General features: G+C 42.9%; 1 protein-coding gene and 1 long non-coding RNA gene across 2 annotated transcripts; both read left to right on the top strand.

Annotated features, from left to right (window-relative positions):
• Positions 1 to 12,398: 12,398 nt before the first annotated feature.
• LOC137317666 (uncharacterized) lies at positions 12,399 to 23,622 on the top strand. Its single transcript, XR_010961739.1, has 4 exons — positions 12,399 to 12,470; positions 15,126 to 15,296; positions 20,390 to 20,484; positions 23,466 to 23,622. It is a non-coding gene; the product is annotated as an uncharacterized lncRNA (long non-coding RNA).
• Positions 23,623 to 23,797: 175 nt separating this feature from the next.
• LOC137317678 (NACHT, LRR and PYD domains-containing protein 3-like) lies at positions 23,798 to 41,206 on the top strand. The gene is made up of 9 exons (XM_067980848.1): positions 23,798 to 23,854; positions 23,949 to 24,120; positions 24,216 to 24,281; positions 35,989 to 37,762; positions 39,292 to 39,379; positions 39,545 to 39,708; positions 39,864 to 40,034; positions 40,173 to 40,340; positions 40,513 to 41,206. Exons 1-9 carry the CDS (start codon positions 23,798 to 23,800, stop codon positions 40,598 to 40,600), a joined length of 2,748 nt encoding a protein of 915 aa, XP_067836949.1. The 3' UTR covers positions 40,601 to 41,206.
• The last annotated feature ends 10,311 nt before the right edge of the window (positions 41,207 to 51,517 follow it).

Raw genomic sequence — 51,517 nt, 5'->3', positions numbered from 1 at the left:
CTCCGTAAACAGCACATATATTATCCGTAATATCAGCTCTATAATCAAGACATATACTGACAGTAATATCAGCTCTATAATCGTACTGATACTGTCAGTAATATCAGCTCGATAATCAATGCAGGTATTGAGAGTAATATCAGCTCTATAATCAATACAGGTATTGAGCATAATATCAGCTCGATTAACAAAACAGATACTGTCAGTAATATCAGCTCTATAATCAATACAGATAATGTCAATAATATCAGCTCTATAATCAGGAAAGATATTGTCAGTAATATCAGCTCTATAATCAATACAGATAATGTCAATAATATCAGCTCTATAATCAGTACAAATATTGTCAGTAATACCAGCTCTATAATCTGTTTAGGTACTATCAGTCATAGCAGCTCGATAATCAATACAGATATTGTCAGTAATATCAGCTCTATAATCAATACAGATATTGCCAGTAATATCAGCATTATAATCAGTACAGATACTGTCAGTAATATCAGCTCTATAATCAGTACAGAAACTGTCAGTAATATCAGCTCTATAATCAAGACAGATATTGCAGTAATATCAGCTCTATAATCAGTTAAGATACTGTCAGTAATATCAGCTCTAAAATCAGTACAGATACTGTCAGTAATATCAGCTCGATAATCAATGCAGGTATTGAGAGTAATATCAGCACTATAATCAATACAGGTATTGAGCATACTATCAACTCTTTCAACAATACCGATACTGTCAGTAATATCAGCTCTATAATCAATACAGATAATGACAATGAAATCAGCTCTCTAATCAGTAAAGATATTGTCAGTAATATCAGTTCTATAATCAATACAGATAATGTCAATAATATCAGCTCTGTAATCAGTACAGATATTGTCAGTAATATCAGCTCTATGATCTGTTTAGGTACTATAAGTAATATCAGCTCTATAATCAAAACAGATATTGTCAGTAATATCAGCTCCATAACCAATACTGATACAGTCAGTAATATCAGCTCTATAATCAATTCAGATATTGCCAGTAATATCAGCACTATATTCAGTACAGATACTGTCAGTAATATCAGCTCTGTAATCAGCACAGAAACTGTCAGTAATATCAGCTCTATAATCAAGACATATATTGCAGTAATATCAGCTCCATAATCAGTACAGATAATATCAGTAATATCAGCTCTACAATCAGTCCAGATACTGTCAATGATATAGAGCTCTATAATCAGTACAGATACTGTAAGTAATATGAGCACTATAATCAGCAGAGATACTGTCAGTAATATCAGCTCTATAATCAGTACAGATATTGTAAGTAATATCAGCTCAATAATCAACACAGATATTGCAGTCATATAACCTCTATAATCAGTTCAGATACTGGCAGTAATATCAGCTCTATAATCAGTACAGATACTGTAAGTAAAATCAGCTCAATAATCAATACAGATATTGCAGTCATAAAACCTCTATAATCAGTTCAGATACTGTCAGTAATATCAGCTCTATAATCAATACAGATACTGTAAGTAATATCAGCTCTATAATCTCTTTAGATATTGTCAGTGATATCAGTTCTTCAATCTGTTTAGATAATGTCAGTAATATCAGCTCTATATTCTGTTCAGATACGGTCAGTAATATCAGCTCTAAAATCAGGACAGATACTGTCAGTAATATCAGCTCGATAATCAGTACAGAACCTATCAGTAATATCAGCCCTATAATCAATGCAGATACTGTTAGTAATATCAGCTCTATAATCAGTGCAGATATTATCAGTAATATCAGCTCTACAATCAGTGCAGATACTGTCAATGATATCAGCTCTATAATCAGTACAGATACCGTCAGTAATATCAGCTCTATAATCAGTACAGATACTGTAATTAATATCAGCTCAATAATCAATACAGATATTGCAGTCATATAACCTCTATAATCAGTTCAGATACTGTCAGTAATATCAGCTCCATAATCAGTACAGGTACTTTCAGTAATATCAGCTCTATAATCTCTTTAGATATTGTCAGTAATATCAGCTCTATAATCAATACAGATATTGTCAGCAATATCAACTCTATAATCTGTTCAGATACTGTCAGGAATATCAGCTCCATAATCAATACAGATAATGTTAGTAATATCAGCTCTATAATCAGTACAGATACTGTCAGTAATATGAGCTCTATAATCTGTACAGATACTGTACAAATCTGTGTTGATTATAGACCTGATATTACTAACAGTTTCTGTACTGATTATAGGGCTGATATTACTGACAATATCTGTACTGATGATAGAGCTGATATACATGACAGTATCGAAACAGATTAATAACAGCTCTGTAATCGGTTCAGATATTGTCAGTAATACCAGTTCTTCAATCTGTTTTGATAATATCAGTAATATCAGCTCTATAATCAATACAAATACTGTCAGTAATATCAGCTCTGTAATCAATACAGATACTGTTAGCAATATCAGCTCTATAATCTGTCTCAATACTGTCAGTAATATCAGCTCTATCATCAGTACAGATATTGTCAGTAATATCAGCCCTATAATCAGTACACAAACTGTCAGTAATATCAGCTCTATAATCAACACAGATACTGTTGGTAATATCATCTCTATAATATGTACAGATACTGTCAGTGATATCAGCTCTATAATCAGTACAGATATTATCAGTAATATCAGCTCTACAATCAGTGCAGATACTGTCAATGATATCAGCTCTATAATCAGTACAGATACCGTCAGTAATATCAGCTCTATAATCAGTACAGATACTGTAAGTAATATCAGCTCAATAATCAATACAGATATTGCAGTCATATAACGTCTATAATCAGTTCAGATACTGTCAGTAATATCAGCTCTATAATCAGTACAGATGCTGTCAGTAATATCATCTCTATAATCAATACAGATATTGTCCATAATATCAACTCTATAATCTGTTCAGGTACTGTCAATAATATCAGCTCTATAATCAATACAGATAATGTTAGTAATATCAGCTCTATAATCAGTACAGATACTGTCAGTAATATCAGTTCGATAATCAGTACAGATACTGTAAGTAATATCAGCTCTATAATCTGTTCAGATATTGTCAGTAATATCAGTTCTTCAATCTGTTTGGATAATGTCAGTAATATCAGCTCTATAATCTGTCTCAATACTGTCAGTAATATCAGCTCTATCATCAGTACAGATATTGTCAGTAATATCAGCCCTATAATCAGTACACAAACTGTCAGTAATATCAGCTCTATAATCAACACAGATACTGTTGGTAATATCATCTCTATAATATGTACAGATACTGTCAGTGATATCAGCTCTATAATCAGTACAGATATTATCAGTAATATCAGCTCTACAATCAGTGCAGATACTGTCAATGATATCAGCTCTATAATCAGTACAGATACCGTCAGTAATATCAGCTCTATAATCAGTACAGATACTGTAAGTAATATCAGCTCAATAATCAATACAGATATTGCAGTCATATAACGTCTATAATCAGTTCAGATACTGTCAGTAATATCAGCTCTATAATCAGTACAGATGCTGTCAGTAATATCATCTCTATAATCAATACAGATATTGTCCATAATATCAACTCTATAATCTGTTCAGGTACTGTCAATAATATCAGCTCTATAATCAATACAGATAATGTTAGTAATATCAGCTCTATAATCAGTACAGATACTGTCAGTAATATCAGTTCGATAATCAGTACAGATACTGTAAGTAATATCAGCTCTATAATCTGTTCAGATATTGTCAGTAATATCAGTTCTTCAATCTGTTTGGATAATGTCAGTAATATCAGCTCTATAATCAGTCCAAATACTGTCAGTAATATCAGCTCTATAATCAATAAAGATACTGTCAGTAATATCAGCTCGATAATCTGTTTCGATACTGTCAGTCATATCAGCTCTATCATCAGTACAGATATTCTCATTAATATCAGCCCTATAACCAGCACAGAAACTTTCAGTAATATCAGCTCTATAATCAATACAGATACTGTCAATAATATCAGCTCTATAATCAGTACAGATACTGTCAGTAATATGAGCTCTATAATCTGTACAGATACTGTACAAATCTGTGTTGATTATAGACCTGATATTACTAACAGTTTCTGTACTGATTATAGGGCTGATATTACTGACAATATCTGTACTGATGATAGAGCTGATATACATGACAGTATCGAAACAGATTAATAACAGCTCTGTAATCGGTTCAGATATTGTCAGTAATACCAGTTCTTCAATCTGTTTTGATAATATCAGTAATATCAGCTCTATAATCAATACAAATACTGTCAGTAATATCAGCTCTGTAATCAATACAGATACTGTTAGCAATATCAGCTCTATAATCTGTCTCAATACTGTCAGTAATATCAGCTCTATCATCAGTACAGATATTGTCAGTAATATCAGCCCTATAATCAGTACACAAACTGTCAGTAATATCAGCTCTATAATCAACACAGATACTGTTGGTAATATCATCTCTATAATATGTACAGATACTGTCAGTGATATCAGCTCTATAATCAGTACAGATATTATCAGTAATATCAGCTCTACAATCAGTGCAGATACTGTCAATGATATCAGCTCTATAATCAGTACAGATACCGTCAGTAATATCAGCTCTATAATCAGTACAGATACTGTAAGTAATATCAGCTCAATAATCAATACAGATATTGCAGTCATATAACGTCTATAATCAGTTCAGATACTGTCAGTAATATCAGCTCTATAATCAGTACAGATGCTGTCAGTAATATCATCTCTATAATCAATACAGATATTGTCCATAATATCAACTCTATAATCTGTTCAGGTACTGTCAATAATATCAGCTCTATAATCAATACAGATAATGTTAGTAATATCAGCTCTATAATCAGTACAGATACTGTCAGTAATATCAGTTCGATAATCAGTACAGATACTGTCAGTAATATCAGCTCGATAATCAGTACAGAACCTATCAGTAATATCAGCCCTATAATCAATGCAGATACTGTTAGTAATATCAGCTCTATAATCAGTGCAGATATTATCAGTAATATCAGCTCTACAATCAGTGCAGATACTGTCAATGATATCAGCTCTATAATCAGTACAGATACCGTCAGTAATATCAGCTCTATAATCAGTACAGATACTGTAATTAATATCAGCTCAATAATCAATACAGATATTGCAGTCATATAACCTCTATAATCAGTTCAGATACTGTCAGTAATATCAGCTCCATAATCAGTACAGGTACTTTCAGTAATATCAGCTCTATAATCTCTTTAGATATTGTCAGTAATATCAGCTCTATAATCAATACAGATATTGTCAGCAATATCAACTCTATAATCTGTTCAGATACTGTCAGGAATATCAGCTCCATAATCAATACAGATAATGTTAGTAATATCAGCTCTATAATCAGTACAGATACTGTCAGTAATATGAGCTCTATAATCTGTACAGATACTGTACAAATCTGTGTTGATTATAGACCTGATATTACTAACAGTTTCTGTACTGATTATAGGGCTGATATTACTGACAATATCTGTACTGATGATAGAGCTGATATACATGACAGTATCGAAACAGATTAATAACAGCTCTGTAATCGGTTCAGATATTGTCAGTAATACCAGTTCTTCAATCTGTTTTGATAATATCAGTAATATCAGCTCTATAATCAATACAAATACTGTCAGTAATATCAGCTCTGTAATCAATACAGATACTGTTAGCAATATCAGCTCTATAATCTGTCTCAATACTGTCAGTAATATCAGCTCTATCATCAGTACAGATATTGTCAGTAATATCAGCCCTATAATCAGTACACAAACTGTCAGTAATATCAGCTCTATAATCAACACAGATACTGTTGGTAATATCATCTCTATAATATGTACAGATACTGTCAGTGATATCAGCTCTATAATCAGTACAGATATTATCAGTAATATCAGCTCTACAATCAGTGCAGATACTGTCAATGATATCAGCTCTATAATCAGTACAGATACCGTCAGTAATATCAGCTCTATAATCAGTACAGATACTGTAAGTAATATCAGCTCAATAATCAATACAGATATTGCAGTCATATAACGTCTATAATCAGTTCAGATACTGTCAGTAATATCAGCTCTATAATCAGTACAGATGCTGTCAGTAATATCATCTCTATAATCAATACAGATATTGTCCATAATATCAACTCTATAATCTGTTCAGGTACTGTCAATAATATCAGCTCTATAATCAATACAGATAATGTTAGTAATATCAGCTCTATAATCAGTACAGATACTGTCAGTAATATCAGTTCGATAATCAGTACAGATACTGTAAGTAATATCAGCTCTATAATCTGTTCAGATATTGTCAGTAATATCAGTTCTTCAATCTGTTTGGATAATGTCAGTAATATCAGCTCTATAATCAGTCCAAATACTGTCAGTAATATCAGCTCTATAATCAATAAAGATACTGTCAGTAATATCAGCTCGATAATCTGTTTCGATACTGTCAGTCATATCAGCTCTATCATCAGTACAGATATTCTCATTAATATCAGCCCTATAACCAGCACAGAAACTTTCAGTAATATCAGCTCTATAATCAATACAGATACTGTCAATAATATCAGCTCTATAATCAGTACAGATACTCTCAATAATATCAGGTCTATAATCAGTACAGATACTGTAAGTAATATCAGCTCTATAATCAATACAGATATTGCAGTAATATCAGTTCTATAATCAGTTCAGATACTCTCAGTAATATCAGCTCTATAATCAGTCGAGATACTGCCGGTAATATCAGCTGTATAATCAGTTAAGATACGGTAAGTAATATCAGCTCAATAATCAATACAGATATTGCAGTCATATAACCTCTATAATCAGTTCAGATACTGTCAGTAATATCAGCTCTATAATCAATACAGATATTGTAGTCATATCAACTCTGTAATAATACAGATACTGTCAGTAATATCAGCTCCATAATCAATACAGATAATGTTAGTAATATCAGCTCTATAATCAGTACAGATACTGTCAGTAATATCAGCTTTATAATCAGTACAGATACTGTACAGATCTGTGTTGATTATAGAGCTGATATTACTGACAGTTTCTGTATTGATTATGTTAGTAATATCAGCTATTTAATCAGTACAGATACTGTCAGTAATATCAGCTCTATAATCTGTACAGATACTGTACAGATCTGTGTTGATTATAGAGCTGATATTACTGACAGTTTCTGTACTGATTTTCGGGCTGATATTACTGACAGTATCGAAAGAGATTAATAACAGCTCTATAATCTGTTCAGATATTGTCAGTAATATCAGTTCTTCATTCTGTTTTGATAATATCAGTAATATCAGCTCTATAATCAAATCAAATACTGTCAGTAATATCAGCTCTATAATCAACACAGTTACTGTTAGTAATATCATCTCTCTAATAAGTACAGATACTGCCGGTAATATCAGCTCTATAATTAGTACATATACTCTCAGTAATATCAGCTCTATAATCAATGCAGATATTGTCAGTAATATCAATTCTATAACCAACACACATCTGTCAATAACATCGACTCTATAATCTGTTTCGATACTGTCAGTAATATCAGCTCTATCATCAGTACAGATATTGCCAGTAATATCAACTCTATAATCTGTTTCGATACTGTCAATAATATCAGCTCTATCATCAGTACAGATATTGCCAGTAATATCAACTCTATAATCTGTTTCGATACTGTCAATAATATCAGCTCTATCATCAGTACAGATATTGCCAGTAATATCAACTCTATAATCTGTTTAATACAGTTAATATCAGTAATATCAGCTGTTTTCAGTTCCACAGATGCATACTGTGAAGGGGTTTATTGAGGGTCTGGGTAATAAGGGTGTCTGATGTGCTTAATGTCTCAGTAAGTGAAAGCTGTGCGTTAATGTATTGATTGCACCACGTAACTGACTGCTTCTTATTCCACTGAAATGCAAATTGTAGTAACTGTGACTGCTTGCTGGAACTGGTTTCCACATTGTGAAACGAGACAGGCTTATGATGAGATAATGAGCCTCGGATACTGATCGAAGCAGGACAATGTTGCGAGATTTATATTGTTAACTCTATGATTACTGTGAAATCAATTGGCCATGTGGAGTTCTGTGACGAACGAACTCATTTCTGGGGGTCTTGCGAACAAGAATAAAACAATCAGGGTTGTTTAGTAAGAAAAAACGGTGAATATGAAACGCAGGACAAACCTACATCTTATTGTAGAGGTCGAGATGCAGCACCGCAGTGAGCAGCTGAACTGTACGGTCTGCCGAGAGGAGGAACGGGGTGGGATAATTTTACTTGAGGGAACGGACCAGGCTCTGAGTGGGCGGGCCGGGGTCTGAGGGGGCGGTCCCGGGTCTGAGGGGACGGGCCAATGTCTTATTTAAGGTTGAGTGCCATCTGTTCCGAACTTCACAGAATTCCAGGGGAGTAAAAGATCAGATAATATTTGCGAGAAGATCGAGAGAAAAAATGTGAAATATAGTTTCGTAAAACACCCGCTGTTCCTCACTATGCCAGAATTAAACAGTGACTCCCTAAAACTTACATGTGATTTTATTTCGGGGACAGTTAAAAGTTCGGCTCAAGACATTGACTATTTATAAATTTCAATTACTAGGGTCCTGAAATTGATGCTTTTTGATTCTGCCGAGATGCGAACCTGATGTTTCCTGGGTTCTGGATCGCAATTCACCCACCAGCTAAACCCACGTCATAATAACAACCTCGTTGTTTACTCGATAAATATTGAGACAGGTCGGGACACCGCAATCTCTCTGGCGCCGTTTCGGAATCTCCGCCTCTGCCGGGCGAGTCCCAGCAGTTCTCCCGCACCCACCTGTCGGGACAAGACAACATTTCCACAGAAGGATGATTTTTAAAATGTGAGTTGCCCTGTGCAGTCCTTCTAACTGGTGAGCTGTAACCGCAGCAATGTACAAACACGGCCTCCCGGCTCCAGATATTTTGTTGGTGCAATTTTAAGGTATCCTTCCACAGGCACTGGATTGGGCCTAGATTGTCGGCATTAATCCGATCCTGGGGGAGAATATTATGGCCTGGGTGTTCCTTCCTGGCATTAACTTCCTTTCATTTCTGGTGTTCCTGTTGAATGTATTATTTATCTAACAACTATCAGGAGAGAATGAACAGGCTGAGGCTCTTTTCTCGACTAAAGTGAAGACTGGCAGATGACCTGTGTTTCACATTATGAAGTGGTTCACTCAGGTAGATGCAGAGAGGATGTTTCCACCTGAGGGCAGTCCGACACTCGAGGCCATAAATATAAGATAGTTGCTAATAAATCCAATAAGGAATTCAGCACACACTCCTTTATTCAGAGACTGATGAGAATATGGAACTCACTCCCACATCGAATTGTTGAGGCGATTAGCAGAGATGCATTTAATGGGATAAATACATGAGCGCGATAGCAATAGAAGGATATGTTGTTAGGGTGAGATGAAGTCGTGCGGGATGGGCGTCATGTGGAGCATAAATCCCAGCATAGACTTGTTGGGCCGAATGGCCTCTTGCTATGCGGTAAAACAGTATTTTTTTCATTACACCAGTTCTTCCATTATCACAGATACTGTCAGTAAAATCAGCTCTATAACCAGTGCAGACACTCTCAGTCATATCAGCTCTATAATCAATACAGATACTGTCAGTCATATCAGCTCTATAATCAATACAGATACTGTCAGTTATATCAGCTCTATAATCAATTCAGATATTGTCACTAATATCAGTGCTACAATGAGTACAGATACTGTCAATAATATCAGCTCTATAATCAGTACAGAAACTGGCAGCAATATCAGCTCTCTAATCAGTGCAGATACTGTCAGTAATATAAGCTGTATAATCAGTACAGATACTGTCAGTAATATCAGGTCTGTAATCAGTGCAGATCCTGTCAGAAACATCAGCTCTATAATCAATACAGTTACCGTCAATAATATCAGCTCTATAATCAGTACAGATACTGTCATTGATATCATCTCTATAATCAATACACGTTCTGTCAGTAATCCCAGATCTCCAATCAGTATAGATACTATCATTAATATTAGCAGTATACTAAGTACAGATATTGTCAGTAATATCAGCTCCACAATCAGTTCAGATGCTGTCAGTAATATCAGCTCTATATTCAATACAGACCCTGCCAGTAATATCAGCTCTATAATCATTACTGATACTGTCGGTAATATCAGCACTATAATCAGTTCAGATACTGTCAGTAATATCAGCGCTATAATCAGGACAGATACTCTCAGTAATCTCAGCTCTTTTGAGTTTCACAGATGCCATGTAGGGATTTGAACTCAGGAACTTTGGGATCCTGGTGCAGTTTTGTAACCACTGGGTTTGAACTTTCGAACGGTCCCGAAACTCCAGTGCCAATGCACATTCACATTCCCTCGATACATTATTTCAGGGACTCTATAGTCGCTCTGATGCTCCGACGCGGGATAATAACGTACCCCCACGGGTTTTCTGCCAACCGGGGGTTCTATTTCTCACACAAACCCACTGGAGTCATTATAAGGAGCGGGGCCCAGGACCATGTATCAATAAATCTCTGATTGTCCTTCAGTGTGGGAGGAGGTTTAACCCACTGGAGTCTGCATAAGGAGGGGGACCCGGGACCCTGTATCAATAAATATCTGGTTGTCCCTCAGTGTGGGAGAAGGTTTAACCCACCGGAGTCTGTATAAGGAGCGAAATTTCGGGGCGTTCCTGTTCAATTCTGACTGGACACCGAGGGATCAGTGGGTGTTTTTAAGAAACTTGGTATTACAAAGTTTGTCTTCGATTCTCTCGCACCCATTATTTGATCTTTTCTCTCCTGGAATTCTGCGAAGTTCAGAACAGATGGAACGCAGTCTTAAATAAAAACAGCCAAACATATCCGTTTAACGGGAATGATCAAACCTCCAGCGCTGAATTAAATGTGGAGGGAGAGTTCACATGAAGACAAATATTGGGGGATTTTTCGGACCGCCGCTTCAGGCTGATAATCCAGCCCGAATGAATCCTTAATCCTGGTCAAAAACAGAGGGGAAATCAGAGAGAAATGGGGAAAATATCGCAATCTGTCCCTGGGATTGATCACAACAATCCATCCCTCGGAATTATGACCACAATCTGTTCCTGGGATTGATCACAACAATCCATCCCTCGGAATTATGACCACAATCTGTCCCTGGGATTGATCACAACAATCCGTCCCTCGGAATTATGACCACAATCTGTCCCTGGGATTGATCACAATAATCCGTCCCTCGGAATTATGACCACAATCTGTCCTCAAACACTTTCTCACTTCGGACACTTCCATCCCGGGGAAGGGATATTTATTCAAAAGTAAAATACTGTGGATGCTGGAAATCTGAAATAAGAACAGAAAATGCTGGAGAAGCTCAGCAAGTCAGGCATTATCTGAGGAGAACGAAACACAGTTAACGCTTCAGGTCGAAGACATTTCTTTAGAACTGGAAGGTATACAAAAAGTTAACGTTTTTGAGCAAGTACAGAGCCAGGGCAAAGGGATATTTATAACGGTCTGAGAAACCCCCTGAAAATGAGGATAATCCAATCTTTATACACACCACAGCACAGGAATAGTCCTTTCTGGATTTAACAATGTAACGGGTGTATCTGCTGAATATTTACCATGATAAATGTAATTGTGGAAAGTCAGTGCTCATTCCCCCAGTCACGGAGGTGATTGATGCTCAGGGATAGTTTAATTCAGCGGTTAAATAGTTAATGTCCTCACTTACAGAAACAGCCATCCCCTCAGCTCGCTGACAAGACACTGGTTCTTGGGTCCTGGTTTGAAAGCGCAAAAACATCAGGAAATCGATGGGACTTTTAGCAAACAATGTCCCAGATGGAAATGTAACAATTTCTTTCTAACCAAGTATCTGTTTTACTGAACTTCCCTCGAACAAGAAGAGATTAAGTTAAATGTGTAACTAACTTTGTTCACAGTTGAAGTGGCAGCGAACTGTCAAACCGGTTCGATTAGATTCCACTGGAAAGGCCGCTCCCTGTTCTGAAACAAACGAGGAATGTTTGAGTTGAAATCCATCCTGAGGTTTGACAGCAGCTTTCACACAGAGGGCGGAGTTCAGAATCTCACATCAGAAGGCTCAGATCAAAATCACAATTCGTGACTTGTTCAAATAAAACAAGGAACTTCTACCTGATTGGTTGTAATGAAATAACAAGGATATAAGTTGCGAAATCTACACAGACATTGAGAGACAGAAAATCCTTGCGGGATTAAGGTAAGTTAATGTAGCTTCTCAGCTTCATTTTGTTATTTTAATATCGTTTTCTTCCCTTCCTCTTTTTTTCTAAAGCCGATTTCCCGCGGTCAGATATGTTCCCCGGCGAGGGGAGCTCTTTATTAATCGCGGGTGTAACAATTCACTAAGTGTTCGCTCGGACAGTGACTGAAGGCATGATATTTTACACCCGAATTTCAGGGCGAAACCCTCTCCTGGTCTCCACTCGTCTCCCCACAGACACAGTAATGTAAGAGCGGCTACGGGACCGAATGCAGGAACATGAACTCTGGGGATTTACCCCGTCCTGTTCCAGCGGCGCCTCCACTCTATTTTGGAATTTGAAGTTCAGCAAACAGGGGTGGATACCTCGTCATTTCTCAGTCCATATGTATTTATTTTTATGTAACACTGGCTCTTTTTACTCACTGGCCCGTTTGGTGCCCGGTACACTTTTATTTAACTGATCAAAGGCGGGACCAACTGTTCAGACAGAACACACAGTACAGCTCAGTGAAGGGTTCACATATTCGCACTGGCTGATTATCGATCTCTGCGGGCAGCTGGAAAATTAGCCCCTGGTTACCTGAGGCCGGGCTGAACGCGATCCACTTACAGGATAGGAGCAATTTCGGAGACAAAACTTGATGCATATTAATTACAATAATTAATTACTGTTTAATGCGGCAATATCAGTTCGAAACGGATGTGCATTAGCTTCGAAAATAGGGCAGGAAATTCCGCTTCTGCTGAAATAAGTTCGCATTAATGAGGAAGTTGTTTGCCAAACTGAATTAACTAAAAAAAGAGACGCCGCTCCCTTTAGAGAGAAAAATAAATCCGGAATGTTTTGATGGAAACCGCTTTAGGGTGGAAACAATCTTTCACGCAGATCGGAGGATCCTGTTCATTAATTGAGGTAATTTGTGGGGATACTTTTTATGTCAACAGGTGGAGGGTCAATCAATAATCTTCATACAAAAAGTAACTACACAAATTACCAACAGCTAGGAGGGTCCATCACTAATCCTTATATAAAAAGTAACTACACAAATTACCAACAGCTAGGAGGGTCCATTAACTAATCTTTATATAAAAAGTAACTACACAAATTACGACACTGTGGGAGGGTCCATCACAATTCTTTATACAAAAATAAACTACACGAATTAACAACGGTTAGGAGGGTCCATCACTAATCTTTATATAAAAAGTAACTTCACAAATTACCAACAGCTGGGAGGGTCCATCTAATCCTTATATAAAAAGTAAGTACACAAATTACCAACAGGTAGGAGGGTCTATCATTAATCATTATTTCAAAAGTAACTGCACCAATTAAAAACTGGTAGGAGGGTCCATCACTAATCTTTATATAAGAAGTAACTACACAAATTACCAACAGGTCGGAGGGTTTTTCACGAATCTTTATGTAAAAGTAACTTCACAAATTACCAACAGGTAGGAGGGTCCACCAGTTAATCTTTATACAAAAAGTAACTAAAGAAATTATCAACATGTAAGAAGATTCATCAAATATCTTTATATAAAAATTAACAACACAAATCACCAACAGAGAGGAGGGTCCATCACCATGCTTTAGATGAAAAGTGATTACACACATTACCAACGGGTAGGAGGGTCTATCACTTATCTTTACATAAAAAGTAACGACACAAACTACCAACAGGTAGGAGGGTCCATCACTAATCTTCATATAAAAGTAACTACACAAATTACTAACAGGTAGGAGGGTCCATCGCTTATCCTTATATAAAAACTAAGTACAAAAATTACCAACACGTAGGAGGGTCTGTCACTAATCTTTATATAAAAAGTAACTACAAAAATTACCAACACGTGGGAGGGGCCATCACTAATCTTTATATAAAAAGTCACCACACAAACTACAAACAGGTAGGAGGGTTCATCACTGAACGTTACATAAAAAAATAACCACTAAATCTACCAACAGGTTGAAGGGTCCATCACTAATATTTATATAAACAGTAACTACACAAATTACCAACAGGTAGCAGGGTCCATCACTGAACTTTATTTAAAAAGTAACAACACAAAGTACCAACAGGTAGGAGGGACCATCACTGATCATTATATCAAAAGTAACTACACAAATTACCAACAGGTAGGAGGGTCCATCACTGATCTTTATATCAAAAGTAACTATACAAATTACCAACAGGTAGGATGGTCCATCACTAATATTTGTATAAAGAGTAACTACACAAATTACCAACAGGTCGGAGGGTCCATCACTGAACTTTATATAAAAGTAACAACACAAATTACCAACAGGTAGGAGGGTCCATCACTAATATTTATTGAAAACGTAACGACATAAATTACCAACAGGAAGGAGGGTCCATCACTGATCTTCAGATAAAAAAGTAACTACACAAATTCCCAAGAGGTAGGAGGGTCCATCACTAATATTTATATAAAGAGTAACTACACAAATTCCCAACAGGTAGGAGGGTCCATCTCTCATCTTTACATAAAAGGTATCTGCACAAATTACCAACAGGTCGGAGGGTCCATCATTAATCTGTTGATAATATACCCCTCCAGCGTTAATAAACTAACACCAAATGGGTAATGCACACTGTCTTTTTCTCCTTGACTTTCTCTTCACAGATCGAAGCCCCACAATTTCCGAGACCTTGCAATTTCCGACGATTGCCGACTGTTAACTATCAAGATGTTCACCCGGGATATAATAGAAGAGAACAGGCAATTGATGAATATGTGGAGAGAGGCAGCGTTCTGTTAACAAACAAGAAACCTTTCAGTGATCAAGGATATCGGGTAAGTTGAAACAGCACAATGATTTTGATTTAGTTCAACGTTATTGGATCGATGTTCGATGTTATAATTTCTTTTTTGAAATAGATCATGCAGTAAAAACAAATCAACAGGACGATAATGAAAAGTATTTTTCTTCGGTGTAATATCAGAGATCTGGTATTTATTCCCCAATGGCCTCACTGGAACAAAGATACGAAAGTATCTGTTGACTAAGGTTCCTGCTGCTTTCAGTGTAGTTTGTGTGGATTAAAGTGTTGGTGTTCACACAGCGCCATGTTGTGAAAAATACAACACAGAGCACCCTGGCGAATTACCGAGGTTTATAACCTCCTGGGTGCAGATCATGTGTCACGGATCAGTTTATTTAAACATTTAAATGGTAAGGAGGAAGTTACCACATTTAATAAAACAACATTTCAGTGCGGTGTCGGTGTATTTCTGCGTCTTCGAGGAGTCAGTTTAGGACTGGGTCAGTGAGATGTCGGTTTAGGACTGGGTCAGTGGGGTGTCGGTGTGGGACTAGGTCAGTTAGTTGTGGGCTTGGGACTGGGTCAATGGGATGTCTTTGTGGGACTGGGTCAGTAGGGTGTCGGCGTAGGACTGGTTAAGTTGGGGATCAGTGTAGCTCTGAGTCAGTGGTTTGTTTCCTTGGAGCGATGTCAGCTTTCCATCAGCTACGTTTCAACGATTAATTTTTTTTTAACATTAATAGGGGAAAATTAGTTTGTCCTTTACACAGTCGGTATTTTCATCAACTATTCTCCTCTGTAGGGCTTTAAACTGAAAAAGGGGGAGGGGTCAGGTGAGGAGAAATTTCGAAATCGAATGAGAAGTGTTAATACAGTGAAACAGTTTGGTGACCCGGGTAAAGATAATCAGAGTGTGGCAGGAAGGGACATGGAGTTTACTAATAATAATGCAACAACAAGGAAGGTCAAAGGGGGAAAAACTTGTTAAAAGTCAAAATTTAAGGTTCTTTATCTGAATGCGAAGGAGCATTCTTAACAAGATAGATGAATTAATTGCACATATAGCGATATATGGGTTTGACCAAATAGCCATTACAGATACTTGGTTGAAAAATGACGAAGTTCGGGAACTAAATACTACAGGGTACATGACCTTTTAGAAAACACGGGCAGAGTGGGAAAGAAGTGGGTGTAGCCCAAATAATAAAGGATGACATAAGGACATGTGCAGCAGGTAATCCGGAAGGCAAACGGGATATTGGCATTTATTTCTAGGCGGATGGAGTACAAAAGTTGGGAAGTCATGCTACAACTGTACAGGGTGCTGGTGAGACCACATCTGGAGTACTGCATACAGTTCTGGTGCCCTTATTAAAGGAAGGACATACTTGCATTGGAGGCAGTTCAGAGAAGGTTCACGAGGTTGATTCCGGGGATGGAACGGTTGTCTTGTGAAGAAAGATTGAACCGGTTGGGTCTATAACTCATTGGAGTTTAGAAGAATGAGAGGAGACCTTATTGAAACATACAAGATCCTGAGGGGACTTGATAGGGTAGATGCTGAGAGAATGTTACCGCTCATGTGGGAATCTAAAATTAGGGGGCATAGTCTCAGAAATAAGAGGTCGCCCGTTTAAGACGGTAATGAGGAGGAATTTCTTCTCCCAGACGGTCGTGAATCTTTGGAATTCTTTACCCCAAAAAGCTGAGGAGGCTGAGTCATTGAATATATTCAATGTTGAGTTAGACACATTTATGATCAGCAAGGGAGTCAAAGCATATAGGGAAAAGGCGGGAAAGTGGAGTTGAGGTAAAAATCAGATCAGCCATGATCTCATTGAATGGCGGAGCAGGCTCGAGGGGCCGAATGGCCTACTCCTGCTCCTATCTCTTATGGTCTTTTGGTGAGAAAGGCTCTCGACGCGGAAGATCAGGAAGTCGAATTAATATGGGTGGAAATTGGAAATAACAAGTGGGAGTATTGTATTGCCCCACTAATATTACCAATACAGATGTACAGAGTATTAATCATGAAATAACAGGAGCTTGTAACAAAGGAAATGCAGTCATTATGGGGGCTTTAATCTGCATATAGAATGGGCAAATTAAATTGGCGAAGGTAGTTTTGAAGACGAGTTCATGGAATGTATTCGAGACGATTTCCAAGAGCAATACTTCATTGAACCTACCAGGGAACATTCTATTTTCGATCTTGTATTATGTAATGAGATTGGGTTAATTAGAAATTTAACAGTAGAATAACCTTTGGAGAAGAGTGATCTTAATATGATAGAATTTCACATTGAGTTTGAAAGAAACGTTCTAAAGTCAGAAACTGGAATCTTAAAATTAAATAAAGCCAATTACATAGGTATGACAGGCGAGTTGTCAAAGGAAAAGAGGGAAATAAAATAAAATGGTTTGACAGTTGAAAATCAGTGGCAAACATTTGAAGAAATATTTCAATATTCACAACAAGTATACATTCCGTTGAGAAATAAAAACTTCACGGGATAAGTGATCCGCCCATTGGAATGTAAAGAAGTTAATAGTATTAGATTGAAAGAAGAGGCCTATAATGTTGCGAAGAAGTGTAATAAGCCTGGAGATTGGGAGAATTTCAGAAACCAACAAAGGACGATCAAAAAATTGAAAAAAAGGGAGAAAATGGAATTTGAAAGTAAACTAAAGACCCCTGGCTGGAGAGTCTACATCGTCGCAGGATAAGAGGTTGGCCATTCAAGAATGAGATGAGAAGGATTTTTTTCCCACAGAGGGTCGTGAATATTTGGAATTCTCGACCCCAGAGGGCTGTGGATGTTGAGTCACTGAATATATTCAAGGCTGAGATGCATAGATTTTTGGACTCCAGGAGAATCAATGGATAGGCGGAGTAGGCTCGAGGGGCCGTATGGACTACTCCTGCTCCTATTTCTTGTTTTTTATGTTCTTATGGTGTCCTGTGTTTCCGGTGCTGAATTTAAAAAATACGTTCAGCAGTGACCACACAAGGAAGTGAATCGGCAGCCTGGACTGTGTAACAACAGCACGGGACTGTGAGAGGGCAAGCTCCAGGTTACAGAGCCTCACTGAGAGAAAGAGATGGCGAAGAAGCTGCATTTTCTGAAGCAGTTTTGTAAAATGAGAATATTGGAAGCTTTGCTTTAGTTCTGTAGCATGCAACAAGCGAAACCCTCCGATGAAACTGGGAGATTCCGGTCGCCCCGCACTAATTACCCAGCCTGAGACCGCGGGATGTTATGGACAGTGTAATGAGTTTCCCTGTTTCTATAACATTAACCCACAAATTACTCTTGTGTATTTCACAGCGGAGGGTTTGATCAAAGAGACACGGCCAGTTTGAAACGTGGCTGAATAGTTACACATGTGGATCACCATCTCCAACCTACCTTCCCTCTCCATTATTCCTTGCCGCCCAAATCTGCCCATCTTTCTCATAACTCCACAATCGAACCAATTCAATCAAGTTTCCGCCCCGACCTCAGCAATGAAGTGGCCCAAATCACCGTCACAAATCTCGCCCTCAATGAATTTGACCGCAGTACTCTATCACTCCCTGTCCTTATCCACCCTCTGTGACTGTGACCGCGGTACACTATCCCTCCCTGTCCTTATCCCCCTCTCTCGCCCTCTGTGACTGTGACCGCAGTACTCTATCACTCCCTGTCCTTATCCACCCTCTGTGACTGTGACCGCGGTACACTATCCCTCCCTGTCCTTATCCCCCTCTCTCACCCTCTGTGACTGTGACCGCGGTACTCTATCCCTCCCTGTCCTTATCCCCCTCTCTCACCCTCTGTGACTGTGACCGCGGTACTCTATCCCTCCCTGTCGTAATCCTCCTCTCTCACCCTCTGTGACTGTAACCGCGGTACTCCATCCCTCCCTGTCCTTATCCCCCTCTCTCACCCTCTGTGACTGTAACCGCGGTACTCCATCCCTCCCTGTCCTTATCCCCCTCTCTCACCCTCTGTGACTGTGACCGCGGTACTCTATCCCTCCCTTTCCTTATCCCTCTCTCTCGCCCTCTGTAACTGTGACCGCGGTACTCTATCACTTCCTGGCCTTATCCACCTGTCTGATACGGTCGAATACACCATCCTCCTCCAACAAATTTAAACTATCAAGCACAAATCTATAAATGAAATAATTCAATTGCCCCAGACAGTGTAAAACCGAGTGAAGGGTTATTTAATTTATCAATGGTCAGCCCGCTCCATATTTCCCTCCAGAATATTCACTACCTCAGAACTGTGTACAGTTCAGGGCACGGCATTGTCGATAGGATATATTGGCCTTGGAAGGAGTGCAGCGCAGATTCACCAGAATGTTACCAGGGCCCCAAGGCTTAAATTATGAGGAGAGATTACATAAACTAGGCTTGTAATCCCTGGAACATGGAAGGTTAAGGTGTGATTTGATTGAGGATTTTGAAAGGAATCGATCGGGTCGATAGAGCGAAACTTTTTCTGCTGGAGGGGGATTCTGTGACAAGGGGAGATAACGTTAAAATCAGTACCAGGCCATTCAGGAGAGAAGTTCGGAAACACTTCTTCACGCAAAGGGTGGTAGAAGTGTGGAACTTTCCGTCGCAAAAAGCAACAGATGCTAGCTCAATTAATAATTTTAAATCTGTGATCGATAGACTTTTAACAACCAAAGGTATTAAGGGATATTTTGCCAAGGCGGGTGAATGGAGTTAGGACACAGATCATCCATGATCTCATTGAATGGCAAAAAAAGCTCGAGCGGCTGAATGGTCTACCCTGCTCCTATGTTCCTAATAAGGCTGGTTTGGGCTTGCACTGCGTGAATAAATCTGACCAATGGACGCCCCCAGTGCAGCGTCTCGTCTGACGGGAGGACGTGTGGATCTGGGTTGTGACGATCAGCGGGACTCACTGGGTTTCACTGAGCAGCTGTCTGTGTCACACCTGATGTGGAGTGTTGATCATAACACTCGGGAAATGCCCGATCCCAGAGCGAACAGCTGTTGTACTGATGGGGGAGGAGGGACTAGGTATCATGTTTAACAAGGCAAAGCTCTTCTGCTCATTTTAATATTTCTGTCTAACCCTCTTATTAATATTATATTTATTACAGACATCAGAATCTGGGAACGTTTGTCACCACCATGGCTGAAGGTTCAAACAGGGGGGGAAATCCAACATCTTCAACAAGAATGCGAATGGACACAGGTATGTTAACAAAATTCTTCAAAATATATTTTATGTCATGAAAAAGGGTCCAGATCTCGAGCAAGAACCTGAAGCTCACACAGGAAGAGGTAACAGCACAGATACTGAGTAGATAGAGGGAAGAGAATGAACATTTAGAGGGAGAGTGTCGTCACAGGTGGAGGGACCTCCTGAATACTGGAACTATCCAATAGATACCTGGTGTTGGGGGCTGTAAGGTGGATAGAGACAGTGGCTCAGAGGATGGTTTTCCTGAGTAACAATGTGAGACCGTGAGCAGAGATATACCCGGTGTGGGACGGGGGTGAGAGGCAGGTGGGGCACAGGAATAGGCGAGCGATAGTGGTGGGATATTCTATGGTCAGGGGAATAGACAGACTCTTCTGCAGCATTGAGCAGGTCCGGAATAGCAAGTTGCCTTCCTGGTGTCAGAGGGAAGAACATCCTGGAACAGGTGGGACCATCTCTGGGAGGGAAAGGTGAGCAGAAAATAGTTATGGTTGGAACCAGTAACACGGAGAGCAATACGTTTGTAGAGGGAATATTAAGATTTAAGTTCTAGACAAAAAAACAAGGCCTCCAGGTGGTAATCATTGGATTTGTTTTAATTTGTTCATGGGATGTGGGCGCCGCTGGCAAGGCCAGCATTTACTTATAATCCAGTATGTTACCAATCCTAATTGCCATTGAGAAGATGGTGGTGAGCCGCCATCTTGAACCGCTGCAGTCCGTGTGGTGATGGTTCTCCCACAGTGCTGTTAGGAAGGGAGATCCAGGATTTTGTCCCAGCGACGATGAAGGAACGGTGATATATTTCCAAGTCGGGATGGTGTGTGACTTGGAAGGGAACGTGCAGGTGGTGTTGTTCTCTTGTGCCTGCTGCCCTTGCCCTTCCAGGTGGTGGAGGTCACGGGTTTAGGAGGTGCTGTGGAAGAAGTTTGGCGAGTTGCTGCAGTGCATCCTGTGGATGGTACACACTGCAGCCACTGTGCGCCGGTGGTGAAGGGAGTGAATGTTTAGGGTGGTGGATGGGGTGCCACTGTTTTACACTGGACCACATAAGGAGGGAAATATGAGGCAGTTCAATGTGTAGCTGCAGGGTTGGAGCAGGAGGAAAAGGTTCACGGTCTCGGGGCACTAGAGTGAGTTCAGGGAGAAGGGAAGGGACGGTCACGATCTGAACTGACCAACAATAGTTTCACAGATTGGGTGAATGGAGCAGGAGGGAAGGGTTCACGGTCTTGGGGCACTAGAGTGAGTTCAGGGAGAAGGGAAGGGACGGTCACGATCTGAACTGACCAACAATGGTTTCACAGATTGGGTGAATGGAGCAGGAGGGAAGGGTTCACGGTCTTGGGGACTAGAGTGAGTTCAAGGAGAATGGAAGGGACGGTCACGATCTGAACTGATCAACAATGTTTTTACAGACTGGGTGAATGGAGCAGGAGGGAAGGGTTCACGGTCTTGGGGACGAGAGTGAGTTCAGGGAGAAGGGAAGGGACGGTCACGGTCTGAACCGACCAACAATGGTTTTACAGACTGGGTGAATGGAGCAAGAGGGAAGGGTTCACGGTCTTGGCGACTAGAGTGAGTTCAGGGAGAAGGGAAGGGACGGTCACGGTCTGAACTGATCAACAATGGCTTTACAGACTGGGTGAATGGAGCAGGAGGGTTTCAGTTGATATGACTGGGGGGTGGGAAGTATCCAGATCTGAGGCTCAAGATTGGAATTAATAAAATTGTTGGAGCAGAAACAAAAGATTTATGAAATAGTGAAAAGTTATTTGCAGGAAAAAAGGAAGGTGGTTTTGAAGTATTGAGAGAGAAAGTCACTTGGGATTTTAAAAAAATGAAGAAACGAAAACGGGTCAACACATCAAAAAATGGGAGTTCTGCTTCTGTGCTGTGTTTGTGAATCATTCCAAACAGTTCTGGACGCCAGTATTTACAACGTTTTCTATGACAGCACTAGAACAATAACAACTTGCATTTATTTAGCACCTTTAACGTAGTAAAACGACCCAGGGCGCTTCACAGGAGCGATTATCAAACTAAATTTGACACCGAGTCAAATAAAGAGATATTTGGAGATAAGCTTGGTCAAAGAGGTAGGTTTTAAGGAGAGTCTGAAAGGCGAACAGAGGGGTCGAGAGAAGGAGAGGTTTAGAACATAAGGATCTTCCAGGTAGCTATGATAAGATAGAATCCATATGCACTCAGTTCAGCAATAGGAAGGGAAGCAGCACAATTCTCGGTGGGTTTTGCAGGCCAGCAATCAGTGGAGGTGAGATAGAGGGGAAACTGGAGGAAACTGGTTGTGGATGAAATTTTGGGGAGATGCAAAATATTTCCTTTAGTTTCTAAAAATGATGGTGGAAGTGAAAATGTTGGTGCACTGGAGGAGGATGTGGGCCCAGAGTTAGAGATAACTGTAGAGAAGGATTTGGATCTGAGAAACATCGCCGAGGTGGATAAATCACTGGGCCCAGAGATAACACACCCGAGGCTGTTAACGGAAGTCAGAGAGGAGATAGGGGGGGCCCTGATCACAATTTCTCAATCCTCGTTTGTTATCAAAAATACCCAGGTGGACTGAAGGAGCCCAAGTAATGTCTCTGTTATAATAGGGAGAGAGGGTCAACGGGTAATTGGAGACCAATTAGTCTCCGTCAGTAGTGGGCAAACTCCTCGAATCTGTAATTCCAGGTCGAATTAGTGAACATTTCGAGATACAAGGGATGATCAGGGGAGGCTGGGATGGATTCGCTGCAGACATGTCGTATTTGACAAATTTGAAACAGCGTTGTTGAGAGGTGAATATATAGATCAATGGAATGTATCACATGCGGTGTATATGGGTTTTCAGAAGGTGTATGATAATGTGGCTCACAGGAGGTTTCAGCCGTTTGGTGTAAGAGGAAATGTAGCTGCCCGGATAGAAAGTCGATAATGTGTTTAGTTTTCTCCATTTTTGTCCATAGATGCGAACACTGCAATCACTGAGTTCCTGACAAAGTGCGACGATTACCAACTGTTCCAGTTGACGAAATTCTACCGGGACAGACTCGAACAGGCGATTGAAGGAGGGGTGGACGGAGTCAGCTCGTTGTTAAAATACGAGAGGCATTTCAGTGGACAGGAACATCGGGTAAGTGGGAGGGACACAGAATGAGTTTGGATTATTTAAACATCACGTAACTAACAGGATATCAGATCTTAGAATCATTCAATGTGACAGAACAGAAACAGGTCAAATCGGAAAGAAATGGATCAAACTGAAAATACAGTCAATCTGAAACAATGATACGAAGAGATGGAAATACCCAGTGGATCGCTCAGTAACTGTACAAAGGGCAGGGGAACGGTTCGGGTATAACTCTTGTATTGGACTGTAAACAAAGGGAAACAGTTTAAGTGGGACTGGGAAAAGGAAGGAACAATATATTCATTGCTATTGTTTGCAGAAAGTCGTTGATCTCGTGGAGAAGGAGAACAGGGCGGACAGTTCCAAACTTCTCCTAAATCTGGTGATGGAGAAAGGTTCTCGGGCCCGAAGGGTGATGTGGAAATCATTTGTGAACATGCACCATGCGGTACCAAAGTTGGACAAAATACTGAAAGAGATGCAGGAACTTGGTACGGTAAAATCACACACTGAATTCAATTTCAGATTGAAACCCTGCGGAATTTACTACAAATCTGATTTCATGAAAGCTCATTGATTTAAACAGGTCCTGATCCATTTGATTGTATGATCACCGGACGAGGTTTATCTGAAATACCCAGTCACTTGAAAGGTAATTTCAAACCGTTTATTTCACTTCTGAGAATCAGAATGTTTGACTGTAGTCCTTTGTTGAGAGATTGTCAGAATCTGGGAATCAGAAATTCAAAGGGTGGAGGGAACAGTAATGAACCTCGTTTGGATTCATCATCAACGAGTGTACGATTTCTGACATATCCTGCAACGATACGCAGGTTGCATTATTTCACTTGGTCCAGCTGCTGATCACGATCTGTTCAGAAATCCCTTCAACTGTGAATCCTCAGACACATTTGGCGGGATCCTGATACACTCTGAAACCCCAGACACACCTGGCAGGATCCTGATACACTGTGAATCCCCATACACACCTGACAGGATCCTAATACACTGTGAATCCCCATACAAACCTGGCAGGACCCTGATACACTGTGATTCCCCATACACACCTGTCGGGATGTGAAAACACTGTGAATTCCAACACACATCTGACGGGATCCTGATTCACTGTGAATCCCCCTACACACCTTGTGGGATCCTAAAACACTGTGAATTCCCATACACATCTGGCGGGATGCTGGTCACTGTGACACCCCATACACATCTGGCGGGATTCTAAAACACTGTGAATCCTGATACACACATGGCAAGATTCTGATACACTGTGAATCCCAATACACATCTGGCAAGGTCCTGATACACTGTGAAACCCCATACACATCTGGCAGGATCCTGATACACTGTGAATCCCCATACACGCCTGGCAGGACCCTGAAACACTGTGAATCACCGTACACGCCTGGCCGAATCCTGATACGCTGTGAATCCCCATACACACATGGCAGGATCCTGATATACTGTGAATCCCCATACACACCTAGCAGGATCCTGATCCACTGTGAATCCCAATACACACCTGGCAGGATCCTGAAACACTGTGAATCCCCATACACACCTGGCAGGATCCTGATACACTGTGAATCCCCATACACACATGGCAGGATCCTGATATACTGTGAATCCCCATACACACCTGGCAGGATCCTGATACACTGTGAATCCCCATACACACATGGCAGGATCCTGATATACTGTGAATCCCCATACACACCTGGCAGGATCCTGATACACTGTGAATCCCCATACACACCTGGCAGGATCCTGATATACTGTGAATCCCCTTACACACCTGGCAGGATCCTGATACACTGTGAATCCCCATACACACCTGGCAGGATCCTGATACACTGTGAATCACCGTACACGCCTGGCAGGATCCTGATACGCTGTGAACCCACATACACACCCAACAGGATTCTGATAAAGTGTGAACCCACATACAGGCCTGACAGGATCCTGATGCTCTGTGAATCCCCATAAACGCCTGGCGGGATTCTGATTCACTGTGCAAGCCCCATAAACACCTGACGCTATTTTGATACACCGTGAAACCCCTTTCACACCTGGTAGCATCCTGATACACTCTGAATACCCCAAAACACATGGCAGGATACTATTTACTGTGAATTCTCATACAAATCTGGCAGGATCTTGTTTCACTGTGAGTCCCCATACACATCTGGCAGATCCTGATACTTTGTGACACCCCATGCATACCTGGCAGGATAATGATATCCTCTCAAAACCCCATACATATTTAGCAGCAACCTGATACCCTGTGATAACCCATACTCACGTGGCAGGATCCTGCTCTACTGTGACCCTCCTAACACAACTGACAGGATCCTGATACACTGTGAACCCACATACACACCAGGCAGGATCCTGATACAATGTGAATCCCCATACACACCTTGTAGGATCCTGATGCATTCTGAATCCCCATATGCACATTGCAGGACACTGATTAACTGCGAATCCTCATACAAATCTGGCAGGAACCTGTTGCACTGCGAATCTCCATACACCTGACACTATTTTGATACACCGTGAAACCCCTTTCACACCTGGTAGCATCCTGATACACTCTGAATACCCCAAAACACATGGCAGGATACTATTTACTGTGAATTCTCATACAAATCTGGCAGGATCTTGTTTCACTGTGAGTCCCCATACACATCTGGCAGATCCTGATACTTTGTGACACCCCATGCATACCTGGCAGGATAATGATATCCTCTCAAAACCCCATACATATTTAGCAGCAACCTGATACCCTGTTGTAAACCATACTCACGTGGCAGGATCCTGCTCTACTGTGACCCTCCTAACACAACTGACAGGATCCTGATACACTGTGAACCCACATACACACCAGGCAGGATCCTGATACAATGTGAATCCCAATACACACCTTGTAGGATCCTGATACATTCTGAATCCCCATATGCACATTGCAGTACACTGATTAACTGCGAATCCTCATACAAATCTGGCAGGAACCTGTTGCACTGCGAATCTCCATACACACCTGGCAGGATCACGATTCACTGTAAGTCCCCATATATATCTGAGAGATTCCCGATACTTGGTGACTCCCCATACACAACTGGTAGGATCCTGATTCACTGAGAGGCCCAGACACACCAGGCAGGTTCCTGATAGTATGCGAAGCTCCATAAACAACTGGCTGGTTCCTGATAACATGTGAAGCGCCGTACTCACCTGGCAGGATCCTGATAAACGATGAATCTCCAAACACACCTAGCAGCATCCTGACACACCGTGTATCCCCGTACACACCTGGCTGGATCCTCTTACACTCTGAAACCCCATGTACACCTGGCAGCATCCTGATTCACACTGAATGCCCATACACACCTGACAGGAACCTGAAACACTTCGAATGCCCATGCTGAACTGACAGGATCCGGATACACTGTCAATCGCCGGACACAACTGGCAGGATCCTGATTGACTGTGAGCCCCAAACACACCTGGGAGGTTCCTGATACACTCTGAATAACCATCGATACCTGGCAGGTTCCCGATAGATGGTGAATCCCCATACAAACCTCGCATGACACCGCAACTCTGTGAATCACCATACACAACTGGAAGTTTCCCGAAACATTCTGAATCGCCATACACACCTCTCAGGATCTCGAAACACTATTAATCCCCATACACACCTGGCAGGCTCCTGATATACATTGAACCCTCATACTCAGGTGGAAGCTTCCAAATTCAGTGTGAAACCCCATAAACACCGAGCAGGATCCTGATACACCGTGACTTCCCATCCACACCTGGCGGTATGCTGATACACTGTGAAAAATCGTACACAACTGGGGGGAAAATCCTGTAACACTGTGAATCCCCATACACGCCTGGTAGGATCCTGATACATTGTGAATCCCCATACACACCTGGCAGGATCCTAATAGACTGTGAATCCGAATGGGGGCAATATTCTGGCATGGGTGGAGGATTGGTTATCGAACAGGAATCAGAGAGTTGGGATAAATGGTTCATTCTCGGACTGGCAAACAGTAGCCAGTGGTCTTCCGCAGGGGTCGGTGCTGGGTCCCCAACTCTTTACAATCTATATTAACGATTTGGAGCAGGGGACCGAGTGTAACATATCAAAGTTTGCAGATGATACAAAGGTGGGAGGGAAAGTAGAGAGTGAGGAGGACATAAAAAACCTACAAGGGGATATAGACAGGCTGGGTGAGTGGGCGGAGATTTGGCAGATGCAATACAATATTGGAAAATGTGAGGTTATGCACTTTGGCAGGAAAAATCAGAGAGCAAGTTATTATCTTAATGGCGAGAAACTGGAAAGTACTGAAGTACAAAGGGATCTGGGGGTCCGAGTGCAAGAAAATCAAAAAGTTAGTATGCAGGTGCAGCAGGTGATCAAGAAGGCCAACGGAATGTTGGCGTTTATTGCTAGGGGGATAGACTATAAAAACAGGGAGGTATTGCTGCAGTTATATGTGGTATTGGTGAGACCGCATCTGGAATACTGCATACAGTTTTGGTGTCCATACGTAAGAAAAGTCTTACTTGCTCTCGAGGCAGTACAAAGAAGGTTCAGTCGGTTAATCCCGGGGATGAGGGGGCGGACATATGAGGAGAGGTTGAGTAGATTGGGACTCTACTCATTGGAGTTCAGAAGAATGAGAGGCGATCTTATTGAAACATATAAGATTGTGAAGGGGCTTGATCGGGTGGATGCGGTAAGGATGTTCCCAAGAATGGGTGAAACGAGAACGAGGGGGCATAATCTTAGAATAAGGGGCTGCTCTTTCAAAACTGAGATGGGGAGAAAATTCTTCACTCAGAGGGTAGTAGGTCTGTGGAATTTGCTGCCCCAGGAAGCTGTGGAAGCTAGATCATTAAATAAATTTAAAACAGAAATAGACAGTTTCCTGGAAGTAAAGGGAATTAGGGGTTACGGGGAGCGGGCAGGAAATTGGACATAAATTTAGATTTGAGATTAGGATCAGATCAGCCATGATCTTATTGAATGGCGGAGCAGTCTCGAGGGGCCGATTGGCCGACTCTTGCTCCTATTTCTTATGTTTTTATGTTCTTATACATACCTGGCAGGATCCTGATACACTGTGAATCCCCATACACACCTGACAGGATCCTGATGCACTGTGAATCCACATACACACCTGGTAGGATCCTGATACACTGTGAATCCCCATATACACCTGACAGACCCTGATGCACTGTGAATCCCCATACACACCTGGTAGGATCCTGGTACACTGTGAATCCCCATACACAACTGGCAGGATCCTGATACACTTTGAATTCCCATACACACCTGGCAGGATCCTGATACACTGTGAATCCTCATACACTCCTGACAGGACCCTGATACACTGTGAATCCCCATACACACCTGGTAGGATCCTGAATACACTGTGAATCCCCATACACACCTGGCAGGATCCTGATACACTGTGAATCCCCACACACAACTGGCAGGATCCTGATACATTGTGAATCCCCATACACAACTGGTAGGATCCTGATACACTGTCAATCCCCATACACACCTGGCAGGATCCTGATACACTGTGAATCCCCACACACAACTGGCAGGATCCTGATACACTGTGAATCCCCATACACACCTGGTAGGATCCTGATACACTTTGAATCCCCATACACAATTGGCAGGATCCTGATACACCCTGAATACCCATACACACGTGGCAGGATCATGATCGCCGGTGAATCCGCATAGATACCTGACAGGATCCTGATATACTGTAAATCCAATACACTCCTAGCAGGATCCTGATACACTGTGAAAACCCATAAACATCTGGCAGGATCCAGATTCAATGTGAATCCCCATACACACCTGGCAGGATGATGATACACATTGAATCCTCATACTCACCTGGTCGGTTCCAGATTCACTGTGAAACTCCATAAACACCGAGCAGGATCATGATATACAGTGACTTCCCATCCACACCTGGCGGTTTGCTGATACACTGTGAAAAATCATACACAACTGGATGGGGGGAAATCCAAATACACTCTGAATCCCCATACACACCTGGCAGGATCCTGATACACTGTGAATCCCCATACACACCTGGCAGGATCATGATTCACTATGAATCCCTATACACACCTGGCAGGATCATGATACAATGTGAAAAATCATACACAAGGGGGGGGGGGAAATACTGGAACACAGTGAATCCCCATACACACCTGAGGGGGAAATCCAAATACACTGTGAATCCCCATACACACCTGGCAGGATCCTGGTACACTGTGAATCCCCATGCACACCTGGCAGGATCCTGATACACTGTGAATCCCCATACACACCTGGCAGGATCATGATTCACTATGAATCCACATACACACCTGGCAGGATCATGATTCACTATGAATCCCTATACACACCTGGCAGGATCATGATTCACTGTGAATCCCCATATATATCTAAGAGATCCTGATACTTTGTGACTCCCCATGCACAACTGGCAGGATACGGATACACTGTCAATCGCCAGACACAACTGGCAGGATCCTGATTCTCTGTGAGCCCCATGCACACTTGGGAGGTTCCTGATACACTATAAAACCCCATAGACATCAAGAGTTTCCTGATACACTGTGAAGTCCCATACACATCCCTCAAGTTCCAGAAACACCATTAATCCCCATACACACCTGGCAGGATCCTGATACACTCTGAATAACCATAGACACCTTGCAGGTTCCCGATATATGGTGTTGACCGGAGGTCACCGGTTATACAAACCTGGCATGACCCCAAAACTCTGTGAATCACCATACACACCTGGAAGCTTCCCGATACATTCTGAATAGCCATTCACACCTCTCAGGATCGCGAAACACTATTCATCCCCCCACACACCTGGCAGGATCCTGATACACAGTGAATTCCCATACTCACCTGGCAGGCTCCTGATACACTCTGAATAACCACAGACACCTGGCAGGTTCTGGATAGACGGTGAATCCCCATACAAATCCGGCATTACCCCGAAACTCTGTGAATCACCATACATACAGGAAAGGTTCCCGATACATTCTGAATTGCCATACACACCTGTCAGGATCGCGAACACTATTAATCCCCATGCACACCTGGCAGGATCCAGAAACACTGTGAATCCCCATGCACACCTGGCAGGACCCAGAAACACTGTGAATCCCCATGCACACGTGGCAGGATCCAGAAACACTGTCAATCCCCATACACACCTGGCAGGATCCCGGTAAACTGCCAAACCCCATACACACCTGGCAGGATCTTAATGCACTATGAAAACCCATGCACACCTGGCAATTTTCCTGATATATTCTGCATCCCCAGACCCATCTGGCAGGATCCTGTAACACTGTGAGACCCTATACACACCTGGTAGGATTCCGACACTCTGAACACTAATACACATATCCTTTGTGCCGCCCAGACGCTCTGGGCTCACAAGTAAAGAGCAGTGTTATGATCCAGACGTTAAGTTTTAACTGCGCCCCTCGAAATCTGACCCATCACAGACTGCAGGGGATGAGGTGGACATTTGGGAAATATTGAAATGTTATAATTTCACAGCACAGAATGAGACGTCAAAGTGTTCGATCTGATCTGAAAAGATGTACAGATGTTCACACAATAGATCCTTAATCCGTGGAGAAATGTGAGGGAAAGACAATGTTCAGGGTAATTCGGAAGTTATGGGCTGGCTTCCTAATGGCACGGAAAGAGAGAACCGTATAGTACTCAATGAATAGTCCTTTAACTCAGGGTCTTTTTCGACCCAATTTAATGACTGACGAAAACAAATTTGTAATTTCCCAAACCTGCATTATAAGAAATTGAGACCAAAATGAAACAACGTAGTATAATTATTGGGAGAATCGTTGAAATGAACTGTGAATGTTTTCTGCTCTAACATTGCACTGAGTGATGTGGTCAGTGGTTCTAATTGTAATTCTAATCGGTGATATGACAGAACTGGTCGAAAAACATATTCAATGAATGTGTAAAACTGCTGAAAAATTGTTTGCGTTTTCTGAAACACAATATAACAGGAGAATGATTAGAGACAGGGAAAGACTATTTGGCCCAAATAAGCCTGACCCTGTTAGAAGAGATGACCCCGCCTACCGCTCCTCTCAGTGTATCCACAGAAACACGTCCGATTGTCTCTTGACCCCACTTGCATTGCCCCTTTAATTTCCTACCCTGTTAACTGGGTCCCCCACTCTTTCACCCTTTGGGTGAGAAAATTGCCCTGATTTCCTTTCTTATTTCTGACTTTCAATTTTCTCCGCCTCTGGTGAGATCCTGAATGAATATTTCACATCGGTATTTACGGTTGAGAAAGGCATGGATGTTAGGGAACTTGGGGAAATAAATAGTGATGTCTTGAGGAGTGTACATATTACAGAGAGGGAGGTGCTGGAAGTCTTAACGCGCATCAAGGTAGATAAATCTCCGGGACCTGATGAAATGTATCCCAGGACGTTATGGGAGGTTAGGGAGGAAATTGCGGGTCCCCTAGCAGAGATATTTGAATCATCCACCGCTACAGGTGAGGTGCCTGAAGATTGGAGGGTAGCAAATGTTGTGCCTTTGTTTAAGAAGGGCGGCAGGGAAAAGCCTGGGAACTACAGACCAGTGAGCCTGACATCTGTAGTGGGTAAGTTGTTAGAGGGTATTCTGAGGGACAGAATCTACAGGCATTTGGAGAGGCAGGGACTAATTAGGAACAGTCAGCATGGTTTTGTGAGAGGAAAATCATGTCTCACGAATTTGATTGAGTTTTTTGAAGGGGTAACCAAGAAGATAGATGAGGGCTGTGCAGTAGACGTGGTCTACATGGACTTCAGCAAAGCATTTGACAAGGTACCGCATGGTAGGTTGTTACATAAGGTTAAATCTCATGGGATCCAAGGTGAGGTAGCCAATTGGATACAAAATTGGCTTGACGACAGAAGACAGAGGGTGGTTGTCGAGGGTTGTTTTTCAAACTGGATGCCTGTGTCCAGCGGTGTGCCTCAGGGATCGGTGCTGGGTCCGCTGTTATTTGTTATTTATATTAATGATTTGGATGAGAATTTAGGAGGCATGGTTAGTAAGTTTGCAGATGACACCAAGATTGGTGGCATTGTGGACAGTGAAGAAGGTTATCTAGGATTGCAACGGGATCTTGATAAATTGGGCCAGTGGGCCGATGAATGGCAGATGGAGTTTAATTTAGATAAATGTGAGGTGATGCATTTTGGTAGATCGAATCGGGCCAGGACCTACTCCGTTAATGGTAGGGCGTTGGGGAGAGTTATAGAACAAAGAGATCTAGGAGTACAGATTCATAGCTCCTTGAAAGTGGAGTCACAGGTGGATAGGGTGGTGAAGAAGGCATTCAGCATGCTTGGTTTCATTGGTCAGAACATTGAATGCAGGAGTTGGGATGTCTTGTTGAAGTTGTACAGGGCATTGGTGAGGCCACACTTGGAGTACTGTGTACAGTTCTGGTCACCCTATTATAGAAAGGATATTATTAAACTAGAAAGAGTGCAGAAAAGATTTACTAGGATGCTACCGGGACTTGATGGTTTGACTTACAGGGAGAGGTTAGACAGACTGGGACTTTATTCCCTGGAGAGTAGGAGGTTAAGGGGTGATCTTATAGAAGTCTATAAAATAATGAGGGGCATAGATAAGGTCGATAGTCAAAATCTTTTCCCAAAGGTAGGGGAGTCTATAACGAGGGGGCACAGATTTAAGGTGAGAGGGGAGAGATACAAAAGGATCCAGAGGGGCAATTTTTTCACTCAAAGGGTGGTGAGTGTCTGGAACGAGCTGCCAGAGGCAGTAGTAGAGGCGGGTACAATTTTGTCTTTTAAAAAGCATTTGGACAGTTACATGGGGAAGATGGGTATCGAGGGATATGGGCCAAGTGCAGGCAATTGGGACTAGCTTAGTGGTATAAACTGGGCGACATGGACATGTTGGGCCGAAGGGCCTGTTTCCATGTTGTAACTTCTATGATTCTATGATTCTATGATTCTATAATTATTTTCGTGAGTGTGAGCCTGTTTCCTGCATTAATACTTTGAATTACGTTGAAATGATTCAATACCGAAGTTTCTTGCTCAAACAAAATACATCAAACCCTCTCAACATTCCCTCACCCTAAACTCCTAATACATTTAATCGTCTTTCTGATTCCCCTCTGTACCTTTAGAACGGCAGTAATATTTACCTGTGATAAGGTAAAGAAATACAGATCTGATACAATAACAGTGGAACTTCTGTCCATTCACTGTCTGTCCCTCTCTCAGAGCTCACAACACCTCAGATAACCTGCTCAAGGTCTGATACAATAAGAGTGGGACTTCTGTCCATTCACAGTCTGTCCCTGTCCCCAGTGCCCACAATATCCCAGATAACCTGCCCGAGGTCTTACAAAATAACAGTGGAACTTCCGTCCATTCACAATCTGTCTCTCTCCCATTGCCCACAATGTCCAAGATAACCTGTCCGAGGTCTGATACAATAACAGTGGATCTTCTGTCCATTCACTGTCTGTCCCTCTCTCAGAGCTCACAACACCTCAGATAACCTGCTCAAGGTCTGATACAATAACAGTGGGACTTCTGTCCTTTCACAGTCTGTCCCTCTCGCAGAGCTCACAATACCCCAGATAACCTGCCCAGGGTCTGATACATTAGAATCATAAAATGTTCACAGCACACAAGGAGTCCATTCGGCCCCTCGAGAACCTGCCGGCTCTTTGTAAGAGCTATCAGGTAAGCCCCATTCCCCTTCTCTTTCCTCGTAGCCCTGCAAAACTTTCCCTTCAAGCATTTATCGAATCCCTTTTTGAAAGCCACTATTGAATCTGCTTCCAAAAAACCCTTTCAGGTAGAGCATTCCAGATCATAACTGCTCGCTGCTTAAAAAAAGTTTTTCCTCATCTTTCCTTCGGTTCTTTTGCCAATCACTTCAAATCTGTGTCCTGTGGTTCTCGACCCTCCTTATTTACTTTATCTAAATCCTTCATGATTTTGAATACTTCTATCAAAGCTCCTCCCAACCTTCTCTGCTGTAAGGAGAACAACACCAGCTTCACCAGTCTATCCACTTAACTGAAGTCCCTCTTCCCTGGAACCATTCTAGTAATTCTCTTCTACACCCTCTCGAAGACTTTCACATCCTTCCTAAAGTGCGGTGCCCACAATTAGACACAATACTCCAGTTGTGGCTAAACCAGGGTATTATAAAGGTTCAACAAAACTTCCTTGTTTTTGTAGTCTATGCATCTATTTTTCAAGCCAAGTATCCCGTATGTTTTTAACTGCTTTCTCAACTTGTCTTGTCACCTTCAAAGATGAGTGCACATATACCCCCAGGTCTCTCAGTTCCTGCACCCCATTTAGAATTATACCATTTAGTTTATATTGCCTCTCCTCGTTCTTCCTACCAAAAGGTATCACTTCGCACTGCTCTGCGTTAAATTTCATCCACCATGTGTCCGCCCATTCCACTAGCCTGTCTATTATGTCCTATTGAATTCGATCACTATCCTCTTCACTGTTTGCTGCACTTGCACGTTTTGTTTCATCTGCAAATTTTGAAACTGTGCCCTGTGCACCCAAATCCAAGTCATTAACATCTACCAAAATAAAGCAGTGGTTCTAGGACCGACCCATAGGGAACACCACTGAATAACTTCCTCCAGTCGAAAAAACAACCGTTCACCACTCCTCTCTGTTTCCTGTCACTGCCCCTTTTATTCCAAGGCCATCAACATTGCTAACAAGTCTATTATGCGGCACTTTATAAAACGCCATTTGAAAGTCCATATCAACATCAATCGCATTGCCTTCATCAAAACTCTCTGTCACCTCAATTAAAAACTCAATCAAGCTAGGTAAACACGATTTGCCTTTACTCAATTAATCCACACTTGATCAAGTGACTATTAATTTGTCCCGGATTATTGTTTCTAAAAGCCTCCCCACAACTGAAGTTTCGCAATGGAATTCTGCCCATTCAGTCTAACTACGACACACAATATCCCAGATAACCTGCCCTAAGTTTGTCAGAATCACAGTGGAACATCTGTCCATTCACATTCTGTCCCTCTACCAGTACACACGATACCCCAGAAAATATGCCGAAAGACACTGAATAGGAAAGTGATATTGAGAAGTTGTCAAAATAACACTGAATAGTAAAGTGATTTTGAGAAGTTGTTATATTTTCAAAGTAACCAACATTGAGAACCACTTTCTGTCTCTTCTAATTGAAGATGTTCAACAGAAACACAAGGAGACACTCCGGGTCCAAACTGAAACATTGAGAGTGAACACGATTCTAATCAAGGAGAAGGTTAAGATTTTCCAGCTGGTCATTCTATACACTGAGCTAACGGTCATTTCTACTGTTCGAGATCGGACACTTGTTGAACATGAACTGCTGGCAAGAGGCCGAGACCATGAAGAGTGGAGAAAGAAACATCTCCGGAGAGAACTGGAAAAAATCCGAACTGATCAATTGTTCCAGAGCAGTTTTTCCTGGAGAGGCAGTTCGTTCCAGAAAATGAAGAGTTCCTTCCGGCGATCCAGTTCTGGGAGTTCAGCAGCAGTGAGCGGAGTCGCGGGGATTGGAAAAACAACAATGGTACAAAAGATTGTTTATGACTGGGCCACTGGGAAAATATACCCACACTTTCAATTTGTTTTCAGTTTCAAATTTCGGGATTTGAACGCTATTAACTGCAGAATAAACCTGAGGAATCTGATATTGGATATGTATCCATACTTTCGGAATATTCTGAGAGAGCTCTGGAAGAACCCAGAGAGATTACTGTTTATATTTGATGGTTTGGATGAATTCAAGGACAGTATCGATTTTGCCGACAATCGGAGAAATACAGAACCTCAGTACATGTGCACAGATCCTGAAGACTGGTGTCAAGTGCCTGACATTGTGCACAGTTTAATACAACACAAGCTGCTCCCGGGATGTTCAGTGCTCGTGACCAGCCGCCCCATTGCATTACATTTATTGGAAAAGGCTCAGATCAGTGTCTGGGCTGAAATCCTGGGATTTGTTGGTGAGGAACGGAAGGAATATTTCAACAAGTTTTTTGAAGATCAGTCGGTGGCAGCAGCTGTTTTCAAACATGTGGAGGAGAACGAGATCCTGTACACCATGTGTTACAACCCTTCCTACTGCTGGATCCTCGGTCTGTCACTGGGTCCCTTCTTCACACAAAGAGACAGGAAACAGCAGCGAGTTCCCAAGACCATCACCCAACTATATTCCTACTATATTTACAACATTCTGAAAAACCATGGCCGAGCGATTGAATCCCCCCGGGATGTGTTACTGAAGATCGGTGAGATGGCCTTCACTGGAGTCTCCGAGAAGAAGATTGTGTTTAGAAATGGAGATTTGATCAAGTGCAATCTGCAACCTTCCCAGTTCCTGTCTGGGTTCATGATGGAACTTTTGGAGAGAGATGATTCTGCCCAGAGTGTGGTTTACACATTCCCGCACCTCACCATCCAAGAGTTTGTATCTGCACTCGCACAATTCCTGACTCCAGATCCAGGGGACATCCGGAAACTCCTCAGTGAAGCCCACAGCAAGGAAGATGGGCGATTTGAGATATTTCTCCGTTTTGTTGTTGGTCTCTCCTCCTCACGGTCAGCTCGGCCCCTGGAGGAGTTTCTGGGTCCTTTTCTTCATCAAACAATCTGCGGAGTGATTGACTGGGTGAAGGAGAAGGTTGAAGGAGAGATTGGAAAAACAGAGAGTGAAACTGGTAAAAGGGACCTCCTGAACACACTCCACTACCTGTTTGAGTCTCAGAATCAAACACTGGCTCGGGTCACAGTGCGATCTGTGGAAACACTTACATTTAGTGGTTTGCGACTGACCCCGATTGACTGTGCGGTCCTGTCTCCTGTCATTGGACTCTGTGATACAATAAAATACGTCGATCTGGAGAACTGCTCCATTCAGTGTGAAGGACTCCAGCGGCTGGGACACGCACTGCACAAATGCCAGGTGTTGAGGTAACTGTTTATTTGTCTCCAACTGTTGGGCCAACAATCACGGATTGTATTGTTGCTCCGTAATGAAGGGAAACAAACAGTTCAGTTAAACCAGAGAGAAGCAGATTCAACACAAATATGACAAATGATCAGAGAATCGGTTCGTAATTCCCTGAGGACTGGAGAATCTAAAATGGATCCTTGTGAACAAGTCGGGATTTTAAAGTCTTTATCGGATCAGTAAATACAGGTCACTGAAAGAGTTTGATAATTTAATTGCAATAAATGATATTTATTGTTTTTTTTCTCACTGCCTGAGATATGTCCATTGAAGAGACTCCTTCTCAGTGTTACTTACACGTAGACCGACACTAACTGCAGCAGTCTGTGTGTTGGAGCATCCCACCCTCTGACCGAGGGGTGGGGGACAAGTGACAGTCACCGGACTGTCAACGTGTGTCGGAGAGGGAAGCAGAAACACCAAACATTCAGTAACAAAGAGCAAAACACAGATTTCGGGCAGTCAACCGCCAGTGGGCGAGCTGAGCTTTCCCCGCAGCACGTCGGTCCGTTATCTTAACTCCTCAATGACACAGCCCTTCACACTCTCCAATACATCCACCATCTCTTCACCCAGATGGCAGCACTCGTGCCTCTGAGTCAGAAGGTCGTGGATTCAGGCCCCTCGCTCATTAATCCAGGCCGACACTTCAGTGCGATTTGGGAGCTAAAATCTGGCGGTACAACGGTTCCAATCAAACGGGTGGTGGGGTATTAGCCCAGGAGTACAGAGACACACCGGCCAGCGGTGGGGCCTCACACATAGTGGGAGGCTCCTTGATAAACCATGGGGCAGTGAACCAGGAAATTTCACATAATCTGCCTCCCCCTCCTGAGTGCGAGGCCCCGCTCGGGGAGGGAACTTCAGAAAATTCCCCAAAAACTGTCTGGCCAGTTTAATGGGGAACAATGTGAGAGACTCCCCTCCCCTATGAACGAGGAGTAAAGGGACATTGAAAACTTGTAACGGGACGGAATGAACTCTCCTTCTTAAATAAAATCCTGTGGGACGGATTTCAAAGCAGCCGTTAGCGCCGTTTCACAATATAACTCACACCGAGATATTACACAGATTAATGTAATGCTGCATAAAATGTACGTAATCACCGCTTTATTATTTAATTCGGGGGAAATCACCCCATTCCCATAAAATCTGGGATTTCAGAAGCAACAGAAATGAGACAAGTTTCTCCAAACATGACGGGACCGGTCACTGACCTCCAGGAGGGTAATTCTGATCATCAGGGAATGAGACCGGACTGAGGGATATTTAAAGGCTTCACACAGACAGCACTTTATTTAATAAATACATTTACAGACAGTCGCTGAATATGAGGCGTTGGGCAGAGTGAGATTCATTGTCAGTGACAGGGAAATCTGGTTATTAATTTCCTTAAGATTTTTCAGTGCTTCCTCTGATATCAGAGAGAAATTGTCAGATCGGGGATTGGATTCAGTTTGTTTCTCACTCTTTGTCTGATTGTGTTTAGACTGGGGAGCAATGAACTGGGAGATTCAGGAGTGAAACTATTGTCTGCGGCTCTGAGGAGCCCGGACTGTAAAATACAGGAACTGGAGTAAGTATCAGACTGTGTGAGATTGTCTTTATAATAACTGGATGTCGAACAGGGTACATTAAAGTCAGTATAAGTAATAATAATACAAATAAATACTGGGAATTTACTCTGATTCCTGTTATCTCTGCTCGTCTCTCTCTCTCTCTCTCTGATCTCCAGGTTATGGGATAACGGTCTCACAGATTCTTGTACCGAGGATCTCTCCTCCGCTCTCAGTACAAACCGGTCACTGACGGATCTTGACCTGAGTGATAATAAACTGGGAGATTCAGGAGTGAAACTACTGTCTGCGGCTCTGAGGAACCCAGAATGTAAAATACAGAAACTGGGGTAAGTAACAGACTGTGTGAGATTGTGTTTATAATAACTGGATGCTGAACACGGTACATTAATGTCAGTATAAGTAATAATAATTCAAATAAATACTGGGAATTTACCCTGATTTTTGTTATTTCTCTCTCTCTTTCTCTCTCTCTAATCCCCAGTTTGTGTGATGTCAGTCTCACTGCTTCTTGTACCGAGGATCTCTTCTCCACTCTCAGTACAAACCGGTCACTGACTGATCTTGACCTGAGCAATAATAAACTGGGAGATTCAGGAGTGAAACTATTGTCTGAGGCTCTGAGGAACCCGGACTGTAAAATACAGAAACTGGAGTAAGTATCAGACTGTGTGAGATTGTGTTTATAATAACTGGATGTCTCACACGGTATATTAATGTCAGTATAATTAATAATAAACTTTGGTGATTTAACCTGATTCCTGTCATTTCTCTCTCTCTCTCTGATCCCCAGTCTGGATGATGTCGGTCTCACAGATTCTTGTACCGAGGATCTCGTCTCCGCTCTCAGTGCAAACCGGTCACTGACGGGTCTGTCCCTGAGATCAAACTCCTTCACAGACCGATCTGTCCCCGCTCTCCGCTCCCTCATACTGACCCGCAGGAGTCTGGAGCGGATCCGGTGAGTGTTTGTGTTAATGTTTAATATAATAAATAAAATATCAATGGAATTCACTCCCTTTTATGGGTAATATTTGTCTGTAATTATTATTGAAATATTAACCACAGTCTCCCTGTTATTTACACTGTTGTTCAATCTGTTTATTTCCTGTTTAATTTTTAATCTGTTTCAGGCTGAGGGGGAATAAGTTCAGTTCAAACGGAAAGAGACACCTGGAGTCACTGCGGGAATCCAGAACCGGACTGAGTGTGGGAGTGTGAACATTTCAATTTATAACCATTCCTGGTCTCATTATATGAACATTTCAATTTATAACCATTCCTGGTCTTATTATATGAACATTTCAATTTATAACCATTCCTGGTCTCATTATATGAACATTTCAATTTTTAACCATTTCTGGTCTCATTATATGAACATCTCAATTTATAACCATTCCTGGTCTCATGATATGAACATTTCAATTTATAACCATTCCTGGTCTCATTATTTGAACATTTCAATTTATAACCATTCCTGGTCTCATTATATGAAAATTTCAATTTTTAACCATTGCTGGTCTCATTATATGAACATTTTTGGCCGATTCTCTGTCCCTCCCCTTTAACCGGCCGCGCTCCAGGTGGAAATCCGAACGGCCCTTTAACGGTTTCCAGCTCGAGCTGAGCGAGCGTCGTCTCCCATTGTGACGTCAGAGGCCCAGCGACAGGGTCACGAGACTCAGTCACCCGGTCCCCCAGCGCTGATTCTGCCGGATATCCGGGGCTGGATGGTCCCCAATGGGACACTGGGTCAATGCACAGACAGGAAGGGCCCAGGGTGGGGCTCAGTCTGGGCTGCAGTGGGACACTGGGTCAATGTACAGACAGGAAGGGCCCAGGGTGGGGCTCAGTCTGGGCTGCAGTGGGACACTGGGTCAATGTACAGACAGGAAGGGCCCAGGGTGGGGCTCAGTCTGGGCTGCAGTGGGACACTGGGTCAATGTACAGACAGGAAGGGCCCAGGGTGGGGCTCAGCCTGGGCTGCAGTGGGACACTGGGTCAATGTACAGACAGGAAGGGCCCAGAGTGGGGTTCAGTCTGGGCTGCAGTAGGACACTGGGTCAATGTACAGACAGGAAGAGACCAGGGTGGAGCTCAGTCTGGGCTGCAGTGGGACACTGGGTCAATGTACAGACAGGAAGGGCCCAGGGTGGGTCTCAGTCTGGGCTGCAGTGGGACACTGGGTCAATGTACAGACAGGAAGGGCCCAGGGTGGGGCTCAGTCTGGGCTGCAGTGGGACACTGGGTCAATGTACAGACAGGAAGGGCCCAGGGTGGGTCTCAGTCTGGGCTGCAGTGGGACACTGGGTCAATGTACAGACAGGAAGGGCCCAGGGTGGGTCTCAGTCTGGGCTGCAGTGGGACACTGGGTCAATGTACAGACAGGAAGGGCCCAGGGTGGGGCTCAGTCTGGGCTGCAGTGGGACACTGGGTCAATGTACAGACAGGAAGGGCCCAGGGTGGGGCTCAGTCTGGGCTGCAGTGGGACACTGGGTCAATGTACAGACAGGAAGGGCCCAGGGTGGAGCTTAGTCTGGGCTGCAGTGGGACAATGGGTCAATGGACAGACAGGAAGGGCCCAGGGTGGGGCTCAGTCTGGGCTGCAGTGGGGCACTGGGTCAATGAACAGACAGGAAGGGCCCAGGGTGGGGCTCAGTCTGGGCTGCAGTGGGACACTGGGTCAATGTACAGACAGGAAGGGCCCAGGGTGGGGCTCAGTCCGGACTGCAGTGGGACACTGGGTCAATGTACAGACAGGAAGGGCCCAGGGTGGAGCTCAGTCTGGGCTGCAGTGGGGCATTGGGTCAATGTACATACAGGAAGGATCCAGTGCGGGGCTCAGTCTGGGCTGCAGTGGGACACTGGGCCAATGTACAGACAGGAAGGGCGCAGGGTGGGGCACAGTCTGGGCTGCAGTGGGGCACTGGGTCAATGTACAGGCTGGAAGGGTCCAGGATCGGGCTCATTCTGGGCTGCAGTGGGACACTGGGTCAATGTACAGACAGGAAGGGCCCAGGGTGGGGCTCAGTCTGGGCTGCAGTGGGGCACTGGGTCAATGCACAGACAGGAAGGGCCCAGGGTGGGGCTCAGTCTGGGCTGCAGTGGGGTACTGGGTCAATGTACAGACAGGAAGGGCCCAGGGTGGGGCTCAGTCTGGGCTGCAGTGGGACACTGGTTCAATGCACAGACAGGAAGTGTGCAGGGTAACAAGTTTCCCTCTGTACAGTGTGTGTCCCTCACAGTCAGGAGTCAGACTCTGTAACTGGTGTCCTGACACCTCTCCGAAATCTCTGCGCTCCTCCAATTCTGGTCTCTTGCACATCCCTCCCTGCATTTGCTCCACCATTGGCGGTCGTGCCTTCAACCTCCTGGGCCCTGAGCTCTGGAATACCTTCCCTAAAACTCTCCGCCTCGCTCTGCTCCTTCAAGATGCTCCTTAAAACCTACCTCTTGGCCCAAACTTTTGGTCACTTGTCCAAATACCTCCTTGTGTGGATCGGTTTCACTTGAATCGCTCCTGTGATGCGCCCTGTGACATTTCACTGCAATAAAGGTGCAATATAAATGTAAGTTGTTGTCTGTGTGCTGTGTTCATAAAACTCCACCGCTTACTTCAGCTCAGGCCTGGGCTCTTTATTATTTTTAAATGGTGTTAGCGTTTTAAAATATTGAATAAAGGCCCCTGGAAATTACATCCCTCCTCCTTCAAGCGGCATCGCAGACGTGACTGTTTGGTCTGTGAGTGTGTGTGTGTGTGTCTGACTGTGGAGTGGAGGGTTCTTACTCGGGAGGCTGGATATGCAGTTTACACAAAGTGGTGAGACGGACTGTGAGCAAAAGAGCTCAGCTGGGACCACAGAAAATGGCCTCCCGACATGCAACGCAAAATGGCCGCCGTGAACCAGCCGCAAAATCACAGAATGATACATCACAAAAGGAAGCCATTCGGCCCGTCGTGCCGGTGTCAGCTCTTTTAAAAAGCTAACCAGATAGTCCCATTACCCTGATATTTCGCCGTGGCCGACATATTTTTCCTTTTCTAGTAATTATCCAATTCCCTTTTGAAAGTTACTATTGAATCTGTTTCCACCTCCCTTTCAGGCAGTGAATTGCAGATCATCACAACTCACTGCATAAAAAAAGTAATTCTTCCTCATCTCAACTCTGGCTCTTTTAACAATTATTTTGAATCTGTGTCCTCTGGTTACCGAACGCCTGCCACTGGAAACAGTTTCTCCTTATTTACTCCATCAAAACACCTCAAATGGCCGCTCTCTCTCCTCAAAATTGTCCCATCACCCCGAAACACAAGCATCTTTTTGAAATTATAACAAACCCTCGAAGCCCGGACAGAGGTTCACGTTTCTGACATTAATCTCCTCTCGGCACCCATTTGTCTCACACTGGGTTAACGTGTTTGTATAACATTGCAGGCCGGGCTACTTTAACCCCAGGCTTTAACCTGGTTAAATCACAACGGTCACAATCGAACAGGAACATGTTAAACCGAGGCCCCAAAACCAGGGCCCAGAGAGGAAATTAAACCCCAGGGTAATAAACAAACGTAACTCACGTGGGCCCTGTTTGGTTGCAGCCTGTGGAGAAGGCCTCGGTCGGTCCCGTCTGCAAGAGGCCCCGGTCGCTTCCCTCTGTGGGTGGCCTCGGTCTGTTCACTCTGGAGGAGGAGCCCTTGGTCTGTCCATCTGGGGGAGGCCTCCAGGGAAGGTAGCCTTGGTCGGTCCCCTCTCGGGGAGGCATCGGTCAGCCCAGAGGGATCCCAGTGTGGCCGTCTTTATATTTAGACCACAACAACAACTACTCATACAACAACAACAACTTGTCTTAGTACTGCAGCCATCTTGGACAAATTGGCGGCGAGTACCGTGCAGAGTGTCCGCAGTGACACCACAGTTACGCCAGAATTTCCCAGTGAACCCGCATAGTGAACGCAGGGATCCCAGTCACCCCAGAGTGATCCCGGGTGCACCCAAGGAGCCCAGAGTGCACACAGTCACCCCTGATTAATCTCAGAATGCAGCCAGGGATTCCTGAGTGCACTCAGGGATCCTGGAGTGCACCCAGTCACCCCAGATTGATCTTAGAGTGGCAGTATTTATAATCAGACTTCCACCACAATTGCTACTACTGCAACAACAACTTGTATTTATAATATATATATATATATATATTTATGATTTACATATGTGGATTTGCACACGGCAAGAATGGCAGATATCTCGGACAAAATGGCTGCAAGTACAGCTGCCAACTTCGCCAAAATGGCGGCAGGTACCACGGCCATCTTGGATATAATGGCCACAAGTACGCTGGCCTTCTTGGACAAAAAGGCTGCAAGTACTGAGGCCATCTTGGACAAAAATTGCGGGTTATACGGCAGCCATCTTGGACAAAATGGCTGCAATTACAGTTGCCATCTTCGAGAAAATGGCGGCAAGAAAGACGGCCATCTTGGATAAAGTAGCCCCAAGTATGGTGGCCATCTACGAAAAAATGGCGGCAAGAACGGCAGCAATCTTGAATAAAATTGCGGCATTTACGGCGGCTACCTTCGACAAAATAGCAGCAAAACGGTGGCCATCTTGGTCAAATTGGCGGCTATCAGTGACAAAATGGTGGCAAGTACGGCAGCAATCCTGGACAAAATTTCCGTAAGTACGGCGGCCATCTTGCACAAAATGCCTGCTGGGTACGGCAGTCATCTTGGACAAAATGGCGGCAAATACACAGCCATGTTGGATAAAATGTCGGCAAGTACCGTGCAGAGTGTCCCCAAGTGATCCCACAGTGACCCCAGAATGTTCCAGTGACACTCCAGTACACCACAATGCACCCAGTCACCCCAGACTAACCCCAGAGTGCACCCAGTGATCCCAGAGCGCAGCCAGACACCTAGAGTGATCAGAGTGGCAATCTTTTTATGTCGACCACCACCACAACAACAACAACTCGAATGTATAATATATGTTATAAACACAAGTTGTTGTTGTAGTTTTGTGGTGGTCTAAATAAATATATAATATGAACATATGTATATATATGTGTGTATTTGCACAAGGCCAGCATGAAGGCAAGTAAGGCAGCCATCTTGGACAAAATGACCGCAAGTACGGCAGACATCTTGAACAAAATGGCGGTAAGTACGGCGGCCATATTGGACGAAATAGCGGCAAGCACCTCACGGCTGTTCGACAGGAACAGAAGGAAGCCATTCAGCCCCTCGAGCCTGTTACATAGTTAGAGGAGGCAATTCAGCCCCTTATGGCTGTTACACAGGAACAGGAGGAGGCCATTCATCCCCTCGAGCCTGTCACATAGAAACAGGAGGGGTCCATTCAGCCCTTCGAGCCTCTTTTCTGGGAACTGAAGGCCATTCAGCCCCTCAAGCCTGTTTTACAGGAAAAGGCAGAGGCCATTAAGTTCCTCGAGCCTGTTACACAGGTGCAGGAGAACGCCATTCAGCCCTTCGAGCCTGTTATACAGGAACTGGGTGCCGTTCAGCCCCTCGAGCCTGTTAAGTAGGAACAGGAGGAGGCAATTCACCCCCCTAACCTGTTGCACAGGAACTGGAGGAGGCCATTCAGCCCCTCGAGCATGTTACATAGGAACAGGAGAAGACCATTCAGCTCCTCGAGCCTGTTCATGGCTGATCTTTATCTTAACTCCATCTACCCGCCTTGGTTCCTTAATCCTTCATCCCCTTGCCGAACAAAAGTCTATCAATTTCCGTTTTGAAACTTCGTATTGACCCCCCACCTCAACAGACGATTGTGGGAGAGAATTCCAGGTTTCCACTCCCCTTTGTGTGAAGAAGTGCTTCCTGACATCACCCCTGAACGGCTTAGCTCTAATTTTAAGGTTATGCCCCCTTGTTCTGGATTCCCCACCAGAGGAAATAATTTCTCTCTATCTACCCTATCAACTCCTTTAATCTTCTTAAACACCTAAATTAGATCACCCCTTAATCGTCTCTATTCAGTGGAATACAAGCCTAGTCTATGCAACCTATCCACATAATTTTTCACTTTTAGCCCCGAACTACAGACCGGTAAGCTTAACATCAAGAGTAGGTAAAATGCTAGAGTCTATTAAAAAGGATGTGATAACAGGACACTTTGAAAATATCAACGGGATTAGACAAAGTCAACATGGATTTATGAAAGTGAAATCATGTTTGACAAACCTACTGGAGTTTTTGAGGATGTAACTGGTAGAATAGATAAGGGAGAACCAGTGGATATGGTTTATTTGGATTTTCTGAAGGCCTTTGATAATGTCCCACATAAGAGGTTATTGTGCAAAACTAAAGCACATGGGATTGGGGGTAATGTACTGGCATGGATTGAAAATTGGTTAACAGACAGGAAACAGGGAGTTGGAATAAATGGGTCTTTTTCGGTGTGGCAGGCAGCGACTAGTGGGGTACCGCAGGGATCACTGCTTGGGCTCCAGCTATTCACAACATATATTAATGATATGGATGAGGGAACCAAATGTAATAAATCCAAGTTGCTGACGACACAAAACTAGATGGGATCGTAAGTTGTGAGGATGATGTAAAGAGGCTTCAAGGCGATTTATACAAGTTGAGTGAGTGGGCAAATACATGGCAGATGCAGTATAATATGGATAAATGTGAAGTTAACCACTTCGGAAGGAAAAACAGAAAGACAGAGTATTATTTAAATGGTGATAGATTGGGAAATGTTGATGTACAAAGGGACCTGGGTATCCTTGTCACTGAAAGCAAACATGCAAGTGCAGCAAACAGTTTGGAAGGCAAATGGTATGTTGGCCTTCATTGCAAGAGGATTTGAGTACAGGAGCAAGGATGTCTTACTGTCGTTATGCAGGGCCTTAGTGAGACCACACCTGGAATATTGCGTGCAGTTTTGGTCTCCTTACCTAAGAAAGGAAAAACCTGCCATCGAGGGAATGCAGCGAAGGATCAACACACTGATCGCTTGGATGGCAGCACTGTCTTATGAGGAGAGATTGGGTTGGCAAGGCCAGTGTTCACTGGAGATTACAAGAATGAGAGGGGATCTCATTGTAACGTATGTAATCTGACAGGGCTGGACAGACTGGATGCAGGGAGGATGTTTCCCCTTGCTGGGAGGTCCAGAACGAGGCGTCACATTCTCAGGATGCGGGGGAGGATATTTCGGACTGAGATGAGGAGAAATTTCTTCACTCAGAGGGTGGTGAACCTGTGGAATCCTCGACCACAGAAGGCTGTGGAGGCCAAGTCACTGAATAGATTTCTAGATACAAAAGGCATCAAGGGGAATGGAGAGAGAGCGGGCATATGGTATTGAGATAGAGGATCAGCCATGATCATATTGAATGGCGGAGCAGGCTCGAAGGGCCGAATGGCCTACTCCTGTTCCTATTTTCGATGTTTCTATGTTACTTGATCAAACCTATTGATCTCTATTTGTGCCATTAATTCGTCTATCTTGTTCCGAATGCTTCATGCATTCAGATAAAGAGCCTTTAATTTTAACTTTTTATTATTTTCCTCTGATTTGACCTTATTCACTGAGGTACGATTCCCGCTGCACTCTCTGTCCCTTCCTGTCACACTCTGCTTAGCTTTACCCAAATCGATACACTGCTCTCTGGCCATGACTCTTCTCTTTTGATTTATAAATTTAACCTTACTCGAACCTTCCCCCTCTCTTTTCAGTTTAAAGCCCTATCCACCACCCTAGTTATTCAATTCGCAAGCACACTGGTCCCAGTCCTGTTTAAGTGGAGCCCGTCCCAACGGAACAGCTCCCTCTTTTCTCAGTACTGATGCCAGTGCCCCAGGAATCGAAACCCCTGTCTCCCACACCACTCTTTGAGCCACGCATTTCACTCTCTGCTCAGTTTGACCCTATCCCAATTTGTGCGTGGCTCAGGTAGTAATCCAGAGATTATTACCTTTGAGGTTCATGTTATTAATTTAGAACCTTGATCCTCAAACTGTCTCAGCAGAACCTCGTCCCTAGTTCTAGCGATGTCGTAGGTTCCTACGTGGATTACGACAACTGGATTCCCCACGCCGCCCACGACCCACCTCCCCCGCCCCACCCCGCTCATGCTCCAACTTCTTCGCCATCCGTAGGGAGATATCGTTAACCCTGGCATCAGGCAGGCAACACAGCATTACGGACTCCTGGTATCTATCCCATTGAATATATTATCACCGAACCCGACCATATTTCTTTTCCCTCCCCCCCGCCACACTTGAATGGCCTCTTGTAACACGCTGCAATGGTCAATTTGCCCTTCCTCCCTGCTGTCTTTATTCTCATCCACACAGGTAACAAGTACCTCGTGCCTGTTGGACAAGGGCAAAGGCTGAGGTTCCTCCACCACTGCATCTGGGGATCTCCTTACCTCCCTGACTCTCAGTCACATCCTCCTGTCCCTGACCACTAACCAAATCGAAACCATTACCTAACCTAAGGGGTGTGACTGCTTCCTGGTTTAAAGTGTGCAGGTAGCTCTCCCCCTCACTGATGTATCGCAATGTCTGCACCTCGGACTCCAGCTCAACAACTCTGAACTGAAATTCCTCGAGTTGCAGACACATACTGCAGATGTGGATCCCTGGGATCACGCTGCTCTCCTCAATCTCGCACGTGCTGCAGTTACTGCACATCACCTGCCCTGCCATCACTATCTAACCTTGTTTTATTTAATTACCTCATTAAAGTTTTAATGTAAGCAATTCACTTGGTTTAGTTTTGGTATTTTTAAAATTAATTTATTTATCTAGTTTAAGTTAATAATTGAATGAAGTATTATCAAGTTATAGGTCCCTAGTTTAAACCACTCCCCTAGCTGGGAGAGCAAGAAAATGTATCACTCACCAACCAGTCACCAAGCTGCTGACCTCTGATTTGATCTGATAATGATACTGTGACGTGTCTTATAATCAAAGAATCATAGAAAATTTACGGCACAGAAGGAGACCATTCGGCCCGGCTGTCCACGCCAGCTGAACATGAGCCACACAGCCTAATCCCACTTTCCACCAATTGGTCCATAGCCATGCAGTTTAGGTGCACATCCAGATACTTTTTAATTGAGTTGACAATATGAAATAAGTACATTTATTGAAAATGAGAAAAAAATAGCAAAAACCACGAAAATGTAATGGATTGGAAGATAAAGTGTTAATCCATTAAAGAAAAAAGCTTTATCTCAGTGAGATAAGCAGATTTGTGGAAAACAATCAAAAGGTGACAAGAACCACGCAAGTTTATTGGATTTGAAGATGAAATGTTGAACCATTAAAGAGAAAAGGTTTATCTCAATGAAATGAGTGCATTTAATGAAAACAATGAAAAAGTGATTAGAAACTTGGGACGTTTCATTACGTTAAAAGCGTTACATAAATGCAAGTTGTTGTTAATTGTAAGGTCGCCCAACATTTAATAAAGTTAGGATATGGCAGTAAGCTTTGTATCACCGAAGCATCTATTGCTGTACCTGATACACCGTTTCCATCACCAGCCCAGACGCACCCTCTCGGAAGGATGTCTATAGTGTGACTGAGGGTATATGACAGGGTGAAACACCGAGAACGAGTGAGCAGGAAGAGCTGGAAATAATTCTCTTTCTCCCCTGGGGAGGCCGAGAAACAACTGCCCTTGGCTGAAGGGCCCAAGGTCCCAGATCTCAGGACCCCAGTCTTCAACAGAACTAAGACATGGTGGCACAGACCTAATGTGCAGGCCCTCGAGACTCACCTCCCACATTCTGGAGAAGGCCGATCAATTGGAGTGTTCCAAGAACCGCATTTGCAAGACAACGCAGGAGGTGTAGAGCATGCAGAGCACCCTGGACATTGTGGACCTTGCTCATTTTATGTCCAGCAATTCTTATGTTCTTATGTTCTCCCTTTCAAGGTGATATTTATATATAATTCTCTTCTTATCTCCACATGCTGTCCCCTGCACCCTGATATTATACATCTGCTCCCTGAGGTGAGTTTTATTTTAAGTCCTTGTTTATTCTCAGTATTTGTCCCTTTCGACATGTTTTCCCTCACCACCTGCTACCGTGATTTTGCTGTTTAAATCTGTATTCCCACTTTCAGACCCGATCTCCGGCTTTTTTCCTTGTGTCCCTCTGGAAGTAATTTTTTGATTTAAATCTTTGCAGATTCCCAGTATCAGATCTTATACTAATTTATTCGCTCTCTTCTTCCTGAGGTGATTTACATATTAATCTCTGTTCATTCTTAATTTCTATGTGGCTTATTCCCAGTCTCTCTCCTGAAGTGCCCGTGGTCAGTTTCAGGTTGTCCCCAAATGTTATTTCCTTTTTCCTGCCTTTGTTTTATATTTTTTTTTGTTTATTCCCCAGTTTCAGGGCGTCTCTCCATGCTTCCTCTCCCTCCTTCGTGAGGAGAATTATTTTATATTTAAATCTCTGTACCCATGTGTAGAATAGTGTGTAATACAATCAGAAAAATAGATTAAGAATAAAAAAGTCAGTATTAATGTTTTATGAGAATGTATTTTGTATGATAGAGGCTACACGTGATTTAGATTAGGTCGTTAGGATTCCAGAGGAAGGCAAAGTAGGGAGAAGGAGTCAGGTTAATGCAATTTAATGAAGCATCAAAGGGTTTGTGTAAAATTATAGCTGGTTTGTAGAAAAACTGTCTATGTTCCAGTTGTTATTATGCTATTAAATTGTGAGGTTCATCACCATGAAAAATTGTATCATCTTCTACATGAACAAAACACAAATGTACACGTTACACACTTAGCAAATAATAAAGATATTTATGATGGTTCACAGCAATTTACAGATGATGAAACATTTTAATTAAATGCATCAAATTAGCTTGCACTTCTTATTTATATTTGACGATGTATTAATTGTTCTTCAAAGTGCAGAGCCCTGATCTTGAACAAAATGACAGGCAGTAAGGTAGCCATCTTACGGGGGTGGGGGGCGGGGGCTGGGCAAGACAGCCATGCAGCTTAATCAAAATGGCCGCTCTGAGCCTGAAACAAATGGCCACCAGTAAGGCAGCCATCTTACTGAGGGGCAAGGCGGAGCTTGTTGTGGTGAGAGACATGGAGAGGGTTCATTTCCTTTCCTGTTAAA

This window comes from Heptranchias perlo, unplaced genomic scaffold (assembly GCF_035084215.1).
Source record: "Heptranchias perlo isolate sHepPer1 unplaced genomic scaffold, sHepPer1.hap1 HAP1_SCAFFOLD_63, whole genome shotgun sequence".
In the NCBI taxonomy this organism is placed as follows: domain Eukaryota; kingdom Metazoa; phylum Chordata; class Chondrichthyes; order Hexanchiformes; family Hexanchidae; genus Heptranchias; species Heptranchias perlo.
This window is presented reverse-complemented; position numbering and strand designations above follow the sequence as displayed.

Excerpts from the sequence above, each read along its gene's own strand:
- LOC137317678 (XM_067980848.1), top strand. The coding sequence starts at position 23,798 with ATGGAAATACCCAGTGGATCGCTCAGTAACTGTACAAAGGGCAGGGGA. Across the intron at positions 24,282-35,988 it reads AATACCCAGTCACTTGAAAG|ATGTTCAACAGAAACACAAG; the intron begins GTAATTTCAAAC and ends TTCTAATTGAAG. Across the intron at positions 37,763-39,291 it reads CACAAATGCCAGGTGTTGAG|ACTGGGGAGCAATGAACTGG; the intron begins GTAACTGTTTAT and ends GATTGTGTTTAG.